Source organism: Magnolia sinica, chromosome 18 (assembly GCF_029962835.1).
Source record: "Magnolia sinica isolate HGM2019 chromosome 18, MsV1, whole genome shotgun sequence".
Lineage (NCBI taxonomy): Eukaryota > Viridiplantae > Streptophyta > Magnoliopsida > Magnoliales > Magnoliaceae > Magnolia > Magnolia sinica.
This window is the reverse complement of record NC_080590.1, coordinates 71004877-71076965: the sequence shown is the minus strand read 5'-3', so window position 1 is coordinate 71076965 and position 72089 is coordinate 71004877. Positions and strand designations below refer to the sequence as shown.

General features: G+C 38.5%; 1 protein-coding gene across 2 annotated transcripts; it reads right to left on the bottom strand.

The window, feature by feature from the left end:
• Positions 1–12828: 12828 nt before the first annotated feature.
• On the bottom strand, positions 12829–60511 carry LOC131233988 (probable serine/threonine-protein kinase PBL16). Of its 2 annotated transcripts, none has more exons than XM_058230918.1 (6): positions 59982–60511; positions 57256–57566; positions 49368–49503; positions 47272–47408; positions 15225–15348; positions 12829–13788 (listed from the first exon to the last, which is right to left on the bottom strand). In XM_058230918.1, exons 1-6 carry the CDS (start codon positions 60043–60045, stop codon positions 13364–13366), a joined length of 1197 nt encoding a protein of 398 aa, XP_058086901.1. In that variant the 5' UTR covers positions 60046–60511; the 3' UTR covers positions 12829–13363. The 2 variants fall into 2 exon arrangements, with proteins under 2 accessions (XP_058086901.1, XP_058086900.1); XM_058230917.1 differs by lacking the exons at positions 12829–13788; positions 15225–15348 and adding exons at positions 16965–17900; positions 19326–19449.
• Positions 60512–72089: the final 11578 nt, after the last annotated feature.

Below are 72089 nucleotides of genomic sequence, written 5' to 3'. Positions count from 1 at the left end.
TAGGACTATGCCAAATTAAATTTAAATACTGTGGAATATGAAACAAAGAATAGATAGCACTATACACCAATCACAGTATAGGAATGGAAAGCAACCTAAAATAGAGAAATAAAAACAAAATTGTTCTAAGGACAACCTTACACCAAAAACCAAAGTTTATGGTAAGACAACCTTATTTCTACAACAAATAGAGAAACTGAAGCTCAACGTAATAAAGAGATAGCAAAAATATAATGTTGAAATGTAAATCTAAATTATTACAACATTCCCCACTGTGCTTGAAATGTAAAATTTACAACATTCACATCCACACATACATTCCACAATTCTGAATGATAAAAGATATGAAATATAAATGCAAAGGTTTCATCATAGTCAATATACCTTCAATTTGAGTGTAACCTTGTACCGCTAGTCTAGCCTTGTTTCTAATTATATTGCCAAGTTCGTCAGACTTATTTTTGAAAATCCATTTGGTTCCAATCATGTGTTTATCTTTAGGTCTAAGTACGAGATACCAAACATCCTTTCTCACAAATTGGTTAAGTTCTTCTTGCATCGCAACAATCCAGTTTTCATCAGCAAGAGCTTCTTTTACGTTAGATGGTTCTATCTGGGATGTAAAACATACGTAATTGCATATATCCTCAAGTTTTATGCGGGTACGAACACCAGTGAGAGGGTTTCCAAGAATCTGTGTGGTTGGATGATCTTTAACAGTCCTTAGTTCAGAATCAGTCTGATTAGATGAAGTATCGAATTTATCAATTACTAGTATTTCATCATTATCTGAACTTGAGACTGGTGTATTTAAGTGATCATCAATGACTACATTGATAGACTCTTGAATCACACCAGTCCTTTTGTTCAAAACCCTATAAGCTTGACTGTTTAAAGAGTATCCTAGAAAGATTCCTTCATCACTCTTCGTATCAAATGTTCCCAAATATTCACGATCTCGTAAAATATAGCACTTGCTGCCAAAAACTCGAAAGTATTTGACAGTATGCTTTTTATCGAACCACATTTCATAAGCCGTTTTATTATTACCTTTACTAGTGTAAACCCGGTTAATAATATAGCAAGTTGTATTGACTGCTTCAGCCCAAAGATTCTTAGAGAGCTTCATACTATTCAACATGACATTAGCCATTTCCTGAAGCACTCTATTTTTCCTTTCAACTATACCATTTTGTTGTGGAGTTTTGGGCGCTGAGAATTCATGTAATATTCCCTGGTCGCTACAGAACTTCTCAAAACCGCTATTCTCAAATTCAGATCCATGGTCACTACGAATCTTACTGACTTGAGAACCTTTTTCATTTTGAATCCTTTTGAAAACCTTTTTTACTTCTTCAAGGGTTTCTGATTTGTCCCTTAAGAAGACAACTCATGTATATCTGGTAAAGTCATCTACTATTACCAAAATATATCTTTTGCCACCTTGACTTTCCGTCGTTGTAGGTCCTACTAGATCCATATGGAGAAGCTCGAGTGGTTTTGATGTGGCATTGGAATTCACCTTTTTATGTGAGTTCCTTGTTTGTTTGTCAATCTGGCATTCACCACATATTTTATCTAATTTTTGTAGTTTGGGTAGACCTCTTATAAGTTCCCATTTGCTCAATCTATGTAAATTTGGGTAACATACATGTCCTAAACGTTTGTGCCACAAATCAGTCTCGTCTATTTGGACCATGTAACATGATTGATTAGATGAGCTGGATTCGCTAACAATATAGCAGTTTTCAGACGTTCTACCTCTAGTTAGTATTACTAAACCCTTGTTGTTTAGAATCTCACAGCTTTGATTAGAAAACCATACACTATGGTTATTATCACAAATCTGAGATATGCTTAAAAGATTATGTTTCAGTCCATCAACATACAACACATTTTTAATCAAAGGAAGGTTATAGAGTTGAACCGTACCTTGGCCCATAATCTCGCAGTTGCTGCCATCTCCAAATGTGACTGAACCGTCAGTCATGTCTTTGAGATGAGTGAATAAAGCCTTGTCGCCTGTCATATGCCTGGAGCATCCACTATCTAGATACCACTTAGAATGGCTTGTTGCTTTGAAAGCGGTGTGGGCAACCAAGCAAGTGACCTTTGGAACCCATTTCATAACCATTTTGGGTTTAGGAGGATGGTAGGTCTTCTTTCGATTGTAAGAGTTATAAGTATGACCTAGTAAGTTAGACTTTAGAAGCTCCTTAAGTAGATCAACTATCTTTTCCCAAAGGACTTGGTTTTGCTTTTTATAGTTGATATGTCTTTTAGGTTTTTGAAAAGATTTAAAGTTTTTTAAAAACATTTGATCTTTCCCTTTTAAGTTTAAGATCTCTCCCTTTTACAAACGTGGGAGAAGTATTCTTCGGTTTAGGAGGAACACTCTTGTCATAGCCCAGACCGAATCGATCGCCGCATTTTCTTAATCCAGATAAGAGTTTTTCTAATTTAGGATCACCTTAGGCATATTTCCATGTTTCCTTTAAACTCAAGAGAGAAGAGACTTCATGTTTTAGTTGTTCGTTTTGATTTAAGATTTTCAAACTGGGAGGTTTTAAAATCTAAATCTCATTTTGTCTTTTCAAAACAGTCTGAAATATGGGACTTTTCTAAAACAAGAGATTCATAAATTTCTTTGAGTTTAGAAAATTTCTCTTTTTGAAGTTTCACTTTCACAGTAATTTTACAACTTTCCTTGTATAGGACATTATAAGCATCTTGAAGATCATCTTCATTTTCATATTCACTATTCAGATTTTCTTCATTAGTCGAGTCATCATTATCTGAAAAAGTGAATTTGGCTAGAGTCATAAGGGCCTTAACATCACACCCTAACTCAGTTTCAGAATCTTCTGATTCAGAAGAGACTTCAGAATCAGAGGACTCATCCCAAGTAGCCATCATACTTTTCTTTTTTGACTTGCCCTTATTAGGACATTTGTTAGCCAAATGCCCATACTCATGGCAGTTGTAACATTGATTGTCTTTTAAATGATTTTTTAGTTTTAGATTTAGATTTCTTTTTATCAAATGCTTTTGAAAATCAACCCTCTTTTTACTTTTAAAAATTTTATAAAATCTCTTTTCCAAAAGAGCCATATCATCCTCAGAGTTTAAATCATTTTCATGAAAACCATTTTTAGAAGTTTTTAAAGCAATAGATTTACCTTTTGGAGCTTTCAAGGTTAACACATAAGTCTGTAATGAGCCAACTAATTCCTCAACCCTCATATTGTCCATATCACGAAGTTCCTGGATTGCGGTTACTTTAGAATTGAACCGTTCAGGAAGTGAGCGTAGTATTTTAGCACATATCTTGCTTTCAGGAATTTTATCGCCTAGACCCCACATAGAGTTTACAATGTCATTTAATTTGGTATAGAAGTCCATGAACATTTCATTTTCTTCCATATGTATTTCCTCAAATTTAGTTGTGAGGATTTGTATCTTAGATTTCTTGACAATCGAAGTACCCTCGTGTGTGATTTCCAATATATCCCAAGCATGTTTTGCAGAATCACAGGATATAATTCTTTTCAATTCATCCGGTGATAGTGCACAAGTAATTGCATTTAGTGCTTTAGCATTTACACTACTCTCAGTTTTATGAAGTGTGGTCCAAGGGAAATACGGTGTAATTTTCATAGATTTTGAACCATCAATCCCGGTTACTTCAATCGTAGGAGGGGTCCATTCATTCACTGTGGATAGCCACACACTTTCATCCATGGATTTGAGGAAGATCCTCATCCTGGCTTTCCAATAGGCATAGTTGGAGCCATCAAAGGGTGGAGGCCTAGTGACTGATAGGCTATCAAAATTTGACATCTTATATATAGCTTAGATCGTTAGCTCAGGAATTAAATCCAAATAAAAAGCAATAAGAGCGAGCTATTAGGCTCTGATACCACTTGAAATGACCAAGCTATATGTCCTAGAGGGGGGTGAATAGGACTATGCCAAATTAAATTTAAATACTGCGGAATATGAAACAAAGAATAGATAGCACTATACACCAATCACAGTATAGGAATGGAAAGCAACCTAAAATAGAGAAATAGAAACAAAAATTGTTCTAAGGACAACCTTACACCAAAAACCAAAGTTTATGGTAAGACAACCTTATTTCTACAACAAATAGAGAAACTGAAGCTCAACGTAATAAAGAGATAGCAAAAATATAATGCTGAAATGTAAATCTGAATTATTACAATATTCCCCACTGTGCTTGAAATGTAAAATTTACAACATTCACATCCACACATACATTCCACAATTATGAATAATAAAAGATAGGAAATATAAATCACACATCCACAACACAAAGAATTATAGTGGTTCGCCTGTGTGTTCACCAACTGTTAAACAACAGCCACACAGAATGCTACTCCACTCCTAATATCCTCACACAGGGGATATTAGCGTTCACTATCAAATAGGTTTTCACAGGTTCACCCAAAACCTTCACAATTGTGTCTTTTTCAAAGGGCTTACAAAATTCAAAAACCCTCACTTCTGAGTTTTCTGGCTCTCCTCAGATAACCAACAACTTTGAGATTTTTCTGGCTTAACCTTAAATAAAACCAAACAATGTAAATTACACAAATTATAAAATACCTGATTTTCTCCTTCGTTGTAGCAGCCCAGAAGAACCAAGTCGGAGTAGAGATTTGAATGTCAAAGTTCAATGTCCAATACTCATTTATAATGGTTCTAAGTTCTAATAGATTTTAAATTAAAACAAAAGGGCTAGCTCTAATTGATTTTGATTCCAGAAAAAGAAAAACAACAATTCCTCTTTTCAGATTAGATTGGAATGCAAGAAACAAAATCAATTAACAAAGCTAAAGAAAGAGAATATTAAATATGCACACTTAGCTTAAATGGAGCACCGACTTATCTCTCAGAAGACCGAATTAAATTAACTTAAATTGCTTCATTTATTCTGAGATTCTTGCTCTATTTATAGGTGAATAAATCATGCCTTCGACTAGTCTAGGGACCTCTACGACTAGTCGTAGAACCAACAGATATTGAAAATTCGAGTGCGATAAGATTTGGCAGTTTCACGGTTGGTCGTAGGTTTTCTTCGACTGGTCGTAGGATCCCTTCAACTGGTCATAGGTGGCCGAATTACAACGCTGTTCTTTGAGTCGTAGGTCTACGACTGGTCGAAGATGCAGTCGACACTGTTCCTACGACTGGTCGAAAAGTCCCTAGGACTAGTCAAAGCCTAACAGAAAATTTTTAATTTTTATAACAAACTTACGACTGATCCAGGAAATGTTTAGACAGGTCGAAGCAATGTTAGGACTAGTCGAACAAAGTCCAGGACTAGTCTTAAAACAGACCAAACTCACTTATATAAAACATATGAATTATGTATCCAAAATGACCTACTCTAAAGGTCAACTTAAGGTCAGTCATACCTCAATAGTGAAGTAAGGACATTGAAACTTTAGAGATGAGTGACCTTTGAAAGTAATAGAGCTTGAAGTCTTGATGTCGTTTAAACTTAAGAACTTTTTGAGATCTTGATATTGAACTTGAAAGCTTCTTGAGATCTTGAGGTTGAACTTGAAAGCTTCTTGAGATTCTTGACTTGTGAACAGTGCTTGTCAACCTAAGTTGATCTTAAGTAGAGCATTATTCTTCGCAGATGCAAGCTTCATAATAGTGTCTTTGGCACCACAAATTTGACAACAAACAGGGCTATAAACTATAGCACTTACAGCAAATGGGATTGGGAGGCATTCAAAGGAATTCTAAAGCTTTCTAAAAGGGTTCTAGGATTTCTAAAAGGGTGGAGCAATGGAGAGATTTGAGGATTGCTCAAGTCTGATAAGTCCTTTCTCTTTGTAATTTCTACTTTCATAATGAAGATTTGTCGCTTTGTGCCGTTGTTTTTTCCCGAAAGGGTTTTCCACGTTAAATCTTTGTGTTTTCTTGTATTTGCTTGGTGCTCTTGGATTGCTATCCTAGATCCATCTCGGTATGATTCCGCAGCACAATCCCCAACACAAACATGCCTCACCGGCAAAGAGAGTTCACTGGTGGAGAGCCGGTGGAGAGAGATCACTGGTAGAGAGCCAGTGACGGAAAGATCACCAATGGTATGAACCTCACTAGAAAGGAGGCTAGTAATGAGATCAAACACCGTCGGAAAGAGAGAGAGAGAGCCATTGGATTTCAACGACGTTCGAGAAAGGGAGGTGAATCTCTCCTGAATAGCAAATCCTTCACAAAAAACTAGCCGTCAGAAGTTGGCAGCTTATAAATCAGGAACCTGTAGATGAAATCTGAACTTCTTCTTCTTCTTCTTCTTCTTCTTCTTCTTCTTCTTTTTTACACACTCATGCCGTAGTGGGCTTTCACCACCTATGGATACTCAAACCCTTGACCGGGTGTTGAAACTCCCGAGAGTCTACCACCCGAGCAAGAGCAAGGATCTAATGAAATCCGAACTTTTAACTTGTAGATTGGGGTAAATGTTGCAAATCATTTACACCCTTTAAATCAATCACTACTTTACCCATTTACAGGCATTTAAACGACCCCTTAGGTTTTGTCATCCCACTGCTTTGATACTTTGTTAGAGAATAGATTACAGAAAAAACGTATTGTTAAGGTTTGATCCCACTCCCTCTCCTTCGTTTGTAAAGACAAAATGATTCTTTAATTCAAAGAACTAAGTGAAAAACAATCACTCTTAACACTAGGGTACACGATAATAGCAAAAAGACTTTTTAAAATTTTTTTAAATAAATAAATTTAATGAAAATAAGGTGAAGGTCATACTAGAGTGGCCAATGCCCAGGAACATCTATGAAGTTGGTAGCTTTCACGGACTTTCTGCCTTACATCAACACTTGATACAAAACTCTACCACCTTTAGTTGCATCAATAATTGATTACATTAAGAAACGATCTTCCAACTGGACATAGTCAGTGGAGAATGAATAGTATCCAATTCATCAAGCAAAATTTATCTGAAATACGAGTGCTATCTAGAGCTATGCATGAGTCGAGCTGATCCGAGTATCGCCCTACTCGTACTTGACTCTTAATGCTCGAGTCCTAATCGTACTCAGCTCTGCTCAGCCATTGAGCATGGAATCCTTGCTCGTACTCTACTCGCCCGAGTACGAGCCGAGTACGAGCAGAAATCGAGTCGAGTTGAGTCCGAGTATTCGAGGCGAGTTCGAGTCCGAGTATGAATTTGAGCCCAATTCAAGCAGGGTTTTCGAGCAATGAGTTCGAGCTTTGAGCCGAGTTCGAGTTATAAATTGAGATTCATTTGATTTTCAATTCGATTGTTAAGTAGAATTCGAAGTTGACCGAAGCAATAAAATATATAAAATGCACATAATTTATGATTAAAAAACTTCGATAATTACATTAACATATTTACATTACATTGTTCAAAATGACAATTTATAACTAATAACCTCCATAAGATGAGTGCCTTCCTGTATTGTCATCTGATCCATCGGAACTGCTATCTATTTTTTCATATACATATTGGTTCACTTCCTCTGAGTCAGAAGGTGAAGAGATATTTCTTTCATGCTCTTTTACACTTTGAACTAGATTTTTCAAACTTTCTTTATGTGAAGAATTGTATGTAGTGCCCAATGCCTTATAAAATTCACCGAGACAGGTCAGGAATTTGAATTTGTTACTCTTTTTCTTCTTCTTGTTTGTCGTACTCGACCCTGCTTCAACATCGTGTTGTCTTTGACTCGAATATTGCTGAAGTCTAGAAACATCTTCCATACTGTGTTTTAAGGCGAGTTGGAATTGTTCTTCCTCCAAAGCTTTTAATCTGGCTTCCTCCTCTGCATCTTTTGTGGATGTCATTCGTGTACTAGATCCAGAAGCAGAACATTTGGATGGAGTAGAAGGTTTTCTATTCGAATCTAACAGGGCTTGAAAAAGAATTTGGACATACTTAGGGGCATTGGGGCATGGTTTTGCATCACCACCTCGACATGACAAGTGTAAGCGAAAGCGATTAGTCTTGTTCACAAACTTTAAGCCACACAAACCACACTTAATCTTTATTTTTCCAGACCTTAGTGGTGATTCAACCACGAAAGCGTAATCCCAAATGTTTGTTGATGGGTCAGATGACGACATATCTACACTCAATTTTTAATATATAAAAAAAAATCAGAATATTGATAAATAATTTGAACTTGATATAGGAACAAAAGAAAGCAATATAAATGTAGCAAAATTCAATAATAAAAGTAAATGAAAAGACATGTAAATAAATATCAAAGATTCAAAGTCTTCCAAACCACATTCTAAAAGGACCAACACTTTCATGTTTGCAGTTGCAATAAAATAATATTACAGATCATTCAACTTTCAACTAAAAAGAATTGAAAAATCGAAAATAATTACTGATCTGCAGGTAGAGACTCGTCACGAATCTCAATCTCCTCTTCTTCATCATCATCATTCATATCTCCTCCCCATATCGGGCGTAACCAATGTTGCGTACAAATCAACGCTTCAACTGTATTTGGCGAAAGTGAGCTTCGATACTTACTCACAACCCTGCTCTCTATGCTGAATGTGGATTCTGATGCCACTGTTGAAACTGGTATTGATAATATGTCCCGTGCCATCACAGATAATGTAGGGTATTTTGATTCACTAACCCTCATCTTCCACCATTCCAATACATCAAATTCGGATTGCACTACGATTGGCTCCTTGAGGTACATTTCTAGCTCTGATTCCTTAGTATCAACTCTCATTCGTGCTTGTGCCAAGTATAATATGTATTCATTTAGCACATCTGGATTACCAGGTACAGAAATATCTGCATCTCTACTTTCTTCAACACCCGCTGCAGGTAAAGTATTAACATACTATTTGTACAAATCTTCAAGGGCTTGACAAACCTTAGACGTCTCTGCTGCCGCTCTTTCAGTAGATAAAGTTTCATGAAAATAAAGCTAACCAACCTCATATTACAACAAGGATCAAGAACAACTGCCAAGGACATCAACAGATGACATTCATCCTAGTATTTATTGAACTTCGTCTTCATACCAACTGTCATCTGGCATATGAAATCTGGACCCGCACTGACATTTTTCTATAGAGCATCCTTAATCTTCCAAAGAGACGAAAGAAACAGATTCGTGGTTGGATACTGATTCTCAGAAAAAATCTTCGTGCAATCGTAGAAAACTTTGAGAAATGTGTGAACTTGTTATGTTTTGGCCCAATCATCTATGCTCGGCAACCAAGAATACGTTTTGTCACGCACCACGTATTCAGAAAATGCAAGCTATAATTCCATTATCATATCTAACATTTCATAGGTCGAGTTCCGACGTGTACAGACATCCAACTTCAACGTTTTTTTAGATGGCACATTCAAACGTTGAATGATATCATTCCATACACTCAGTCTCGATGGCGACCCCCTTATATATTTCACACTTTCTTTTATGTTCTCTATAGTGTTGTCAATTTCTTTCAGCCCTTCTTGTACAATCAAATTTACAATATGGGTACAACATCTGACCTGGAATATTTTTCCTTCAAAAAATAAATTTCCTGTAGCCCTGAACTGGTTACGTAAGCATGAAATGACACTGTCATTTGCTGAAGCATTGTCTAAAGTTATTGCTGAAATTTTCTTCTCAATGTCTCAGCCTTCTAGATCACTGTAGATACAATCTGAAATAAGTAAACCAGTATGTAGAGGAGGAAGGTTGAGGAAGTTCAAAATTCTCTTACATAGTTTCCAATCCTTATCGACATAGTGAGCGGTTAATGAAATATATCCTTTTCTTTAATTGAACATCGTCCATAAATCAGACGTCAAAGCTATTCGGGATACTGAAGCTAAAACTTCTTTCAGTTTCATCTTCTCTTTAATTGAACGTCTTCCAGAATCACTAATCTAGCATACCAGTCATTCAGCTTCTCTTTGTCAAACTTATGAGTAGACACTACGCCTTGGGAGTCGTCCCCTTCTGACCTCGTAAATGACAGCAACTGTTGGCCGAGAGGAGGGAGTCTTGGTCTCTTAGGACACGTCTTCAAATGTCTAATTAGATGTGTCGTAGATCCTCCTGGAATCTTGCTGAATAACCCTTTGCAGTGATTTCATTTTATCTTCTGTATACTGTTAACTATCACATCTACGAAATCATCCTATACTGCTGATCTCTTCTTCTTCCCTTTGCATGCAGTTGACATGTCTGTGTCTCCCTCTACGATTAGAGGAGATGTGGCTAATGCACCTATTTCAGGGGTATTTTGGCTTTCGTCTTGACTGGTCATCTATAAAATAAAGTTCTTGATATGTTATACAACTACGGTTGGACCGCTAGACGGGCATACTTACTTAATTGTCTAAATCGGTCACCCATTCAAGGTTGGATAGATTGTAATGCCTTCATTTTTCAATTTAAATGCTACACTAAAATTCCAGCAGCATCTCCCCTTATCTCTCCAAAATATATTAATCTTGTATTTGATTCTCATATCAATCATCAACACAAAGTGTGGACATTTGATGATAAAAATAAATATATGAAATATATCCAGAGAGAAAAATGAGAGACAAAACCAGAACAGGCATATGTATTTAAATTGGAATAAATGAAGACATTACAATCTATCTAACCCTAAACTGTCCAAAAATGGACAATTTGAGAATTTCTATACATCCAAGAACACACTGAATCTATGTCTGACAACATAGAAATCCTCAAATGGACAACTGATTATCCTATACTACAACTAGAACAATACAAAAAGTTCATATCTATGCAAAAAAAGGAGCATGCTGAAATTGACATTCATCATCTAGCTAACTAATAACAAAATGTAAAATGAAAAACCAAAGGCATCTTGAAGTGGTGGCATTCAACACTAACAAAGTAACAAGTAAACTGTCATTTATAAAGTAAATTAAAAAACATGAAAAATATAACTATTAAGGCATGGGACTTGAATAGTAGAGGACAACAATTAACATATTAACAATTTCTATATTAACATATTTCTATAGTAATATATTTCTATATTAATAGTTTCTATATTAACATATATTAGCTATATTAACATATATAGCTAATATGTGTTTAGGGTCCTGATTTGGGGAGATTCTTATATAGCTAATATGTGTTTGGGGTCCTGATTTGGGCAGATTCTTATGTCCTATTTACAGTCTAATTAGGACAGATTTAAAAGTCATCATGTGGCCCAATGTTAGACAATTTTTATGGCTCATCAATGGACACATTTATGGCTGTTCAAGGGTCCAGATTTGGACAGATTTATGGACCGTCCAAAGGTCCAAATTCGGCCAGTTTTCTGGACCATCCAGAGGTTCATATTTGGACAGATTTCTGAACTGTCCAATGGTCCAGAATTGACCAGATTTGAGGCCATCCAAGGTCCATATTTTGGACAAATTTGTGGGCCGTCTAACAGTCCAAAAATGGACTGGTTAGTAGGTCATTTAGTGGTCCAGAATTGGACAAATACCTGAGCCATTTAAAGTTCTAGAAAAGGACAGATTCATGGACCATCCAACGGGTGTTGGGAGGGAAGAAGGAAAGGAGGTTTTCGAACGGGCGCTATTTGAAAACGACCGGACTAGGGTTTTTTTTTTTTCTGAGGCGGGTTATACATACAGGTACACAAGTCGAGTACACAAGTTGAGTACCGAGTCGAGTACCGCCCTACTCGTACTCTACTCGAAATCAAAACGAGTCTTAAAAAACCGACCGTACTCAGCTCTAACTCATGACGAGTCGAGTTGAGCGAGTAACCGAGCATACTCTGCTCGTGAATAGCTCTAGTGCTATCCATGCCTAATTTCAGTACTGGGGCCATTGGTCAAGAAGGTGGACTAACCAGTTGATTTCTTTAGCGAGAAACTCAATGAGTCCAATGTTAAACAATTACTTAAAAAAGAAATTTGATAATAGTTAACACTACTCGAAGGCTACTGTGCTTACAACGATGCATGATGCCATTACCTGAATTTGTGTGTTAAACGGCACCCACTTTGGGGCCACTGATGGATGATACTCTCTCCCATTTCAATTGCAACAAAAGGGACCATTAGAAAAGTGAGCACAGTTAAAGTTTATAATGTTGATTGATAATTTGTTCACACGAATATGAAATGTCAAAAAGTAAACAACCACAATGCCAGGTTGTACAAGCCATTGCAAATGATTGTATTGGGTTTACCAAGGACTCAGGCTTAGATTCTATTCAGTATTCAGTAAGCCTTTGCAAATGATTGTATTGGGAAGGCTTAGATTCTATTCACTAACAATGGAATGGATGCCTCTAACATAGCAATTCTCCATTTCAAAAATTAAAAATAAAAATGTGACTAAATTGGGTTAAAAGAAATTATTAAATCAGATTGGATTCCAACTTGTCAAGTAGCCGACTTTAAACCATTGTGCACCACCAGTAAATGGATGATCAGATTGAAGCCGTTAATTGGGGTAAATAGATCTCCACTTTCCTGTCTTTCAATCTTTTTATTTGCCCCCATTACTAATAAAAAAGAAGCAGCAAATGAAAGGCGTTCTTAAGCAACTAAAATTTACAATCATAGAAGCAAATTATCAGCCAAGATTGAAAATGCTCTCTTCAAAACAATGTGGTAATGGGGTTTGCTGATCTGACCTGCTAACATAGCCCAGCCCTCTCTACATCCTGGCTGGCACATGTGTGAAATATCAAAGCCCCACCATGCAGAATCCATGGAACTAACATCAGGGAGATCCCCTGATCAGTTTTGGAATAAATGAACAGCTAGCCACTAGTTTGCTTCCTACAATGTGGCCTACCTGACGGTTGGACTAGCCAGATCATGAAGACCACAACTCTACAATGGAGCCCACTAGATGGATGGCTCGGACCATCATATGTGCACCAGAAAGTAAAGGGGCTGGGGCATCATTCATATTAGGTTATTAACAAACCTCCAAAACAATACAAGCAGCAGTAACATCTGCTTTCCACCAAAAAAAAAAAAAAAAAAAGAAAAAAAAGGAAAAAAAAGAACACCCCTATGGTATGTAGAAGCAGACCTTTCAGCCTTCAGCGTGCAAGTTCGCCATTCCAGAGAACATTGTTTGGACAGCCAAAGAACGAGAATAAGATTTCCATCTGATCCTATTTCTAGTGACCCTGGACCTGCTATGTCAATTTCTCTTCCTTTTTCCAGCACGATTCTTGAATTTGCAATCAGTCATTGCAAATTCAGGGCCCACTAGAATCCTAGAATGTTGATTCTTCATCCAAACATAGTCTAGAATATGAAACTCCATGAAGCAGAACCAAAGCGTTAATTGCAGCTAGCCTCCCCTTGTCTTTGAGCCTCTACAACCAGAACTTCAGTGCAAACAGTAGGAGCACTGTTAGCAGGAGTGGCAGTGGTAGGATCTGCAGCACTCGGAATGTCCACAGGAATCTGAAGAGGCTCCAACGTGTCAACAATATCTCTCATAAGTGGCCTTGCCTTTGGATTGCGATTCAAACAATGAAAAGCTAACATGGCTGCCTTATGTACACCTTTGATTGGATAGTCACCTTCCAGTCTTGGGTCTATAATGTTAGGCAGTTTCTTCTTCTCACAGAGCAAAGGTGGGGCCCACTCAGCAAGGTTTTGCTCTCGAGGTGGGCGAGACTTGTCTAGTGATTTCCGGCCAGTGAGCAGTTCAAGGAGGACGACACCAAAGCTGTATACATCGCTCCGAGCAGTCAGATGGCCTGTTAGAAAGAGTTGTGTATTAGATAAGTAAAATATCTTCACAGCTTATAATTCAGAGAAGTGAATTAAAAAAACAGAAAAAGATGGCTAAACCTACCATTTGGACAAAAATGACAAAGAAGCTGTGAAGAAAGCAGTGTCAATCAGAAAAAATCTCAGGCATTTGGTAAGGATTCTGAAAGGATGGTTTAAGCAATTTCTAGTTACCAATTCTCAAAGAGTCCATTCAATCTTCTCATCTCCCTTCATTCGTCTATGATTTCTAGTTGCAACACACTGATTTAAGCATGTGTTTGCATCTAAGCACCTGGTTTCGGATCTAAACAGAGGTCCAACATACGAAGAAATGGATGGTTTAAAGAAACTGTCGAAGTTACACATTCAAGGCACCCTTGTGGCACACATGATCAATGGACCAACCTGATTTTTAGCCACATGAAAACAAAGGGGGCCACCTATGCTTTGGCTTCAAAGTCCCAGACACATGCCAGGCAGTGCACGTAGAGGTGCACATGGTTTATCCCAACTCATATCTTCAAAACATAGAAATGATCAGAGTAGAATGTTAAATCAGGGATTTGTAAGAGGATCTAACCATTAGCATATGGGTAGGAGTTCATGAAATCAGATCATCTTCCACAAAGTGTTTGTTCAAGCATTCTTGATTCCAAAAGAACATTTAAACAAAAAGAACAAAGAGAAGCATCTAATATCCATGCATGTTGTACGCATATACAAGACTGGGCCCTACAATTTATGGGCTACTCTGAAAATCATGCCTTTCAAGTGATCCTGACCATTGAGTAGATTACTTTTGAGAATTAAAAAATGGGTAGTCCAGAAAAACTACAGCCAATGTGTTTGAGAGTATTTACGCTAAAGAATTAGAGGTTCTATGAGTATTTGTGTACGCTAAAAATCATGCCATTCTAGTGATCCATCCATTGATTGGATAACTTGTAAAAGTTCAAAATGGGTATTCAGGAAAAACTACAAACAATGTGTTTTAGAATATTTGCACGTGCAAATGAGGTGTCTCTGGGTACTTTTTATTTATTTATTTATTTATTTTTATTTCCTTCCATTGGCAGGTTTATATTTTTGATAATTAAAATTAGGTAGTCAGGAAAACTAGAACAGAATGTGTTCATGAGCATTTATGAACATGCAAATAAGGGGTCTATGGGCATTTCCATGCTTTTCTTGTATGAACAGGTCAACATTGAGCTAAAAACAAAAATCCTCAATTTGGTGGCTAGGATCATCTAACTAATATGATTTTTGGAGTATAACACATCCACGAGAGGGCACACCAAGATGAACATACAACTGTGCCATGAGAAGGACATTTGACTGCTTGGTGACAAAAAAATTTACAGCTGAGCACTGGGAACTTTAACAACAAATGAAAAGATGAAGAGATATGAAGCTCTACCTGTCATAATGTATTCTGGGGCTGCATATCCATATGTGCCCATAATGCGAGTAGAGACATGGGACTGATCTCCCACTGGTCCATCTTTCGCAAGTCCAAAGTCAGAAAGTTTGGCATTATACTCCTGAATAAAATATAAGTACAATCAACAAAAATGGTCAATAATATATGAAATGATGAGAAATACCTTCCAAGTTGATGAAAATGTTGAACTAAAATCCCTCCCTCCCTCTCTTTTTTATCGGCCAGTTTTCTGGACCATCCAGAGGTTCATATTTGGACAGATTTCTGAACTGTCCAATGGTCCAGAATTGACCAGATTTGAGGCCATCCAAGGTCCATATTTTGGACAAATTTGTGGGCCGTCTAACAGTCCAAAAATGGACTGGTTAGTAGGTCATTTAGTGGTCCAGAATTGGACAAATACCTGAGCCATTTAAAGTTCTAGAAAAGGACAGATTCATGGACCATCCAACGGGTGTTGGGAGGGAAGAAGGAAAGGGGATTTTCGAACGGGCGCTGTTTGAAAACGACTGGACTAGGGTTTTTTTTTTCTGGGGCGGGTTATATATACAGGTACACAAGTCGAGTACACAAGTCGAGTACCGAGTCGAGTACCGCCCTACTCGTGCTCTACTCGAAATCAAAACGAGTCTTAAAAAACCGACCGTACTCGGCTCTAACTCATGACGAGTCGAGTCGAGTAATTCCGAGTCAAGTTGAGCGAGTAACCGAGCATACTCTGCTCGTGTATAGCTCTAGTGCTATCCATGCCTAATTTCAGTACTGGGGCCATTGGTCAAGGTGGACTAACCAGTTGATTTCTTTAGCGAGAAACTCAATGAGTCCAATGTTAAACAATTACTTAAAAAAGAAATTTGATAATAGTTAACACTACTCGAAGGCTACTGTGCTTACAACGATGCATGATGCCATTACTAGAATTTGTGTGTTAAACGCCACCCACTTTCGGGCCACTGATGGATGATACTCTCTCCCATTTCAATCGCAACAAAAGGGACCATTAGAAAAGTGGGCACAGTTAAAGTTTATAATGTTGATTGATAATTTGTTCACACTACCGAATATGAAATGTCAAAAAGTAAACAGCCACAATGCCAGGTTGTACAAGCCATTGCAAATGATTGTATTGGGTTTACCAAGGACTCAGGCTTAGATTCTATTCAGTATTCAGTAAGCCTTTGCAAATGATTGTATTGGGAAGGCTTAGATTCTATTCACTAACAATGGAATGGATGCCTCTAACATAGCTATTCTCCATTTCAAAAATTAAAAATAAAAATGTGACTAAATTGGGTTTAAAAAAATTATTAAATCAGATTGGATTCCAACTTGTCAAGTAGCCGACTTTAAACCATTGTGCACCACCAGTAAATGGATGATCAGATTGAAGCCGTTAATTGGAGTAAATAGATCTCCACTTTCCTGTCTTTCAATCTTTTTATTTCCCCCCATTACCAATAAAAAAGAAGCAGCAAATGAAAGGCGTTCTTAAGCAACTAAAATTTACAATCGTAGAAGCAAATTATCAGCCAAGATTGAAAATGCTCTCTTCAAAACAATGTGGTAATGGGGTTTTGCTGATCTGACCTGCTAACATAGCCCAGCCCTCTCTACATCCTGGCTGGCACATGTGTGAAATATCAAAGCCCCACCATGCAGAATCCATGGAACTAACATCAGGGAGATCCCCTGATCAGTTTTGGAATAAATGAACAGCTAGCCACTAGTTTGCTTCCTACAAAGTGGCCTACCTGACGGTTGGACTGGCCTGATCATGAAGACCACAAATCTACAATGGAGCCCACTAGATGGATGGCTCGGACCATCATATGTGCACCAGAAAGTAAAGGGGCTGGGGCATCATTCGTTTTAGGTTATTAACAAACCTCCAAAACAATACAAGCAGCAGTAACATCTGCTTTCCACCAAAAAAAAAAAAAAAAAACACCCTATGGTATGTAGAAGCAGACCTTTCAGCCTTCAGCGTGCAAGTTCTCCATTCCAGAGAACATTGTTTGGACAGCCAAAGAACGAGAATAAGATTTCCATCTGATCCTATTTCTAGTGACCCTGGACCTGCTATGTCAATTTCTTTTCCTTTTTCCAGCACGATTCTCGAATTTGCAATCAGTCATTGCAAATTCAGGGCCCACTAGAATCCTAGAATGTTGATTCTTCATCCAAACGTAGTCTAGAATATGAAACTCCATGAAGCAGAACCAAAGCGTTAATTGCAGCTAGCCTCCCCTTGTCTTTGAGCCTCTACAACCAGAACTTCAGTGCAAACAGTAGGAGCACTGGTAGCAGGAGTGGCAATGGTAGGATCTGCAGCACTCGGAATGTCCACAGGAATCTGAAGAGGCTCCAACGTGTCAACAATATCTCTCATAAGTGGCCTTGCCTTTGGATTGCGATTCAAACAATGAAAAGCTAACATGGCTGCCTTATGTACACCTTTGATTGGATAGTCACCTTCCAGTCTTGGGTCTATAATGTTAGGCAGTTTCTTCTTCTCACAGAGCAAAGGTGGGGCCCACTCAGTGAGGTTTTGCTCTCGAGGTGGGCGAGACTTGTCTAGTGATTTCCGGCCAGTGAGCAGTTCAAGGAGGACAACACCAAAGCTGTATACATCGCTCTGAGCAGTCAGATGGCCTGTTAGAAAGAGTTGTGTATTAGATAAGTAAAATATCTTCACAGCTTATAGTTCAGAGAAGTGAATTAAAAAAACAGAAAAAGATGGCTAAACCTACCATTTGGACAAAAATGACAAAGAAGCTGTGAAGAAAGCAGTGTCAATCAGAAAAAATCTCAGGCATTTGGTAAGGATTCTGAAAGGATGGTTTAAGCAATTTCTAGTTACCAATTCTCAAAGAGTCCATTCAATCTTCTCATCTCCCCTCATTCGTCTATGATTTCTAGTTGCAACACACTGATTTAAGCATGTGTTTGCATCTAAGCACCTGGTTTCGGATCTAAACAGAGGTCCAACATACGAAGAAATGGATGGTTTAAAGAAACTGTCGAAGTTACACATTCAAGGCAACCTTGTGGCACACATGATCAATGGACCAAACTGATTTTTAGCCACATGAAAACAAAGGGGGCCACCTATGCTTTGGCTTCAAAGTCCCAGACACATGCCAGGCAGTGCATGTAGAGGTGCACATGGTTTATCCCAACTCATATCTTCAAACCATAGAAATGATCAAAGTAGAATGTTAAATCAGGGATTTGTAAGAGGATCTAACCATTAGCATATGGGTAGTAGTTCATGAAATCAGATCATCTTCCATAAAGTGTTTGTTCAAGCATTCTTGATTCCAAAAGAACATTTAAACGAAAAGAACAAAGAGAAGCATCTAATATCCATGCATGTTGTACGCATATACAAGACTGGGCCCTACGATTTATGGGCTACTCTGAAAATCATGCCTTTCAAGTGATCCTGACCATTGAGTAGATTACTTTTGAGAAGTAGTCCAGAAAAACTACAGCCAATGTGTTTGAGAGTATTTACGCTAAAGAATTAGAGGTTCTATGAGTATTTGTGTACGCTAAAAATCATGCCATTCCGGTGATCCATCCATTGATTGGATAACTTGTAAAAGTTCAAAATGGGTATTCAGGAAAAACTACAAACAATGTGTTTTAGAATATTTGCACGTGCAAATGAGGGTGTCTCTGGGTACTTTTTATTTATTTATTTATTTATTTTTATTTCCTTCCATTGGCAGGTTTATATTTTTGATAATTAAAATTAGGTAGTCAGGAAAACTAGAACAGAATGTGTTCATGAGCATTTATGAACATGCAAATAAGGGGTCTATGGGCATTTCCATGCTTTTCTTGTATGAACAGGTCAACATTGAGCTAAAACAAAAATCCTCAATTTGGTGGCTAGGATCATCTAACTAATATGATTTTTGGAGTATAACACATCCACAGTAGGGCACACCAAGATGAACATACAACTGTGCCATGAGAAGGATATTTGACTGCTTGGTGACAAAAAAATTTACAGCTGAGCACTGGGAACTTTAACAACAAATGAAAAGATGAAGAGATATGAAGCTCTACCTGTCATCATGTATTCTGGGGCTGCATATCCATATGTGCCCATAATGCGAGTAGAGACATGGGACTGATCTCCCACTGGTCCATCTTTCGCAAGTCCAAAGTCAGAAAGTTTGGCATTATACTCCTGAATAAAATACAAGTACAATCAACAAAAATGGTCAATAATATATGAAATGATGAGAAATACCTTCCAAGTTGATGAAAATGTTGAACTAAAATCCCTCCCTCCCTCTCTTTTTTATTTTTTCGTTGTTGTTGTTGGTGGTGTTGTTGTCAATATAGTGGTAATCCATAAATTTTGATACATCCAAAAACCAAAAATATTTTGGAAAAGTTAAATACTCATTTGCAAGGAAAAACTTTAGGCAGTTCTATCTTATAAAAGCTACAATGGCCTTGAAGAAAGCTATTGTCTTTGGCTTTTGTTTTTGTGTTTTTTTTTTTTTTTTTGGTTGTCTTGCGTATTCTTCTGAAGCATATGCAAAATTGGGATGAGTTAATTTGTAATAAGGTACATTTGAAAATCTACATATTGTAATAATCATCATCATAGCCTTTTCCTAACTATCTGCGGTCGGCTTTAGAAATCCTATTTCACTAATCATTCATATCTAAAGCCCAAAATGATCACTTTCGAATTAGTTAAGATTGCTGACCAAGAAGATCCCCAAATGGTCACTTTCAATATATTAGGTAGATAATTCCTGAGAGTGGACAGAACTGAGAAGATATTGCCCATAAAATTCAAGTGGGGTGAAAAGAAATAAAGATGTGCCTTTGGAGTTTTATATGATTGTCATGTACCACTCAAACTGAAAAAAAAAAACTTTATAGGATAGTTATAAGACCGGCCATGCCTTATGGACAGAATGTTGGGCAGTTAAGGAACAACATGTTCAAAAGATTAGTGCAACTGAAATGAGGATGCTGAGATGGATGAGTTGCAGAAGAAGGATAGAATTATAAAATGAATGCACTTGTGGGAGCTTAGGAGTAGCACCAATAGGTAATAACATGAGGAGAAGTAGACTTTGATGGTTTCGTCATGTGCAACGGATACTAAGAATTGCACCAATTAGAAGGTGCGAGTTGGAACGAGTTGAAGGCTCTAAAAGGGCAAGGGAAGGCCCAAAGGGACATAGGTGGAACTAGTAAGAAAGGACTTGATGACTGATGGTCTAACTGAAGTTATGGCCCTTGATCGAGTGGCATGGCAGAACAAGATTCATATAGCCAACCCCAATTAATTGGGATAAGACTTAGATGATGATGATTCTTCATATCTAATGCCCGAATAAGCATTCATATCCCTTCTCAGCACTTTGACCCCAAGTCCATTTCGGCTTTCCTCTCATCCCATTTTCAAGCCTTCAACCCTAAATCAATGTTTCCCTCATCAAAGCACTCTCTGGTCACCATTGCAAATGATTGAACCACCTAAATCTCATCTACATATTTTAGTCAATATTTGCAACACATGACCATCCAATTGTACAATGATTGATTTTAAGTAGTCAACACTTTCAGCATATGAACAGCATCCTGAAATTCTGTAACGGTAACGGTGGTCATAACAGCCACCATCGTTATCTTTACAATACGGGTTGTAATGGCTGTTACGAGGGTTGTAACAGTCATTATGGTCTCTCTTTTCTTTTATTTAAAAAAGAACCCGAAAAACCTTTACAGGTCTTCTTCTTCTTCTTCTTCTTCTTCTTTTTGTAATGGCCATTACGGCCTTTACGACCCCATAATGTTTGCCACAATTACCTTTATGCAACTGCCTTTACGACACAGCATGATCCTGATGAATCAGCGTGTACAATGGATTCGTGTATTGGTGATCTGGAGTGCTGATGAGTCAAACCATGGATGGGAATGTTGCCACAAAATTGTTCAGAATGGAAGGTCCTGACCATTTCATTACTTGCCTTAAAGTTCATGGTAAGGGAAAGATACATCAAAGAACAAAAAAAAAAAAAAAGACAGATTGGATGGTTAGGATCTTCCAACCTCAAAGACCAGTGGGGGCATTCTCCATCCATTGTGGGACCTAACTGGGCAACACCCAATATGGAACCGAGGGTTCCATTCATACAAACTGGAGCATCAAGAGACTAGTAAAGTCCTAATGCATCCGCCCTATAATTCCTCATTTATTAAAATTAAAAATTAAAAATTAACAATGAGACACTTGAAAATATCTTCATAAAGAGAACATCTAGCAACAAGACATGTTTAGCAATCATCAATCATCATGACCATGGCTTCTAACGGGTGTTCTGTAACGGTAACGGTGGCAGTAACGGCCACCACCGTTACCTTTACGATATGGGTTGTAACGGCTGTTACGGCCCCCATAATGGCCGTTACAGTCTCTTTTTTAATTGAAAAAAAAAAAAATACTGAGAAACCTATATTTGCCCTGTAATGTTGATTTAAAAGTATGGAAAACATGTATCTGCCCCATAATAGACAATTACGGGGCTGTTATGGACTTTATAGGGGGGACGTAACGTGCCGTTAACGGCAATTACGAGTCATTTTTTTCCATAACGGCCGTTACGACCCTGTAACATGTAATGGTTGCCACCATTACCTTTACGGCACACCATGGGCTTGCCTGAGATACTTAGGGACAACTTTATGAATCATATTTTGCATAAAAGTTCCCGAAGCCCCTTCTTTGGCAAGTGAAAATGCCTTCATATTCCTTCCTGCCACCTCTATCCAAGTTCTTCTAGGTCTACCTTTCACCCTCCTTTCAAGGACTACAACCCTAATCAAGGTTCCTGTCCTTACAAGGCTCTCTATGGCTTTACTAGAGCATATTCTGAACCATCTCAATTGACTCTCCATCATTTCATCTCCAATTGGGGCTTACTCACAAAGTTGCTTTAGATGAGCTCATTCTTAATTATGTTTGTCTTACATCGATCTAAAGGACCTTACTGTAAGATTTCTATAAGGTGGGCCTATTGATCAATGGTTTGGATCTACCTAAAGATTAGATAGTATGATTGAGCATACCAGTGGGCCCCACTAGAGTTGTGATCATCTCAAATTCCTATAATGGGTGGTGTGCTTGGACTGTGACACACACAGAGTATTTGGATGGACTTGGAAACCTACTAATGTGTGGAGTCTGGGAGGAGTTTCGATGGGTTTTAAACCCCTCCATCCCACATCTATAAAATAGAGGCTAGGTCCCCAAACCTACACACATCTAACGCTATTCTCCCCCATCCCTGCTTCTAAAGGTGTAAGGTGTGGAAGGTCCGATTTAACAATTCCCCAACGGTGATGCAGGACACATGATCTAATGCTAGCATGCAACGTGGAGATTATGAAAGAGTCCATGAAGTAATTCAATTAACAAAACATGTTAATCCACCAAGTAATTGAGACTAAACAATAGGAAATAAAATCTGATTTAACCTAAATCACATGCCCGCATGCTAAGAAATCATATAAATTAATTAAAACTAGGCCCAATAGAAGGATAGAACTTCCAATTTAGCATAGTCATGTTCCACACTCAAGGGATAGATTTGTAGGTTTTATGATTAGGGTTAAGAAGGGAAAATTTTGAAATTTGGAAAATTTGGGTTCATGGGAATTGGAGAATTTGGAATTAGGGTTTGTTTAGGAAATTGAAGATCTAGGGTTTAGAATGTTGTAATGGAAGGGAAAAGAGGAAGACAAGAGAAGAAGAAGAATACATTTACAAGAATAAGATAAGGAAAGATGTACCTTGGGGAATCCACCACCAAACAAGCTTCTACCCTTCCACAATTTGATTGGAATGGAGAGTCTTTTAAATTAAATTATAAATAAATAAAGAAATAAATAACCTAGAAAATAAGGAGGAAATTTCCTTCACAGAATAGAGCTTCTCTCTTCTTTTTCTTCTCAAATCTTTACTAGGGTTGGAACTCCACCCACCCTGTGCTTTTATAATTAAAAATTCGTAATTAAAAATCTAGCATTATTACAATTATACCACTCAAGTAAAAAAACTAAAACAACATTTATTATCAATCACAACCATCAAATAAATCCTAAAAATAACCAAAAAAAAAAAGAAGCAAGATCAGAGTCCAAGGGGCACCGATGGTCTGATCGATAAGATCCAACAATTAGATCGACATGAAATAGAAATCCTAATACTAAAATAATCTCCTAAGCAGCCCACATTCATCGTCCCAAAGTGGGGTCTTCCTGATGCACGTCCAATGCATGTGGAGTCTTCAAAATGGCCCAACATGCCCTATCTAGAACTCATCTCCCATCCACAGAGAAAGTTGCGCTGATGAGTGGTCGTCTTCGTCTTTGGTACACCAGAGTAGGTCCTCTGATGTCCCCATCAATTTCCCTCGACTGAGAAGATTTCGCCTCTAGCGAAATAAAGCTGCAGTGATGCTCGAGGAGATCCGAGTCTCGTTGCTGAAGCTCTGCCTCTGTGATCCATGTACTATCTGACTTCGGTCTGCCCTTCCACTTGACAAGGTACTCCTAGTAACCGCCATGTCATGTGGAAACCGCTTCTTCATTTAAGATATCCACTATCTCTTCTCTTCTCATAGGTATGGATGGTAGGGATGTTAAAGGTTAAGAAGAGGGGTCAGGTAATGGCTATGGGTTTTGGGACGGGTCAAGGGCATCATCATCAAAGTTCATGTGAGGGTTAGGGGAAGGTCCATGAAACGGTACAAGATCTTCCACATTAAATGTGGAACTGATACCCATGTTAGGTGGAAGATCTACGAAGTAAGCATTCGAACCCAGTCTTTTCAAGATTTTATATGGTCCAGCGTTACAGGCTTGTAATTTTTTTATGGTTCTCTGTGGAAACCTTTTTCGACATTTTAATCACAACTTCATCACCCATAACAAACTCTTTAAACCCATGGTGTGAGTCAGCAATCATTTTGTATGTTTCATTATTTATATTGATTCTTTTTCCAATCTCCACATGCAAGTCATGCATATGTTGTGTAGATGCATGTGCATACTCTGAAGGCCTATGGAACTGTTTCGACCAAAAACGAAAAGCATTTGGTTTAGGGAATATCTTACTCAATATTAACAAAGATAAGACGAAGAGAATAATCATCAATTTCATTTATTCTAAGTTCATTTACATCCTTTTGGTCTTTTGATTCCATAATAGAATCTCTTAGAAAAGTCAAAAATACAACAGTTATATAATTCAAAATATGAATTTCGACAGCATTCCGGCTCATATTGATCATATCTCCAGGGGAGATGAGTTGTGTGGGCATCCTATGCTTGGATCACTTTGAAAACTTTGAAACATCTGGAATAGCCTGAGAATCTGACAAAATTTTAGCATGGTGGCTGCCTCAAAGAGTACCCACACAACTCATTGGAGTTGTGCGGGCCGAGGAGTTGCGCAGGCCCGCACAACTCGCCAAGAGTGGCGCGGCCCAGGCCTTTTACATTCTGCGCTCCGTCTCCTTCTCTCTGTCTCCAATACCTTTTAGAGGCACTGGTCTTCTGAGCATCTGACCCTCCAAATGAGGAGGTAGGGGGTATTTATAAGCTTTCGCACATGTGAGCCTTCGAATACTGTGCCGTGGACCCCACTTTGAATTCCCAATCAATCTCTCTTTGAAGAGAGTTGTGCGGCTTATCATGACCAAGGTCGAGTTGCGCAAACCCACACAACGCAGCCCTCGCGCAACATAGTCCCCGCGTAACTCAGGTGCCGTGCAACTCGCCTGTCTTTCATCTCTATCCTTCGCTTTCGTCACCAATTCTTCTTCTTGAAGTTTCTCCCCTTAACCAAATTTTGTACCCCAACAAATGCCCCCTTGATCCAAAATTTGACTTCTCTAAGCCAATTTGAAGGATCAACTTCTTCATGTAGAACCTGAGTTGCGCGGGTCCGCACAACTCTTCGACGGCGCTCCTGGCTTATAAATACCAAGCCATTTAATCATTCTTCATTTCAAATTTTCTATCTCCTGGCGAACTCCTCTTGCGCACAACTATTCCGCGCAACTTGCGCACGTAACTTGGCCGCGCAACTCATCGGCACTTAGTGCCAGAAATTCCTATTCTGAAACTTTGCCGAAATTTCCAACTTTTTCCAGACTTAGCCAATTCCTCCAATCTTTCCTACCATGGCCCATACTAAGAGAACCTTTCGTTTGATAGAAACACCTGCAGATCAACCCTCCCACACAAGTCTTCCAGGCTCTCCTCAAGCTCCCGAACCCTTGCCAGCTCCTACAGCCCCCGTACCTTCATCTATGGCCCCAGTAGCCATATCTTCCCCTCCAACACATGAAGATCCTCCACGAAAACGAGTCAAAGTAACCAAAAAATGCCCTGCATACATAAAGGAGCCAGTCTTGCCTGTTCTTGACTTCTTTGATAGAATCAAGACATTGTCTTGGCCAATATGTCAAGCGATCATTTCTGGAACAATAGTAAATCCTCTAAAGCGAGGTCAGGAAGTCGACTGGGAAGCCCGGTTGAAGTTGACAGCCAATCTGCGGACTGACATCGTCCGATCTCCGGCAAGAGAAGATATACCGCCACCGACACTTTTTTTTTTTTTTTTTAAAAAGGCGAAAGAAATCGAAGCGTCAAGAACTTCAAGAGAAGATCCAGGAGCATAAGAAGAGGAAGCTCCCGAATACTTGGGACACCGTGAAGGCTCAAGACGGCTACATAAAATTCAACAGCCCTTTTAGGAATGAATTAATAATGATCCCATTAAACATTCGGCGACATCAATCTATTCTTCGATGTGAGCCGACAGATCGAACAACACAAAGTCGTATGATGTAAACTTCCAACTGGTCAATTCGAGAACCCAAAATGTTGGAGGGTATCCTTTCAGAGAGAGTCGAAGCAACAAATTGGTGCAGTGCATCCAATGCGATTTCTGATTCCATGCCACAGTCCTCATGCACTGTTTTCTACAGTTTTCCACAAGACAATACGCCAATGCTTCAGAGAGAGAAGGTCATTGTGGGGGATTGAAGAATTCCGCACGCGCGGCTTCCTAACATCTTGCAAATATTATACTGACTGGGCCAAGGCCATTCTCGCCAAACATTCTGCGACGTTGATGGAGGTTGGCCTTTATGGTGCAATTGAGGCTACTTCTGAATTCTTCTACAAAGATCATATGGTTTATAAGGGGTTCCTTAGTTACTGGTGCCCTACCACGAACTCTTTTCATCTACCTCTTGGCGAAGTCAGCATCACTCTATGGGACCTTCATAGGATGGCAGGTCTTCCCTTAACAGGTCACTTCTATGAAGAGTACGTTCCTACAAATGAGGAATTCTCTCATTTTTCTTCCTCAAAAAGACAGGCGCTGGTGTCGAACGCTTCTATTGAACTATTCAGGGAGATGTCCAAATTTCCCGATACCGGAAAGATTCCACATTTCCTTTGGCTGGCTTATTTCTCTCAAGAGTTGTGGTACGTTCTTCTTCCTCACATCATAATTTTACACATTTACTAACATTGCTCTCATTTGTACTCTTCTTTATTTGACAGGTTTAAGAATAGGAATTCAGATGAACTGGAAAATGCTCACCGCAGAATAAGGAACCCATCAGAATTCTCATCCAAAGGCGAGCTAGCGGCCTTTCTGGCATACTGGCTCAATATAGTAGTGATTCCAAGTTCTAAGTGGGCGGACGCTATCAAGGCATCCGTATTTGTCATCGTGGGCGGATTGGCAGAAGGGCGGAAATATTCATTAGCGCCTCCCGTACTTTGTTCATTATATCGTGCCTTTGGAGATACCGCCACGCACTGTCAAAACCCATCCGTCGGGGCCAGTTTGGCATTCACACCATGGCACTACTTTTCAGGATGGCTAGGCATATACTTCCCGTGGACATATGACGATCCGGAAAAAGCTTACATATATCCCTTACGACTCCCCTTATGTCACTACCAGCGAAGGATAATGCCGAAGCGAATGTATGAGTGGGTGATTGATACTATTGAGTCAACAAATGCTATTGACTTTTACCAGTTCTCATTTACCCAATACATCGTAGATCATGAAGCTGTGGATGATGACAACCTTCCTCCACCTGAGCGAGCCTTCTTCATATCAATACGGTCCATTAGCCTGCCTCTGCAAGAGGGCAGTGAGTTTTGGAGGGAGCCATACTACCCCAATCGGTTTACGCGACAATTCGGATATGACCAGACCATTCCCGAGCATTCCAAAGAAGTGACTCGCAGCATGCGAAGCTACGGTGTGGGGCCCTACCACTGGGGCTGGATCTGGAGGCAATTACTCGTGGCCCGAATCAATTCAAAATTCATTATTCCAGGCTTCGGTTGTTTTATCCGCACGACCTACCCATGGATGCGATGGTGGGCACACCAAGCATTTCTCATCCGTCGATGTCTGCCAGTAGATTCGCCAATATGGATTCCCGCACCTCGGATCAGAAAACACGATGGGACAGACGGGATAGGTTACTCCGTCGAACAAGATCATGCTCCTACTCCTGGTGAAGCTTGCATAAGAACTTCTGTGGAAGAACACATCTGCGAAGCTAAATCGGCCAACACTCTTGAAGGTTGGATCGCTCATGGGTTTCCATTAACAAACTTCAAGTCCCAAAGAAAGTCTACAAACAGAGAAAATGCTCCTGCGGATGCTACCAAAACACCCCATATTCTTGCCTCCACAAACCCTATCCCTGCTCCAGAGGCCGTCGGGCCTTCAGAGCCTCAAGAAGTGCCTTCACCTGTTCCACCGCCTCCTCCTCGCAGACTTCATCGCCCGTAACCAAATCACAGACACGGGCAAGATCTTCTATATCCCCAGTGACCACTACCGCAGAAGACCCTGCTTCTACTAGAAAGAGGCAGTCAATACAAAAAGGAAAACAAGTGCTTATCAAGGAATCTTCTCTGGAATCATCATCGTCTTCATCATCTGCTGAGGAGGAAGACGGAGAGTCTACTTCTGGCAACTCCGCTTCCACTAATCAGGAATCATCCTCTGATGACTCAGAAGAAGAGAGTGAACTGAATGCAGACACAGGGGAAGCCAAAGAAGCAGAAGCAACGGAGGAAGTGGACATAGGCGAAGATGATGGGATTGGTGTAACAACTGAAATCAATGAAGAAATTCCACAAGAAAACATTCCCCTAACCACTGCAGGTGTTGACTAGCAAGAAGAACCCTTGGACTATGGGGAGTATGATAATACAGCTAGAGTTGACTTAACTATATCATTTAGCATCAACTATTCTCCTCTTCCGCATGCAGCACCTTCAAATTCTCCGACCAACGTTGTAGCATCTCCAGAGACTCTTCTGGCTCCCATGAATGTAGCTCAGGCTACCCTTCCAGCCTCTGCTTCTGGCAAGCGTTTTGCTAAGAAAATGAGGGAGCCCCTCAGATTTCCTATAAAGACTAGCAGAGCAGCTCGTGGAATAATTTTCCAAACAGAGTCCGCTGATGTCGCGACTCCAACTACCGTAGCATCAAGCACTGAGACTAGAGTGGCGTGTTTCGTCAATATGGTTCCAATTTACCCGAACCATCTGCTCCCCCAAAAAAGAGACAAGCTACAGAAGCAGCAATTCTTGCTTCGGCACCTTCGGTAGCAACAAGTATACTTTACTTTATTTCCTTGCTTTATACTAATTTACCTGAAATCCATACCTTAACTTGTGTATTTTATTTGCTTTCGCAGTTTGCACCGTCTCTAGTGGCTCTGCAAGTTCAAATTCTGTCGCCACTGTGTCGAATATCATATCCCTGGAAAAGATCTCTCCTCCTGCACTATCCCTGTTGCAGAGCTCAATATCAGCAGCCATCTACATCTTTAAAGACCCATCCCAATGGTCCGATTTGGAGATAGTGTTGTCTTCTCTAGAGAATGCAGCACAAATTGCCAGGATTAATATTTCCCCTCTGCACGAGTCTTTATCCCATTTCTATGAGACTTTCCGCAAACTGGGAGATATCTGAAATATGGTCGTCGCACCTGAAATTCTTGCTTGACAACAAGAATTACTGCAGCTTAAAGAAAAAGTTTCGAAAGCCATGACAACAATTTCTAGTTGTGATAAGGAATTTCATTCCCTGGAGGAGCAAGTAAAGGCTACTAAGCATTTCTCGGCGATTATAACAGAGAAGATTGCAAACCTGAAGCAGCAAATTTTGGACTTAGAGACTCAGCAATGCGAAACTGATTCAAGAACTAGCCAACTCGAGGCTAATATTAAAGTCAATAGGCGGATAGCCAATCTGGAGCGGCTGGAGGTCTCGAAGGGGGAGGAAGCAATAACTTCCTTAGAGCAGGAGCTAACCGACACTCCGAACCAGGCCCGGCTTATTATTGATGCTGAAGTTGAAAATGCGACCGCTGAGGTCCAACTAAGAGACGACCTGCGCCGATATATGCTTGCTCTAGGAATTTCAGAAAACATATGAATTTTCTTTTGACATTTATCATGGCTTGTTTTCACATTTGTTACCCTTTTCAACATCATAAACGAATTTTGATAAATCATGAATGCTATGAATGAATGAATATCATGCTTGATCAGTTAATTCTTCTAACTATATATTTGTTAACATCGCTTTTTGTATTGGCATTTGTGTTTTTTTTAATCATATAGTGTTGCCTATGTGGTGTTATCTCGTATAGGCGGTGTAAGTTCTGGTTTCAGTTAGTAGCACACACAGTTTAAGCTCGTAAGTAGTTGGAGCAATCACAGTTTACACTCATAAGTAGTTGAAATTGGTCTTACACGAATGGCCACTGTAACTCTTTAGAGTTCGCGGGGCTTATCGTCACCAGGGAGTTCACAAACCGCGATCCATCAAAGGGGCCCAGTGAAGCTATCGGGGCTGTGAACTCAATAGGATTTACGCACAGGGTTGGCCACAGTAACTCTCTAGAGTTCGCGGGGCACGCAAGGCTACTGTCGGGTACCAAATCCAAGTTCGCCAATCCATCAATGAGGGGTCATGCTTCAGAGACCTGTCCTCACGCTTTACTACTGAAATCAAACCAAGGATCTGGGGAGTCATCTTGCTTTAGGACTAACTTTTCCTTCACCTGCAAGGTCAGACCCATTCACGAGGGGGCGCTCTCTGGCCTCCCACGTGACGCTGCCTGAGGCTGTACGGATGGCATAGGTCACTGCCCACATGGGTGCACGTGATGCTCTTTTCGGGCTTTTTAAGGCCACGGGCGACATTGCTAACCGTATAATTTTGCCATATTGCCATCATCAATAATGATAAGCCTTATGCGTATTCGGCTTCATAGCAGTATCTTTCTCGTTGTCATACATGATGAATCGTCATCACTGTTGCAATCAGTTGCGATCCTTGTAACTGCTGCGGCGAGTAATAGATTGGCCTGGCAGAGATAATTAATCGAAATTAATATATCGCGCTTGCTAATGGTATACCACAAAATCTCATGGTTAAAATAGTATATCAGCCTGGCGATGCTACTGATTTCGATAAATTTAAATAATAAAATGGCCTTGCATCAATATCATGATAATATAACAATAGCTTTGGCAGCAACTCTTGAGATAGTCATTGGTGCTTCGATAATAGTCATTTGGCGATAATCATTGGCGAACCTAAAAACCTACATTTCATTCATACAGAAAGTGAAATACATTCTATGATGATTTTTCTTATTACCTATCTTGCCCCCTTTTGGTTTTGAAGGTATGGTGCCGATTCCTTTTGAAACCAAAATTACCGTCGCTCCACAGATCGGCTTATCATCGATAACCCAAATATAGGCGTGTTGGCAGGGGACGCTTTATGTTGCAATTCCATATCCTTCTCCCCGTTCGTTTCTTTTATCGGGGTATTTGAGCTGCGATACCCCAATTTTGTCTATTATTGAGCATCTTCGGATGCAGATGCCCCCCAGAATTTTCTTTTAGCTGATGAACTGTCCCACCGGTTTATTGTTTTGGCAGTCGACAGAAGAAAGATTTCCTTAATCAATTTCTTTATCCAATGTTACCGACAATCCCCTTATGGACGTCAGATTCGTTGTCACCTTTCATCGTTGTTCATCGTCTTTTTTCAAGACTATTTCTCCTTGCCTTATCATTCTTTGCAATATATTTTTCAGTGTGAAGCAATCTTCTGTTTGATGCCTCAAACAGCGATGATAATGACAGTAATTCCTTTCTTCAATCATTGCGGCTTCTTCCAAATATCTTGGTGAGGGCAACCTAATGGTTCATTGGCAATATGTCCTCTCTCTCGAATGCATACTCTCTGTGTGAATCATATGGCCGCGGGCGCTTGTCATTCCTATAATCTTTTCGCATGTCTGAGTCTTCTCTTCCTTTCATTTCCCTCTTATCACGGAAGGTGTTTTTCTTTCTCCTGATCAACAGCATTTACTATTGCCCTGTTCGGCCCTCTTCTTTCGGTTCTAGCCTGGAAGGCTGGTATCTTTTTAGTCATCAGCTCCAGCGAATGCGCTTTGGTCGCCAGATCTCGAAAAGTCCTTATATTGGCGCTAGTGAGTCTAAATGCAATCCCTGTGTCCATGGAGCTTAAACACATTTTCACCTGCTCTCTCTCTCTCTCTCTTCGGGTAATTGTCGGCATGATGCCCCTAAGGTTTTCCACCTGTTAATAAATTTCTCCACAGACTCATTTTCCCTCTGTCTTACGGATGCTAATTCTGCAATGCTAACATCACAGTCTGACGAAAAGAAATTTGATATAAACGCATCCTGCATCTGTTCCCGGGTCTGTATTAATTCAGGGGCCAAGCTTGAATACCACCGGAATGCTTTGCCCGTTAAGGAAGACCCAAATAGCCGTAGGCAATATTGGGGAACAGCGGAGAAATTCCCCATTGACGTGATGGAATGCATCAAATGTTCATCGGGGGATCCATCTCTGCTAAATTTTTTAAACTCGGGGTGTTTGAAATTAGCAAGGTAGGGTACATCTTCTAGTTCACTTGAATACGGCGTTCGATACCGGAACCTTCCTGTACTGTCACGTTCTCTTTCTATTCTGATGGCTTCCGTAACCACTTGGCGTACTTATTCCTGGGTTATAATTCTCGTCGCAAGAATGGATCCATGAGATCCCACTCTAGATAGCTGAGAACCTTCAGGTTGTTGTTCCCATTCATTCGTAGTAGCCATCATTGAGGGTGATATTATTTGGGCTACATTGTGTGCGAGAGTAGCCAGAGCTTCCCGAAGATTCTTACACTCGTCCATCAACGTCTTTTGCGCTTGAGCCATTTCAACTAGTCTATCTTCGGTGGTAGGTGGAGGATCTTTACTCGTTTCGGCCATACATATTGCAGCTTCTTTGTTTCCTGATGAGGCCGTCATTGGGGTGGAGCAAGAATAGGATGGAGTGAAGGGACTTATTGAAAAAAGAGTTTTGTTTGACCCTTTCGTGCTTTCGTGAGATTCAACTAATTGTGTCATAATGTGAGGCGAAATACTTCAAGGTGACACGTAGATCAGCGAACTCTCCATATGTGATTTACCTTTTTGTTTTTTAGTCCACTGAACATTTGTAGCCGGTAAGGTTGGGAGTTCTTGGCGCGAAGGCGAAGATGAAGATTTTCCTGGATATATTACTGGAGGAGTGAGTTTGGGATTTTTCTTTGCTGCGTTTCGTATAACGGGTCCGCTAATTCTTGGTATTGATGAGCTTATCCTGACTGCGACTCTCGATCTCCGACGTGCCACCACTATCCAATCGTTCTCATTTTCTTGCGCTATTGGGGAGACTGTTACAACCCCTACAGTAGCTGAAAATTTGCTCTTCCTGCTCAATATAGGCTACTTTTGCTAGGTCCGAGGCTGGTCAGAGGCATACTCGACTACAAATCTTGTCAATATGAAGTAGAAAACCGTCTTTTTTGCTAAGATCACCATATCTCCTGAAATCTAGAGCTTGAATGCATACGTCCCTTGTAATTTTCTCTGTCAGAGAACACGTGCAATATTAGTCAGTATTTATCCACGAGCGTATCTATTTTGGAGATTAAAGGAAGGATGTTCCCACTAAGAGTCGCCATTTTGGCACCTTATATGACGCCAAACAATGATGAAATTCTCTAAGTCATTCTTAAGTTAATACTAAGCAAGATAGTTCCCCAACAAAGCCGCCATTTTGTTTCGACCAAAAACGAAAAGCATTTGGTTTGGGGAATATCTTACTTAATATTAACAAAGATAAGACGAAGAGAATAATCATCAATTTCATTTATTTTAAATTTATTTACATCCTTTTGGTCCTTTGATTCCAGAATAGAATCTCTTAGAAAAGTCAAAAATACAAGAGTTATATAAATTCAAAATATGAATTTCGGCAGCATTCCGGCTCATATTGATCATATCTCCAGGGGAGATGAGTTGTGTGGGCTTCCTATGCTTGGATAACTTTGAAAACTTTGAAACATCCACAATAGCCTGAGAATCTGATAAAATTTCAGCATGGCGGCTGCCTCAAGTGGGCCGAGGAGTTGCGCGGGCTCACGCAACTCGCCAAGAGTGGCGCGGCCCAGGCCTGCTACATTCTACACTCCCTCTCCTTCTCTCTGTCTCCAATACCTGTCAGAGGCACTGGTCTTCTGAGCATCCGACCCTCCAAATGAGGGAGTAGGGGAGTATTTATAGGCTTTCGCATGTGTGAGCCCTCGAATACTGTGTCGTGGACCCCACTTCGCATTCCCAATCCGTTTCTCTTTGAAGAGAGTTGCGCGGCTTATCATGACCAAGGTCGAGTTGCGCAAACCCGTGCAACTCAACCCTCGCACAACATAGTCCCCGCGCAACTCAAGTGCCGCACAACTCACCTGCCTTTCATCTTTATCCTTCACTTCCATCACCAATTCTTCTTCTTGAAGTTTCTCCCCTTAACCAAATTTTGTACCCCAATAGGAACACAGAAATGGGTATGCAATCTATTGGAGTCCTAAGCTCATCTACTTGTCTTTCCAAATCCACTTCCTCCCCGAGATTCATTTGATTGTGATGAAGGTTTGGTGAAGTCAATGCGTGAATGTCCAGCACGGGTGTAAGCTCATCTAGTATGTCCTCTGGAATAACAACATTGGTCTTCTCCAATACCAAACTCACCTCAAATGGTGACTTTACACTACCCTCGGGTGTAACCTCAGGTGACATCTCCATAATAACCTTAGGTGTGGCCTCACTTGCCACGTGGGCATACAATGTCAAATCAGTTTGTCTCTCTTTCAAACTCTTCGGCATTAACTATAGGAAGAGACTCAAGCTGGAGTTTCATCACATCTTCAGGACCACGTTTCTTGATGTCCTCCTTTTCCGGGATGCTTTGGGCGGGAGAGGCTTCAAGACATTCCTTTTGCCTCCATACAGAAATGAACACGTATTCGAGCGACCAAATAGTGTTGTGTCCCTGTCATACAACCAAGGCCTACCCAAAATGATGTGGCCTATATCCATAGGCAAAACATCACACCACAACGTGTCCGTATAGAAACCAAACTGGATGAGAATGGGACAATGCTGAGAAACCAGAATCAAAGATGCGTCAACCCATGAGACTCGATAGGGCTGAGGGTGAGGAATGCCTAGCATACCTAAGCGGCCCACGATGCTATCAGAGACCACATTGATGCAACTGCCACTATCAATGATCACCTTGCAATTTTTGCCACCACGCTTGGCATAAGTGTGGAAAATTGAATTCCTACGTCAACCATCACTTTCTACAATCTGGCTTAAGGCGCAGCTAATAATTGCAAGTGGCACAATCTCTACTTGATCCCCGACTTGTGATTGGACATCTTCCCCAATGTCGAGGTTCGCTTGAAGGGAAGCTTCAAGCTGATTGACACGTGCATTGATCACAGTCAATTGAGTTGCGATGGTCCTATTGTGAGCTTCAATAGCCGTCAAACGGTTGTTGATAGTGTTAAGGGCCTGACAATCTACTCTAAATTCATAGTGGGATGTAGACCAAAGCCACGTCCAGAACGAGTGGGCATACACAAGGTAACTCTTAGGGGAAAACCTAGATCATATGGTAATGTTATGACAAAGACAAAACCAACCTAGAGAACAAATTAGACACATTAGAGACACTAATTTGAAAATTCAGCAAGCTGTTAACATGAAATACTATCCTGAAAATTCAGCAGAATGGCAATCTGAGAGTACCAAGCTGGAAATTCATCAAGAGTGTAATTTAAAATTTATGAACTGAAAATTCAGCAAGGCGACACCCTGAGATTACTACGAAGAAAATTCAGTAATGTTATAAGTGGAAAACGCTAGCTGAAAATTCAGCAATGGGACACTACAAACTAGAAACAAAAATCTGCAATATGACCCTAGATTCTATATGCAATGTATGCTCTAATAACCCTAGATGTAACACAAAATTCCTATGCTAAACATATAGCTCTGATACCAAATTTGATGCAAGACATATGATTTAATGCTAGCATGCAACATGGAGATTATGAAAGAGTCCATAAAGTAATTCAATTAACAAAAGATGCTAATCCACCAAGTAATTAAGAGTAAACAATAGGAAATAAAATCTAATTTAACCTAAATCACATGCCCGCAAGCTAAGAAATCACATAAATCAATTAAAACTAGGCCCGATGGAAGGATAGAACTTCCAATTTAGTATAGGCACATTCCACACTCAATGGACAGATTTGTAAGTTTCATAATTAGGGTTAGGAAGGGAAAATCTGAAATTTGGAAAATTAGGGATCATGAGAATTGGGGATTTTGGAATTATAGTTTTTTAAGAAATTGGAAAAAATAGGAAATTGAAGATCTATGGTTTAAAATGTTGTAATGGAAAGGAAAAGAGAAATACAAGAGAAGAATAATACCTTTCAAAGAAGAGAGAGGAAGGATGTACCTTGGGAAATCCACCACCAAACAAGCTTCTACCCTTCCACAATTTGATTGGAAGGGAGGATTTTTTATTTTTTTAAAAAAAAAACTAAAAAATGAGGAAATTTCCTTCACACAAGAGAGCTTCTCTCTTCCTTTTCTACTCAAATCTCCACTAGGGTTAGAACTCCACCCACCCTATGCTTTTATAATTAAAAATTCAAAATTAAAAATCCAGCATAATTACAAGTATGCTGCTCACTTAAGTGAAGTGGCCCATCGTCCAAAATAAAAAAACTAAAACATTTATTATTAATCACAACCATTAAATAAATCCTAAAAATAACAAAAAACATAAAGAAAACAAGATTAGAGTCCAAGGGGCCCCAATGGTCTAATCGACAAGATCCAATGATCGAATCAACACGAAATATAAATTCTATGACTAAAACGGTCTCCTAAGCAGCCCACATGCATCATCCCAAAGTGGGAACTTCCTGATGCACGTCCAATGCGTGTGGGGTCTTCAAAATGGCTAGGTGGGCCCCATCTGCAACTCATCTCCCAACCACAAAGAAAGTTACGCTAATGTGGGTAGTCTTCTCCATCTCCGGTACTGATGTCCCCATCAAACAGCTTCTCAAACAGGCATGCAATTTTAATTCAGTTATATTGATATCCATAATCAATGTAAGTTCAATCCTATTGTTCTACAATTCATATTACAGTTGCTATGAAAGCCAAATGCATAAGTTGTGGTAGATCTTTTGGGAATCCCTTGTAAATCCTTGGTCCAACCCACATGGAATCCATTGTCGACAAATGTGAACCGTTCAAGTTGACAATATGTGGATGGATTATGGCCGCCCTTATAGCACCTATCTCAATCCGTTTTTAGAGGATGGGACCATCGCATCGTTATTAGACAGGTGCCGGATTTTGGATCTTCCATGCATCCTATTTGATTAGTTCTACAGCCATGAGGCCTTCACATCAAATATTGGAAGCCGTGTAGGGCTCCGACATAGTGTTACTCTTTGCCTAATCAACAATTGTGGCTCATGAAAATCATCACGGTTGACTCAAGAGAACTCTATCACGCTCCAGATTGTAGAAGCAAGCATACACCAGCATTACGTTAAAAAATACAAAAAATAAAAATTCACTTGATGTTGGAGAAGAGGAAGAAGATGAGTGAGGGAGGCTCATTGCCATGTTCCATCACCAACAGTGGAGGTCTTCCGACCACTGCCATTGCCAGCGAGATCGTGGCAGCCATCGGATTACAAAAAAAAAAAAAAAGAAGCCAAAACCCTTACCTATAGCTGTCCAATCCAGAAACCATGTCATCTCCGATCTGGTAGCTGTGGGGTGCTTCGATCCGACGGTCAATGAAAATCAACAAATTATCTCATCTTCAACAAATCTCTAATACAAAGAAACATGTTGTGGGTGCATCGGTTGTGGGGTCATCACGAGTGTCACCAACCATAATCAATGGCAGCTATCTCACCTCTGGTGGGATTCTGATAGTCCCATGTTGCAATGGAACCTCCATGGAAGCAAAACCGAGCTTTTGAGGAGGGCTAGGGTTTCTCCCCTCTTTACAGCAATGAGAGAGAGAGGGAGGGAGTTATTAGGGCCCTTTGGTTTTTGAACTGGGTTCACACCCAAATACAAACCCATCCAGCTAGTTCTTAATGAGCCAATAAGCGAGACCTTTTCACACCTCTTGTGGACCCTATTTTGGGCATGTTAGCTGACTAGATATGGACCTTGTTTTGGACCCATACACTAATGCTGATGCAGGACATGAAATTCAAATATGATATGCAAGATTTTCAGGCTTTAAATCACGCTAGTTCAAAAACAATTACACAAAATTCCATATCCCGCACAAAAGTTCAAGCACTCAATCAAGAGGAATCTTATGCGGATCCAGGCCTACACATGCTAGGGCCGAATCAATCAAAATTATAGACCAAACAATAATTAAAGGAGGGTAAATTCATCCACACATGCACAGAAATAATTCCCCAATCCAAGGGATTCACATATTTCAATTCAGGGAACCCTAAAGTTGAAAAAAGGGCATAAAATTGGAGATTTGAGTAATTTAGGGTTAGGGTTAGGGATTTAGGGTGAAAGAGGAATGAAAGAGAGGAGAGACGAACCAGAGAAGCGCCACAAGCGTGGACAGCGGTGAAGGCCCAGGCACACATGCGTTGGTGGTGTCCTGCATGTGTGTGGGCCCACGAATCAGAAAACGGCCAGCTTGGGCCTGGTCGACCAGGGTTGGACCACAAAACCCCCAAGTTTCGTGACGATCCGATGATCGGTCTGTGCGCGGTGCTCCACCGAAGTTTCAGCATTCCTGCAGGGCCAGATTCCAGAAATCTGCTGTAGAAAAGAAAAACGGCAGCAATAGAGGATGGAGTTGAAGCGTAGATGATTGTAGGAGAAGAGAAATATGGATGGTAGAAGGTGGGGGCGAATCGGGATAGGTGTGGCTTCGCACCACGGTAGTCAATCCTTCGAAGAAGAGAGGGTTTCGCACCCAATTAGGTTTTCACAACTCAAAAAAGGAGCAGGAAAAATGCATAAATTTTATTAATCTTCCATGAGAAAAAAGACTGCAAGGGGTGCCTATCTATAATAAAACCCTATACCCAGAAACTCACGCCATGTGCGCAACCTATTACTTGGAGACGAAGTAATCAAAAATAACAACTAATCAAAGCAATCTAAACCGTCCATGATATTCCTAATAACAATAATAAGTAAAACCCAAAGTACTATATTATTTAAAATAGTAGGCCACGATCATGAGAATCCATGGTGGGATTCATATGACTATCGAGTCCACTCCAACGAACCAAAACGCAGTCCTCTAACTAAGAGGCCCTCCCTAGACGTCGTCATCGATCAAGATTGATGGTGGGGCTCTCCTCCTTGCGTACGTGTGTTGGGGGGGAGGGGGGTGCATGTGCGTGTGATGTCCCCATCAAATGCACCTTAACCCAATTTTGGGCTTGTTCATTAACCATCTTGGTCTCATCTTCAGAATTATTATTGCCATGTTTGTTTTGAACATTTTAGGCCCTTTTGCAAATTAGTTCTAGGCCCTTCCTTTTATGAGCATTAATCTTGAGATTTGGACCATCTATTACGTATATAATGAGCATGCAATCTGGATTGTTCATTAGGTGGATGATTATGCCCCTGGATTTCCATCTTTTGGACAGTAGTATCAGATCTGAACCGTTCATTTTATAGATCCTAATGTAAGATCAGTCCATTTGAATTAAATTAAGCATTCTATCTAAACCGTCCATCCTGTGAATGTTGAACCCAGATTTGGAATACCCATTACTAATGTACAAATCATGTAGAGTCACGATTAGGCTCGATTTTGGGCCCTTTACCCATACTTCAGAAGCTGACATGAACCTTTTTTTAAGAAAAGGAAAAAGTGAAACCTAACTGTATGTTTCTTTTAAGATCCCTTGTCTTTCATCGGTCAATGCCAGGTACTCTCACGGCCAAATTAGAAAATTTTTTTTTTCTTTAAATAATCCGTTGAGGGCAAGATTATATTGACAATCCAGAGTCTAAAACTCGTGGGATTGGAATCGATTGTCTTAGCCACCACAGTGACCTCAATTGGTGAAGATTTTATGAATTTTGACTTCTGATTATGAGATATAGTAGTAGGATTGCATAGAGATGTATTTGAGTTTAATGCAGACAATGATTAAAACAAAAATGACCACCGTTTGGCAAGGACACAAGTTGTGTGAAAGTAAATAGTGCTAGTGGTGTAAGGCTGAGAGATCCATCTCACCCGCAAGTGTTGAGCGTCTCAAATTAATATCATTAGCATTGGTTCGCTTCATGTTCAGGAGAGCCACTTACATGTCATGGCTTCATCCCACAAGAAAAGTGATGATATGTTGGATTCTCGCAAGGATTGTTTGGTTGGGCACATCATCATCCAGGCCAATTCAATTGAAGGCCTGAATCAATTGAACGCTAATCATGAATTTTACCTGATATCTAGTTTGTATTCATGAACAGTTTCAATTAAGTTTAACATCTTTACTGATGCGAGTGTATCTGTAATCAGTTAACATTCCAACTAAATACAATTTTGTTCCTCTTTTGACAGGGTCCAATTATCCTAAATGAAAAGAGTCTATAGAGATAGTCTTGGGAGTCCTGGGGTGCATGGAAATGGACCTTGTCTTGGAAAAGGAGGAACCTCCCAAACCAGTTGACAAGAGTACTAAGTAAGAAATTGCACATTACAAGACATGGCCCAAATCTAATATGATGTGTCTCACAATCACGAAGCACTCGATTTTTGAGACGATGAATGGTGTCATGCCTAAAACCAATATTTTAAATATCGTTATCACGTAATTTATCGCACCCTGAGATACAACTACATATCGGTTATCGCATGGGATATATCGGTTGTATCACGTAATGTATCGTCGTTGATGGCAAACGTGGGAATATTGGTAAATTGATTGAATTTTTCAATGAAACTTCAGGGATTGTTGACAAAGACATCAATATACACTAAGAAATCAAAACATTACAAAGGAAAAGTGCACATAATAGGTGTTTCCTTTGTATAGGGTCCTAATATATGCGATGTCTAACTAAACTGATGCAAGCATATTTAAAGTCTATTCATATAATTTATAAACGTAAGAAGACATGTATGAAAACACAAGCAATACATTCAATAGTAAAAGAAGAATCACTAGATCGGGTTACGTACATGTTTGATTATGTGTTTGGATACTAAGATTGCAAACTGATATGCGAGAAATTAAGAAATTTTGATTTTTCCCAATTTTCCGCAACTTGGCCCATCTCCCCCAAATCTCAAAATCGAAGCTTCAAATCCATGATTTTTCATGGAAAACATGAAGAATCATAGATTTGTAACCATTTGACACTGATTTAACGTAATTTATAGCAAAATAATGGATCGAAAATCGAAAATGCTCACCAGATCGAATAGGTGAAATATACTGGTACCACCTGTGCGTTTCGTATCGCACAAGTAGGATATAAGATATATCGTGGGATATATCGGTCGATATCCTCAATACTTAAAACACTGCCTAAAACTAACAAGGCCAAGGTTTTCTTGACCGAAATAGGAAATTGATTCAAGAAACCAGATAAGGTTGAAGTGAGTTCACTACTAAGTAAATCGACTCGTGCATCCTATAATGGCCATGAAAACATACAAGAGTAAATTGTAGAGCTAACTAAAATAGTCCATGAGATTTGCTCATTAGGCCTACAAAAAGAGGATGATCAATTAGTATACTTGATCATGAACTCCTTACCTCCTCAATTCAGTACGTTTCAAGTCAATTATAACAACCTAAAGTAGAAATTGACGTTGGACAAATTGATCTCTCAGTGCGTCAAATGGGAGGAAAGGCTCACTAAGGCAAGGCATATAGTGTAAATCTTCTAACCACAAGACAGGGACGTAATGGGGGAAAAAAAAGGAAATAAGGTTATGAGAAATGACCTTCACATTTTATAACCAGCAATTAACATCGACTTGAAGATCAATCAAGGAAAAAGCGAGCAAAGACGAATAATTACTTCTTTTGCAAGAAGTTGGGCCATCGAAAGAAAGAACACATTAAGTTCAAGAAGTGGCTCATAAATAAAGGTAAGGATCATGTCTTGGTACGTATCAAAACTAATTTGGCCAACATGTTGATAGATTCCACATGGATAGATTCTACTACAACTACTTACATTTGTAATTCTATGTACGATATGTTGCAAAGCTGGCCACCAACTGATGTGGAGCCAATCAGTCTACATGGGCAACGACGGCGTTAAAGTGGACATAGAGGCAATTAGAGCCTATAGACTTAGGTTAGAGTCAATTCCTATATTAGATCTAGTAGATATTCTTTATGTGCCTTCTGTAATGTGTAATTTAGTTTCCATTTCTTGTTTAGACAAATATGGTTACTCATTTAAATTTAAAAATAAAAGTTTTAGTATTTGTTATGATTCGAATGTTATTGGCACTGGCGCTATGGTTAATTACCTATACCAATTGGACTTGAATGTCTCGCACTTCTATAAAGTAAATTCTCTACATGGACATAAGGCAGGCATTAAATAGAAGAATAGATTATGAAAATTCTTTCGTGTTGTGTTACGGATGATTAGGCTATATTTCTTGTGAGAGATTGGAAGGGCTAATACAGAAACGAATTCTTCATTCTCTAGACTTCTTCAACTATAAAGTCTGCACGGATTGTATAAAAGGTAAAAAGACTAGAACCAAGCAGAGATGTGCAATTAGAAGCATAGGACTCTTGGAAGTAATACATACAAACATTTGTGGACCATTCTCTATTGTATCTTGGAGTGACAAAAATATTTTAATACTTTTATGGACAACTACTCTTGTTTTGAGTACCTATTCCCTATAGATGATAAATCAGATGCCTTAAGACAACTTTAAAATCTATAAGGTTGTAGTTGAAAATTGACTTGACAGAAAGATTCAAGTCATCATATCTAACCATGGTGGTGAGTATTGTGGCAGATATGATGAATCAGGGTGTAATCCAAGGCCCTTCACTAAATCACATGATTGTGGCACGTCCCCAATACACCGTGCTTAGGACTCCAAAGCAAAATGGTGTGGCGGAAAGGTGCAATTACACCCTAATGGACGTGGTCCGTAACATGATTAGTGATTCAACATTATCGGATCTCTACAAGAAAACCAGTCTCCATTACTTCCACATGAATGGTTGTCCTGCAAAAGCCAAACCCTATAACCTGCTTGAAATAGAACTCGACCCTAGAACCATTAGCTATTTCTTTATTAGATACCCAGAAAGGTCAAAAGGTTTTAGATTTTTTCCTTCTCACTCCATGAGGATTTTAGAGATCAAAAATATTATTGTATTTAATGAAGAGCGGATTGTGATTCCCGTCACGGTCATTCCTAGTAACATGAGTATACATCCTACAGTTGAGCCTGTAATCAGTGCAAATCATCACAATAAACCTCTTATACAACCCAATGAAAACATAAATCAAAACCCAATTAAAGATAATTAACCATTAAGAAGGTCTTAGAGAGAGAGGAGGCCTACGATTCATAACTATTACATCGTCTACTTGCAGGAGCATGAGTTTGACATAGGTATAGAAACGATCTCGAATCCTTTACACAAGCCAAACAGAGTGCAAACTCTTCTAGATAGTTTAATGCCATGAAGGATGAATAAAGTCTATGGAGGAAAACAAAGTCTAGTATCTTATAAAATAACCTAAAGGGATTAAGCCAATAGTTGTAAATGGGTGTTTAAAACCAAACAGAACTCTAAGAGTAATATCGAAAAATATAAAGTCATATTAGTTGCTAGGAGATTTAATCAACGTCAAGGCATTGACTTTAAGGAGACTTTCTCACCAGTATCCTAGAAAGACTCATTTAGAATCATAATGGCTTTTTTGGCTCATATGGATTTAGAGTTGTACCAAATGAATGTCAAAATTGTGTTCTTCAATGGATATCTGGAAGAGAACGTATACATGATGCAACCATAAAGTTTTGCATATGGTTTGCGAAATCCATTCACAGGTTGAAATAAGCGTCACGATAGTGGTACCTAAAAGTTCATGAAGTGATTTCCTTATATGGCTTTGCAAAAAAACATTAGAGGTGAGTATATCTACGTTAAAATCAGTGGAAGCAATTTCATTATATTAGTTTTGTACAACAACATTTTGTTGGCTAGTAGTGACATTAGGATATTCTACGATACTAAGAAATTCTTGTCTTAAAGTTTTGAGATGAAGGATCTTGGTGACGCCTCCTTTGTCATCAACATCGAGATATACCGTGACAAATCACGTTAACTACTTGGCTTGTCATAGAGGACCTATATTGATAGCATACTCAAAAGATATAGCATACAAAATTGTGCTTTTGGCCAAACGCCTATTCTAAAGGGCGATAAATTCAGCCAATTCCAGTGTCCTAAAAATGATCTAGAAAACAATCATATGAACAATTCCCCATATGTGTCAGCAGTAGGGAGCATCATGTATGCTCAGTCTATACACAACTGGATATCGCTTTTGCAGTTCGAATGTTGGGAAGGTACCTTTCCAACCCAGGATTGTAACATTGTATAGATGCAAATGTGTTCCACTACCTGTAGTGGACAAATGACTCACACTCATTCACAAATTTTGCTAACTATTTGGAGTGGGATATTCTGACATAGATTTTGCTGACTGCATCGACACTAAGAAGTCTACTTTTGGCTGTCTTTATGATAGTTGGTAGAGTTGTCTTGAAAGAGAAGGAAACAAACAACAACCTCATCCACCATGGAAGCTGAGTATGTTGCTTGTCATGAAGCTACAAATCAGGTAATATGATTACAAATCATCTTCTCTAGTTTGCGAGTAATGGAGCTAATCCCAAAATCGTTGAGAATTTTTTGTGACAACTCAATTGTGGTAAATTTCTCGAACAACAAGCATTCGTCAATGTCGAAACACGTCGACATTAAGCATCTTGTTGTAAAGAAAATGGTTCAGAATCTGCAGGTGTTTGTGGAGCTCAACAGCACTAAGATGATGCTAGCAAATCCCCTCACTAAAGGACATCCCATCACACTATTTCAAGAGCATTCACTTCTATGAGAGTTATAGATTCCAAAGATGTATTTAGTTAGTGGGAGTTTAGTATGATCCATTATGCACAGACATTTATAAAGATCAAATTTATATAGCTTTGATGATTTTGTTATTAAGTTTATTTATACTTTTGCTTAAGTATGTGCAATTTTGTTCGAGTAAGTAGAATTTGAGCCTCATCTCATTATAGATATATAAAGCTCTAGGACCTCTTAAAGATAGACATATAATCTACATGTGCAATCTTCATACCATACTTCCATGTCCTTGATCTATGTCATTAAGGCTGGTGGTATTCATGACCGTAATTCGTCACTTTGCGAAGATTAAATGCTATGATGACTACCACGATCCAATGCTAGTAGTCTTGGTGGACCAGATTGAAAAAGCGTTGCTCGTATTTTCCAACAAAGATACATTGGTTAACTATTAGGATGTTTTTTTTTAATAATAAAACATGATTTACAAAATGTTTTTTTTTCTTTTCAAAATATTTTTTTTTGACATTGATCAATGTGGCTAAGTAGGATGAATGTAAGACTTTTATAAGGTGGGCCTACTTGATCAATGGTTTTGATATACCTAAAAGTTGGATATGATCGAGCATAACAATGGGCCCCACTAGAGTTGTGATCATCTCAAATTTGTGTAAGGGGTGGTGCGCTTGGACTATGATACACACGTATGTGCATAGACTTGGAAACCTATTAATGTGTGCAGTCTGAGAGGAGTTTCGATGGGTTTTAAACTCCTCAATCCCACATCTATAAAATCGAGGCTAGGGCCTCGAACCTACACACATCTGAAGCTATTCTCTCTCATCCCTGCTTCTTCTAAAGGTGTAAGGTGCAGAAGGTCCAGCTCAACAATTCCCTAATGGCTTCCCAATCAGGTACACAATTTTAATTCAGTTATATTGATCTAAATAATCAATGTATAGTTCGGTCCTATTATTCTGCAATTCAGATTACACTTACCTCGGTAACATTTGCACTTTCTGCATGTTGCCTATTAATTGCCCAACACTCCACCCCACATAGCATAACCATCTAATAAATAGTATTCATATAATTTTTTCCCTTGAGTTTCATTAGCATACAAAAATTGCACAAGACTCCTAAGGTACACCACTTCATCAGCTCTAATTCTATTCGAAGCATCTATTCAATCTCTCCGTGCTTTTGAATGATGAAACACATGAATTTGAGGAAGCTCCTGGCCATTAATTTGAACTAAAGCCTTGGATCCACAACTATTCCTACTAAAGTTGTAATCTAAAAACTATGTCTTCGTTCTACTAGTTTTTAAATCTCTAGATTCTAGAACCTTCCTCTGAACCTGCAATTTAGCATTGGCCCACTCTCTAGTCCCATGGACCAGCGACATGTTGTCGGCAAACAATATATACTACTAGACTTCATCCTGGATTCTAGTAGCCAATTCATCCATAAGACTATAATAAGAGTAAAAGTGCAAGGGCTTAGTGCAAACCCATAATAAAAACCCAGAACTACAGGAAACTCATATATTTCACCACAGTTGTTCTCACTCTTATAGCAACGCCCTGACATGTCTTTAATGACGTCAACATTTCTCACCGAGAACCCTTTCCTACTCATCATCCTAACATCCCTAGGCTTTCAATTATATCTTTCTTCAGGTAAATAAAACCATTTCTAGATTCTTTAGAGAGTTAAATCTATTTTGTTAGAAAAAGGTACAAATGGTTGGAAAAGCAAAATTAAGCACTATGTATTCTTCTCAGGTGTAAGTAAAATATATTAATGACTTAGCTGCCGCTGGGAAAGGCATTCAAATTGCAATTTCACCCTATTTAAAAGGCAGCCATCTTAAAATTTGAGAACCATGCATTCTTAGAAAGTGTAGGAATCCTATTAATGGAAGAAGTCCATCAAACTGGCTCCAATGACTGGTGAAATTGTTACTGAAAATAGAAGAAACGAGCATAGTGGTCATTTGGGTCAGTAGCCATTCCACAGCGACTTCAAAACTCACATTTAGATTTCCAAAGTAAAAACTATATATTCTTTCAATCAAGTATACCTTGCAAAATTTTAGCATGACTTTGACAATGCAATAGTACCAAGCAATGACTTCCAATTTGGTTTTGTTTCAAAATTTTAGAATGCATGTTAGATTTTTCTTTTCTTTCTTTTACTTTTTTAAAGGGTCAGTGCATGTTAGATATCTGGCTTGCTTTACAGAATATGGCAAGAGATCATCCTCAAATTTCGTGACTCAAGACAACAGAAATCATGAATGCCACTATGCATTACAGTACTTAGACAATCGACAGGTTTAGAATTCTAACCGGATCCAACAAGATATTAGATGTCTTGAAGTCGCGATAGATGACTGGCTTTTCAGCTTCATGGAGAAAAGCAAGCCCTTTTGCAGCTCCAAACGCAATCTTCATTCTAATAGACCAAGGAAGGGGGAGCAATATTCCTGAGAAACCACAAAATAATCAATCCATAGGAATAGGATGCACCTTCATGAAAATATCCAAAGCGTAAAACATGAAGCTAATGGTCCACTTCTATTTCTCGACATCAAGGAACGCATTTAACATAGCTTGAATTTACGATAGAAACAAAAGCGGAAGATATAGAATTTTTTTGAAAGATTGAAGAAGAAGAAATACTATTGCAGGGAAGCTATGATGAAAGAGATGTTTGTGTTGGAAATTAAAAAACTTGGGATCCAGTTGAGCTGCCCAAATGAAAACATATTGTTGGGTACAAATGGATGTTTTCCTTAAACATAAAGCTCGTGGGTCTACATGGTGGAACAAGACATCTTGTGGCAAAATACTTAATCAACAGTGTAGGGTTGATTTCCAATAAACAATTTCCCCATTTCCAAGGCTAAATTCTGTGTGAATCCTTTCATTCATTGCAGCTAATAGAAACTGTCATCTTCATCAGCTCAATGTTAAAAATGTTTTTCTCCAAGGTGATCTTTGAGAGGAAGTGAATGAGGAGCTCTTCTAGAGTTATTCCTAAATAGGTAAAGTTTGTCAATAGAAAAAGGCTCAGAGCATAGCTAGAAAATTCAGTATAACCATATCTCAGTTAGGTTTCAGAGAAGTTCATTAGATCATCTTGTATTTGTTAAAATGGATCATGGGACTACCACTGTGGTGATTATATATGGTGATGACATTGTCCTTACAGTAGACAATGATGAGGAGATATATAATGCTAATACGCATGAAAAATGTTTGACATCAAAGATCTTAAAGCTTTACTGATTCAAGGTGAGGAATATTCATTTCTGAAGGAAAGTACATCCCTGATCTGCTTACTGATTCAAGCCTGCATAAATGCTCAATGATGACAGGTGTGTGATCTTAGCATTTAACAGCAACTTGTATGCAGATCAATTTACTTAACAATCACTTGTCCAGATATTGCTTATGCAATCAATTTGGTCGATCAGTTCATGCAAGCCCATCATGCGTGCCCCTCATGCTCATCACCTGCAGGCAGCACATCACATTCTTTGATATCAAAAGGTGGCACTACGAAAAGGCCCGTATTCTCAAATCATGGTCATCCGAATTTTAGTGGTTTTGATGCAGATTGCGCACGATCTTCTATCATTAGAAGATCTACTACAGGGTTTTGTACTTTTGTAGGGGAGATTTAGTTGTCTTAGAGAAGTAAGAAACAAAATGTCGTTGCTCAGTCATCTAGAAGTAAGAACCAAAATGTCGTTGCTCAATCATCTACGTAAGCTCAATATATGGTGGCTAATGCTACTTGTAAGCTCATGTGGGTGTAAAGTCCCTTCTTGAGATGGGTTTTATAGTTGATGCTCCCATTCCTCTTCACTATGAAAATCAAGCTACATTGCTAATAATATTGTCCTTCATGAGAGGCTAAACATATTAAGTGCTGTCACTTTGTTAGAGAGAGTGATGGCAAGAGTGTTAACAATTCCATTTGTTCATTCTAACAATTAATTTGATGACATCATCATGAAAGCTTCATGTCGTCATCGAATAACAGATAATGTAGGAAGTACTTTTGTGGGATGTAGGACAAACTGACTCAATTAATTTGATGACATCATCATGAAAGCTTCATGTCGTCCTCGAATAACAGATAATGTGGGAAGTACTTTTGTGGGCTGTAGGACAAGCTGACCCAATCAGTTCAAAGCAACACACACACACACACAAACACACACACACACACACACACACAATTATATATGTGAGAGAAGGATGACAAGGCTAGTCAGGGCTAACTTGTTTTAGTCCAAAAAAAGAATGCCAAATCAGCTGAATCAACCTATTTTCATTCATTTGATGTCTTTAGAGTTCGCATTTTCATATACAAAATTTTAGCATAAATTAAAATAAGTAGGCACCATAGCAAAGAAACAGATGATGAGGATTACTTGAAAAGAGATTGTTTTCCACGCTACCCCGAGCCATATACTCATAAACCAGCACTCGGTGTTCATCTTCGCAGCAGTATCCAACCAGTTTCACCAAATTTGGATGTGAAAGTTGCCCTAGAAATAAAACCTCGGCCTATAAAACAAAAAAAAATGGAAAAAAAAAAAAATCTTAATAAAATTGATGGAGAAGTGGCATCTCCAAACAATAAACCGGGAATAATAGGGTCCTAATGCCTTAGTATGTGTAGTATCCTAATGTCCCGAGTCCATATAGGAGGACCCACGGTTCAGTTACTCAGATCACTAATGTGATGGACCCAACATGGATGGAGGATGCCTAGAAATCATCTTGACTCCAGGATCCTAACCCTTCAATCAGTGGTCCACAAACATATTGTCAAATTCCTACAATTTAGAATTTATGATTTAAGTCAAATCTTAGGCAAAATTTATTATTAAAGTTGAATCTTAGGCAAAACTTATAATGTAAACCGAGTCTTGGGCATAAAGATTTGAATCCCACTTTTTTTTTTAGAGAAGATGATATTATTAGAAGGGACAAAAAGCCCAAAAAACAATAGAAAGAAAAGATGAAAAACAGAAAAGCTAGATACAATCAGCCCAGCTGTTAGGAAACTAGGGTGGAGCTGAGAATTCATTTGCCCAACTCGACCTAATTGACGGCCAACTTACAAACCTCCGATGGGACACAATGCATGTTTCTGAAGCACCTGCAATTCCTTTCTGTCCAACTTGCCCAAATCCCAGCTAGCAAACATAAGTACCAAACCTTTTTCTGTGTCTTTCCTTCGCCACCGCCGTGCCATGAAAGTAGCATAGAATCAATAGAGGCTGGCATGACCCACTGAATGCCTCACTTCAGTGAAAGAACAGCGGATGAAGAGATTATTCACTGTTTCCTCGTTCTGAAAATATAGAAGGCATACATTTGGGTGAATCATTTGTCTCTTGCACAGATTATCAATTGTAAGTACTCTATAATTAACTACTAGCCAGGCTAAAGCTGCCACCTTAAGAGGGATACCGTATTTCCACACAAAAACAGTATGGCCCATCTCGTTGTTATTTGCTCCTCCACTGATCTTGATGTGGAAGGATTTAACTGAGAACTTACCAGACTTGTATGCTAGACATCTCAGGGAGTTCCTCTCTGATAGAGTTAGACGAGCTTTGCTTAGCGAGCGCAATGGTCTCAAGCAATCATCTATCTCACAGTCCTACAAATTCCTCCTACATGGAGGAGCCCAAACCACTTCTCCAATTATGAAGAAACATCTCGCCACCTTTAAATTAGCTTCCGCCGAAATCCTGGCTAGGCTAGGATATACCTTGCACAATCTCTGATTCCATAACCAAATGTCATCCCAAAATCTGATGTCCACACCATTACCCAAAGAGAAACCCACTGCTTTCGAAAAATTGTTCTTAAGAGCAGCCACCACTTTCCAAATAGTGGACGCCCTATATAGTGAAGATTCTTTTGTCCACCACAAGCCTTCTTGAATGTCTTATTTCCTTTCCACTACAACCCTCCACAGACAACCCTTGTCCACTCCGAACCTCAAAACCCACTTGCCCAAAAGTGCTAGGTTCATGTAACCCAATAGACAAAGACTAGCTTCCCCTGATCTATAGCTTGCAAACTTCCTCCCGCTTCATGAGGTGAAACTTGTGTTTATCATTCACCCCTTCCCACAATAAGTTCTGCCTTAATTTTTCTAGCCTAATACTGATTTTGAGCACGGCAATAGAGACATAAAATAGACTGGAAGACTTGACATTGCCACTTTGATTATTGTTAACCTGCCTCCCAGCGATAAGTGTCTTGTCCTCCAACATGATAATTTCCTTTGACATCTTTCTATGATTTTTTCCCAAATGACCTTAGGCGGTTTTCCTAGACATAGAGGAAGGCCTAGGTAAGTGGTTGGGAAAGAGCTCATTCCGCATCCAAAGGCACTAGCAAATAATCCAACCTCCTCACTTGACATGCCCAATCCCAATATTTCACTTTTGCCAATATTGACCTTAAGACCAGAGACTGCCTCAAAGCAAACTATAATCTTTTGAAAATTTAACACTTTGGCTTCCTCTTCCACACAAAAGAGCTGCAACACGTCCAAATATTGAAGATGGTATATTTGAAATAGAGAGTTATCCACTCTAAAACCGTTCACTGGGCCCAACCACTGTGAATCCCTTTTTAGATGAATCCTATAATTCCATAATTTGAATCCTACGATTTACAATCAAACTATACTTGTTCTCTTCTTTTTAAAATTTTATTTGGCTTTCGTTTTATGTTTTTAAATTGGTGGGGGCTGTAAGTAACCTTTAAAATAGATCAATTAATTTTTATTCTTTATAAGAGATCAAATGATAAATTTTCTCTTCAACCTTAAATGGTTGGGCCCTGACTTCAACTTTAAAGACCTAAACCTTTTTTTTTTGTCACGTGTTTTGAATCCAAAGTTTGCTTTCAATTCTAATGATTTTTCATTTATGATTCCTCTTATGGCGTTACAAACCAACCTGACTTTCAAAACATTGCCTACAAATAGTTGATTATGAAAATACTTGACAACCATCTTCAAAAGGAGTCAAAGATTGGATGACCAAGATTTTCTAATCTAGAAGAGAATTTGGGCAACCCCCACCCATGGTGGGTCCCATCCAATCAACTATCTGGATCTCCAAAATTTAGGCCCTATCTCTATGGCCTATGGACTGAGTAGATGCATTTAGGACAATATAAATGTCCTGAATCCGTATACGATCATGGATTTAACTAGGGATTTCTAAGTGCTACACACCGGGGGACCAAAACTGGTTTGACTTTCTCCAACTCGGTCGGTTTCAGCCCCATTCAGTCGGGTGGCCCATTTCTTTGCAGACTTAAACCAATATTACTTGGATGAAATAGAGTCATATCAGATGATATTTTAAACCAATGTTAGGAACCTATAATTCCTCTATAGATATTTTGGATATTTTTTGGGTAGCTAATGCCCAATAGAAACCACCCCCAAATGAATAACTAAAGAGTAACAACAATATTGGAAAATATTGCATGCACATTGAATACACAAAGAGTCAACATGTCTCCCACCATTGAAAATGATAGGTGGGAATCCAACAAATGTACTTTGAAACACAATTTTGGAGAATCCAAACAATGCATTTCAAAATAAGATCCAAAATCCCATTTTGAAATATACTTTGAATTCCAATATATATATATATATATATATATAGATAGAGAGAGAGAGAGAGAGGAATGCTCACCTGCACACCTTCTTAAGTGAGCACCCGTGCGCACTTATGCACACGTGTCATGGGCATAGAATCTGAACGGTCCACATGATGTGTCACCCCTTGAAACCTCACAAGCCCAACTTTCTGCCCGACACAAAACTATGGAAGGCTATGTCAAAAGGAAACAGTTTCCTCCCTTGATTTGCATTTCTATTTGCTATGGCCCAAGAAAGTTTTGGATCAGGCTAAAAATTGGGCCCATAGAGTTTCAAGGGGTGCCGCATCACGTGGACCGTTCGGATTTTGTGCCCATGACATGTGTGCAAAGGTGCGCATAGGTTCTCACGTAAGAAGGTGCACAGGTGAGCATTTTATATATATATATATGGTACTATGGGGTCGACCTCTAGGGGCCCCACCATGATGTGTTATAGACATCCATCCCATCAATCAGATGCACCCTTCCATGGTGAGCCATGCGCCTAAAAATCAGGCGAATCCATGACTTAGGTGGGCCTCACTACAAACAACCGGTTGAGAGTAGATGCCAGCCCATTGAAACTTTCCTGGTTGTATATAGGGTCTAGTGAATGTGGTTTAGACATCCAACCCATCCATTATGTGTGTTCCACTTGGATGAGGGGTCACACCAAATTTCAAGCCATTCCAAAACTCAGGTGGACCCAACCAAGTGCTTTTAGATGTTTTAGTCATGATTTCCCATGGTTTTAGATGGTGTAGCCCACTTGAGTTTTGGATATGGCTGCTTTTTGGCACATTCCATAACCTAGAGGGGACCTACCAAATGCATAGCGTGGATGTCCATTACACATCACAATGGGGCCCAAAGAGCTAAACCTTTTGGGAGGCAGCCATTCCCATGGTTTCAGATGGTGTAGCCCACTTGAGTTTTAGATATGGCTGCTTTTTGGCACATTCCATAACCTAGAGGGGACCTACCAAATGCACAGTGTGGATGTCCATTACACATCACAATGGGGCCCAAAGAGCTAAACCTCTTGGGAAGCTCCCCCCCCGAATATACACACATATCAAACAAAACCATTAATTCATTGCCATGGTGCAAATATCATGCCAATTTATGATCCTAAGCTTCCAATCAATAACATGAAAGTGGACAATCAAGATTTGACTAGAGAAACAAAATAGGTTCAGCCAACATCTTGAAGCATCTACTAGATAGATCCCACTGTATTTCTTATGATTCTAAAGAAACATTTTGATTTGATGATTTTAACCATGTGACTTATGGTTCATAAACAACAGACAACTATAACAAATTGGCCCTACTCAAAGGGTTAGGATCATCCAATCGGGGTGATTCTTGCACAATGGCTTGCTCTCAATTGTGCGAATAAATGAATGGCCAGATCAATGATAGGCCACCTCATGTGCCATTTAAAAGGTTTTGGAACGTTGCTAACATCTCCGTGAAGGTGGGGATGTTAGCAAAACCATGTATGTGAGAGTTTCGGTCTCCTGCGGATTGTGGCTCAAGAGACTGTTTTGTGCAAGCAAATGGGGGCTAGGGTTAGTGGCCACACCACGGACATGTATGTGAAGTCCACTCCGTCCATTAGATGCATCAGCCTATGTTAGGCTCAAGGCAAAAAAAAAACAGGTTGGTCCATAATTCAAGTTGGAAGAGGGACATCTAACCTTGATTTTTACTAGGCCCACCATGATGTGTATGTGAAATCCACTCCAACCATTAGATAAATCATCATAATTTAGGTTATAGGCTAAAAAATAAGGCCAGTCCGTGATTCAGGTGGTCCATGCCAAGGGAAACAGTTGGGAGATGGACGCCCACCCTTGATTTTTTATAGGGCCCATAGTGATGTTTATGTAAAATCTACTCCGACCATCAGGTGCATTATTGCACATTGGGCCTTGGGCCATTCAAGTAGGCCACACCAAGGGAAATAGTTTCGTGGGTGGGCATCCTCATATACACTATTTACAATCACGTGGCCCACATATAACAAGGAACACCTTGATTTTTGGGCCTTGGGCCTAAAATAGGGTGACACATCTAATTGTCAAAATGGATTGCACGTACACATCACAATGGCCAAAGCCCCCCTTGATTTTGCTCACATGTAAGTCCCGTATTGCATAGCACGCAGGGGAGGGCCCTGTGTGTGTAAGGTGGCAATCTCCTGCAACCAGACCGTAGGAGACCTTACATGTGAGCAAAGTTGGGCCAGGCTCAAGTGGTCCCCATTGTGATGTGTTTTTGAAATCCACTCCAACCATTAGATGCATTAGCTCAAATTAGGCCTAAGGCCCAAAAATTAGCCACATTCATGATTCAACTAGAGCACACGAGTAAAAAATGTGTAAGGAAATACCCACCCTCGAAACTATTTCTCTTGGTGTGACCCATAAAAATAACATTTAGGCTAATTGTTGGAGTGGATTCACATAATCATCATAGTAGGCCCTGTAAATGATCAAGGGTGGGCATCCCTCTACCAACTTTTTTCCTTTGGTGTGGCCCACCTGAATCAATGGTCGACTTGATTTTTGGGCCCTGGGCCTAACAATGGATGACACCACCAATGGTTAGAGTGGACTGTATTTGTACATACATATCACAGTGGACCCGTAAAAAATTAAGGTTGGGCTTCCCCCTCCCAACTATTCCCCTTAGTGTGAGCCTACTGAATCACAAATCTACCTGGTTTTTATGCACTACGAAAAATTTTCCATCATGCACCTGATGGTCGGAGTGGATTGCGGAAGCACATCGTAGTGGGGCCCACCCAAGCCGATCTTGTGATCAGGTTCACAAGAGACCGCCACATAGATATAAATAGAGAGAGAGAGAGAGTGTGTGTGTGTGTTTCGATCTCCTGTGCACCAGTCCGCAAGAGACCTTATCTATGGTCTTAATGTGTGGCCAAATAAAATGGGTCCCACCATGATGTTTAAGTGAAATCCACCCTGATCACCAAGTGAGTCACCCCATTTAACCACAAGGCCCAAAAATCAACCCGGTCCACGATTTAGGCAGGCCATTCAAATAGAAACAATTTGGGAGAGGGACGCCCACACTTAAAAAAACAATTGACGATTATTATTTTTTAGGGACCACCACAATGATTATATGAAGTCCACTCCAACCATTACATGACACAATAATATTTAGGCCCAAGGCCCAAAAATCAAACTTATTCGTGATGGGACACACCGAGGGAAACAATTTGGAGGGTAAGTGTCATCCTGTATATTGTCTCCAATCTTGCGGTACGCCTAAATCATAGTTGGGCTGGGTTTTCTGCCCTAGGCCTAAAATTAAGTCACCCACCTAATGGTTGAAGTGGATTTTGGAAATGCATGACAATAGGGTCCACGGTCCACCCTAGCTGGACCACCCCCTTATGTTAAATTTACGTAAATTGCTTTTACGTCATGTATGTGATAGGACGCTCATTGCAGTGAGAAGCTCACCACCCTTAACGGTGGTGTTAAAACTCTATGGGGCCCACCTTAATGTATATGTTTTATCCACATCACCCATCCATTTTTTCCCAGCTCATTTAAGGGCATGAACCCAAAATTGAAAGCATATCCGAAGCTCAACTAGACCATACCAAAGAAAACAATGAGAATAATGACGTCCGCCATTGAAACCTTCCTAGGGCCCACAGTGTTGTTTATTTGTCATCCAACTTGTTAATAATGTCACACAGACCTGGAAGAATGGAAAACAAAAATATCAGCTTGAACTAATACTTGTGGCCCTCAAGAAGCTTCCAACAACAGGCGTTCAATTCATACTATTTCCTGTGGTGTGGTCCACTTAAGCTATGGATATACTTTAATTTTGGGCTCATGCCCTAAAATGAGCTAGAAAAAATGGATGGACGGTGTGGATAAAACATATACATCAAGGTGGGTCCCTCTAAGTCTTAACACTACCGTAAGGGGTGGTGAGTGCCTCACTACAAATCCACGTATGTAAATTTTAAGAAAACGGCTGTCTAGTTGGGGTGGGCCCCACCATCATATATTTTTGAAATCCACTCCAACCATTACAAGTCACACTAAAATTTAGGTTCAGAGCCAAAAAAATCAGCCCAATCCATGATTCGGGTGAGCCACACGAAGAAAAACAGTTTGGAGTTTGGGCGTCCCCTTGACATTGTTTTCACTCATGTAGCCCACCTGAATCATGAATAGGGCCCGATTTTTGGGCCTTAGGCCTAATATGGGATAACGCATCTGACGTATGGAGTGGAATTTACATACACATCATGGTGGGGCCCACTTAAACTGGCCAAATGTCCAAACCATAGATAGCCATTTACGGTCTGGTGCATGTGGTCCACTCAATCAGTGGATGTGGTTGATTTTTGTTCTAGGTGATCCTCATGATGGGGATAAACCTATTGATGGGTTGGATGTTGCACCCCCATGATAGGTTGAAAATTATCTGTTGGGTGGGCGGTAAGTTACCGTCCAACCGGTTGGACTTGAGACCCTACCTACACAGATACATATATCCATACATATGTACATATATAGACAGACACGTAGACACACCTACAGATGGAAAAAAAAAAAAGCTATCCAACCATACCAGCCATTCTCTATGGCCCTGAAAACTGTTATCGCCATCATGAACTTTAACTGCTACTTGAAAAGGCTGGAGCCCCTTTCGTAAATCTTCAGAAATGAAGCCTTTGTAAACACTTCCAAATCCCCCTCCACCCAAAATATTATCTTTCCTGAAATTCCCTGTAATTATCTTCAGTTCAGTGTAAGTGAACGCTACCAATGGATTAGCTGCTGAATCCCGGCGCAAATCCTCGACTTCTTCAGGATTTGATGGCAATTTAGTGGCACTCTTTTCTTCTTCTTTTAGCGATGGGCTCTGGATTTTCGGAGACTCTAAAATGAATATAGAAAGCAAATGAGTGTCAAAAAATAAACTCCAATTCCAAAAGTTTCTGAATTGTTTCGATAAAGACAGCTAAAAGAGACAAACTTCATATCCTGCAATACAAGTTGCATTCACAAAAGAAAATGAATTTTTAAAAAATACCAAAATTAGATACACCATATGCAGGACCTGTTTCAATCATGAGAGCACACCAACTCAAAACATGAATTCAAAGCCAGGTAATCAAAAGAAACCAAAATAGAATTCATTCAATCGTTTCAATCACACAAAAATTGTGTCTAGATGCACAAGTGAATTGAATAGCAAACATGTTAGTTAAATCAAGACAAAATAACCAAAGTGCAATGACATTCCAAGCATTCATAATGAGGAGAAGCACTTGAGAGAGATGTGATTGCAATTTGAAGCCTAGAGTTATTTGTATGAGAATACCAAGTAATGTTGTTACAGTTTGGTTATTGTCACTTTATTGAACTAGTCATTGCAACTCTTACATTTGATAGTGCATCAAAACATTGCCTAAATCATAAAATGAAAGACTCATGTATCCAAAAAAAAAAAAAATCAACTTAGCAAAACCCAATAAGCAACGAGATCACAAAATAATGAAAACTGTAGCTGCCCTGTACTATAAAGAAGCAATAAAATACAATTACATAATCAATTCTTTGGATTCATTTCAATCATAAAAATGAACATCCAAATATAATTTTCATAAACAAACAAAAACTATCTATAGAAGACCAACTGAAACCAAATTCCATTCAAAATCAATACTCATTGAAACCTAATAAGAAAACAAAAAAGACAGAAGCAAACAAACCTAACCCCTCTTCACTAAATGATACACCCTAGCAAAAATCTTTGTAATTTGTGTGTGTGTGTGTGAGAGAGAGAGGGGGGGGGGGCAAAATACAAACCATAAAAGAATTAATTTGTAACATCATGTAGACAGAAAAGCATACTAGACAAGACACCCAAACAAACCTAACTAGCAGAACTCGCAATGAAAGATCAACTTAAACAAATAAATAGGCAAAAAAATAAAAAAAAATCTGATAGACTCATTTCAATCTCATACAACATACCATCTGAGATCTATATCCAAAATTCTATTAGAAAAATTTTTAAAAAAAAAAAAACCTCATTTACTGAAACCCACTCCACGCTGTAAACACACAAAAGATTACCTTTAATTTGGAAAAAAAAAATCCAATTATATAACATATTTCTAGCCTTAGAGAGAATAATCTACATTCCCAGTTTCAAAACCATTAACAAAAGGAAAGAAGAAAAAGAAAAAAGAAAGAAAGACATTCAACAAGTATACCACTTACGAAAAGTCATTGAAACGAAAGGAAAATGCCACCTTTGTATTAGATGATACTCTATAAACAGAAGCAATAATTCTATTTACTGAGTTATTCTAAATGAAAAAAAAAAAAACTAGAACCTAAAAATCACAAACATAACCACTTTTTGGGCTTTCTTCAACAATAAAGAATGTGACCAATGATCCAATTTCCAAATCCTATAACAAACAGAACCGACTTAAACAAATGTCCAATACAAACCCCTAAAAAAGAAAAGTAAAAGAGAAATGCCTTTGCATTAGGTGATACTCTTTAAAAAGATTTTTTTAAAAAAAATCCAATTCTTCTAACTTAATTCTGATATGGGTGTGTCCGTGTGTGCGTGAGAGAGGGAGAGAGAGACCGGCTACAAATGGCAAATATTCAGCTTGTTACAATCAAGGTTATTAGTATGGTCTGAACTCCGAAACCAGTACGTATTGCCATGTACATACCAGTATCGTCCTGGAAGATATAGCTGTACTGGCCCATCGGCCCAAAGCAGCCTGATAAAGTCCGATATGGGATGATAGGATCCCATCGCGGTGGTGATGGATATGATACGCCAAAACCGATTTCGAAACCATGGTTGCATATAAACACAATCCAAATTCAAAATCCTACAACATGGCACCCACTTAAAGAACCAACCAATTACTTAGCTCTACTGAGAGAGACAGAGAGAGAGAGAGAGAGAGAGAGAGAGAGAGAGAGAGAGAGCGACCCGGCTATTAATCACAAATATTCATCTTGTTTCGATCACAAAAGCATATAAACACAAAACCCAAATTCAAAATCCTACAACAAACGGCACCCACTAAAGAAAAGACCAGTCCAATCATCAATATATATATATATATATATATATATATATATATATCTTAGTTCTACTGAGAGAGAGAGAGAGAGAGAGTATTGAATCATTCCAATCATATAAAGCCATAAAAACACAAACCCACATCCAGAATCCAACAAAAACCAAAACCCACTTACAGAAATCCAATCCAATCCAAAAAAATAAAAAAAAACCAGAGCAAAAAGCTTCCTAACCTGACTTTACATTAGATGATACTCTGTACACAGATGGTTTCCACGTAAACCAGCAATTCCCCATCAAATCAGAAACCTCAAACCAACTTCAAATCAAATCCCATGCCACTTCATGCACTTTTGGAAACTAAAACAGAGAGCTCTGTATCTGATAAAGGCTGTTTGGGGGAGAGGAGTTGTTTGGTGAGAGGATTTCTTAGGTGTAGGGTCTTCTGGTGTGGGTACAAGTGCTGGTCGTGGCTCTCCTTCCATTTCTTTTTCTTTTCTCGGCAACAATGATTTTCGCTTGTTTATGAGGCCGCCCACAGTTGGTAGCTCAGTGCCGGCGGCTTATTGGCTATGGTGATGATGGTGGGGCCCACTTTACCTGCGGTCCCAAAGGACTATTGGTGGTCGCGGTTGGTGATTCGGAATCGCATGTGATTCAATTCTATTTCAATCTCGGCTCTCCATATCTCTTGCGCAGTTGCGCTGGTGGGGAGCAGTGCGTGTGACAAATGTCGCTGAGTTGCTCTGTCGTGCCACGTGGGATTTGAAATGTAATCCAAGCTTCCATCTTGGATTTCAAACCTCCACTGTGAGAGAGGATTTGAAATCCCATGTATCCTATCCCTAGGTATTCTATCGTGCCAAATATATTAGTAGGAAATTTAAAATTCCCGCGATTCTCTTTAAATTTATGGTACTAAAATGACTTAAATTTAGTTAAAATGTAATTATAAGTTACTTTTTAATTGAAAATGTATCAAGCATTTTAATTTTTTTATCTTTTGAAAAATTAAAAGGCTACATGTAATGCCCCGGAATTTTAATTTTTTTATCTTTTGAAAAATTAAAAGGCTGCATGTAATGCCCTGAAATTTCTTCTCTTGTAGATGTCACAAAAAGCCAAGTTTCTAGATATTAATTTGAATATGGCGGAATATAAAAAAACCCATGTAATCTTCACATTTTCATGGTAACCATAATATAAATGATGGAAAATAAATTCTTATTTCATTTAAATCACTACTTTAAGTTCCATTCAGGAAATGTTCAATCAAACCAACAAATATAATACATGTTCTATCATCCCATCGAGGACTTATTACAATTTCAAATTCAAATAACTAATCCTAAGAAAAGCAAAGTAAACAATGAAATAAATCTTATCTAAGCCGTCTTAGCTTCATCATCCATCATTTGCTGCCACGAATCTTCATATTCCTTACCTTAAAGCTTTTGCACATTTATTGGATCGTCACCTACACAGTCTACAGTTGTTTTTCAATAAAAAGAATAAATTGCTTGTGATCAACTCAATAAGGGTATATCCCTCTATGATTATCTCCATAATACCAAAATCAATTATGTTTATAAACAATTTAAAACATCCAAGGAAAAATTTTCATTCATATGATGCATGATATGCGTGCTCTAATGAAGATACCCTGACTTAATGAGATGATGAGCCTACCACTCTCATTAGCCACTAGTCATCGGAGTTTACCGATCTCATTTGTGAGATGATGAGCCCATCACTCTCACATGCTCTCAAAAATCCAACTAATAAGACGAGAGTAGCATGTCGTTTTCATTAGATAATGTACAATTAGAAAAATGGAAATCACTAATACTTTCTCTATTGTAACGCCCAAAGGGGTTGATCTAACTCCTATAACCCAGTAAAGGCATGAGATTAATCCAATCCTTTAAGTTAATCTGATTTAACATCAAACCAGTTTAGTAATGCACACACTCTCCAAGTTACCACCACATTCCAAACCTTGATGATCCACCATGCCTTAAGATAGTCGTTACCCTTCACATGACACTGATCGAACCCAAGGGTTGATAACCCCAAGTGTAACGTTGCGATGTAGTAATAACTCAGTGGACAAAGATCGTTCCATAGGTATTTGTGGTTAAGAACACAATTAGAACTAACCTACCTCGAGAATTAAGAATCCAGAGAATAGTTTGGGATAAAATCAATAATAATGCAACATTAAGGATATATAGATCCACTTCTAGCAATCACAATGTATAATTTATCAATTCATCTTCTATAACTCGACAAGAACCAGATTTCAATCCGTTTTAATCGAAAGATTAAACAGTTAAATGTTCACAACCCCAGGTGCAGGGTTGCGTTGTAGTAATAACTCGGTGAGACCAAGGTCAAATCCATAGGGACGTTCCTTGTACGATTTCTGAAATTAACTAGAACTAAAATTGGTAATCAAAAATCTGAAATTATGGATAAAATTAGTTGTAAATTAAATTTATCAAAGTAATGGAAACCAGAGCGCTAAGGATCCACTTATAGCTATTATGATGCTACCTTACTTGATTCAACAAGCATAATTGGAATCGAAGTCCTATCCTATCCAGTTGGATGATAGAGCAATTAAAACACATTCTGAACTTTACATTAAATTAGTTTCCTCATAAAACATCAATGTGATGATCGTAGGGAATTCAACCATCTACCATGCCCAAGAGATAATGGTAAATCACGAATTTTACAGATCTTATGATTACAAAACAAGTAAGAATATATTAAAAGTTTTCCAAGCATCTATTGTAATTTGAGTCACAATAAACCACAAAAAAAATCAAAAATATTCCTTTATTCAAATTATAAATTAATGTAAGTTCAACATAAACATGAATCAAAGTAAGATAAATATCTAAATAAACTACAAGCTTCACCTCTTAGCTCTAGCTAAGAGATTAGCCAACCAAAGACATGACTGAAACTAAAACTCTTAAACAAAATATGAAAAACTAACTAGAACTGAAGGATTCAATGATGATGGAAGACTCCTTGAAGTTCTCCAACACCTTAGCCTCTTCTCTTCAACCTTAATTTGTACTTAAAAATAACTAATGGACTCCTATTTATAAGATTTGCTTGGACTAACTTTGAAATTGCCTCAAATTTACGCAGCAGGTTATACTTCAATCGCACCAAAGTTAACTTCGTTCAGATCGAAGTCGAGTTCGGATTGAATCTAGATTCTCTGCCTCCATTCAATTATCAGACTTCGGTCGCACCAAATTGAGGTTCGGTCAAACCGAAGATGGATTCGGTTTGACCGAATTAACTTTCAATCGAACTGAATTAACTTCGAAAATCAATATTGGTCGCTGGACTATTTTATGTAATTTCGGTTGCATCGAAGATCGAATCGAACAGTCTATTTCTTCTACAGTTTTTTTAGTCTTTTCTCCCTCATTTGTACTTGATTTTCTTAGATCTTTGGCATGTAATTTCTTCATTCTTGACCTCAAAATCTCCAAGCCTTATTTTAGTAATCCTTTTAGCATTCTTTCATCGCTTTTAGTGTCCTTTTCTCCAAAGCTCTCGAAATCACCTCATAAGAGAAAACAAGTAAAAATAGATCAATTAAACACTATCATATTTACAAAACCAAGGAATAAATAGGGAAAGATATGCAATATTTCACACTCAACATTAAATTAATCACAAACATCCAACAAATTATGATTTCAATTCAACGATTCTCTCATGAAGCACTCAAGCATCAATTGCAAGGAATTCAAAGCATCTTTGTGCCCAAGTCTACAATAGATCAATAAAATTTATAGATTGATTTATTCTCTAATCAAGCTAAGCAATTGCACTTCAAAGTATCCGATGTACCCGAATTTCACAACAGATCCAAAAACAAAATTTAAAAGCTTTAAAGTAAAATCCAAATCAAATCAATTAAATAATCATTATTCAAATCCCAAGTAAGAATCAAATGAAATAAAATATTACACTAAACTAGAAGTTTCACCCCTTAGCCTTAGCTAAGAGATTAATTATACATAGCTATCTCTAAAAACAAAACAAAAAATAGAAAAACAAAGTAAGAAAGGAAGAAGAATTCAAGAAGGATCGCTCCAACGAAGCTCCACCTTTGCCCTAACTCTGAAAGTGCACTCGTTTGTTAATTAACGTGAAGGTTGAGTCTTAGAGTCAAGTGAGCCCATAATGAAGATTACAAGTTTGAAGACTCGCCAAGTTGAAGAGTTTCAAGTACATATCAAAGGTAAATTAAGACTCACGACCCTAACCAAACCCTCTCAGGTATTAAAACCCTAAATTATATTCCATACTTAACCAAATTCATTTTAGCAAACCCCTTGGTAAGTATATTAAATACCTTAACTTGTAGCTTGTGGAGATTGAATCAAATTGAAAATTTATGGTAATGTCGATGTCATTGAAGTGCATCGAGACATCTTCGATGTCATCGAAGACTATTTGATGATATCGAAATCGAGGCCAGTTTGTCCAGCAAGAAATATTATTTATTTGGAAAATTTTCGATGGCATCGAAGGAGGTTCGATGACTTTGAAACTTACAGTTCGATGGCATCGAACTAGCCTCGATGGAATCGAAATAATGCCAAAAGTCTTCAGCAAGCCTTCAAGGAAAATCTATAGTCTCGATGAAATCGAACTAGCTTTGATGACATCGAAGACAAATTGTCGATGACATCGAAGTAGGCTTAATGACTTCGAAATAGAGACCAAATAGTCCGGTGATTTTTCAAGAAAAATACATAAATTCTTGATGACATTGAAATTCAAATTTTGATAGCATCGAATGATGTTCGATGACAGAGTACTTTGGACAAAATGGTGTAGAGAGTTTTCAAGGAAAATTATTTAATTCTCGATGATATCGAAACATCTTCGATGCGATCGAAATTCAAATTTTGATGGTATTAAAGGATGAATACCGTAGGTTGCTTCTTAGAAAAATGAGCTAGAATTTAAGAGAGTTTGAGAGAGCTACTTCAAAGAGTTTATACCCTCTTCCTCATTCCCTCTTTTTCATTAGAGCTCATCATTCAATCTTGGCATAAGCATTTACTCAACATCTTTACTGCTTAGATTGAATTATGAACTCTAGTATTCAATAAGTTTCCAACTACCCTCATCATAGGTAAATCCTTATGTTGAAACTCTTGAATGCATAGCTCATGAGAATTTTCTCTATGCATTTAAATCATATCATTTGAATCGAGAAGAACAACAAAACTCTAAACCTCACAACTTTGGAGCATTCATTGAAGCATCAGAAGCGGTTGCGGTTCAAGGGAGCTAAAAAAATTTCATCAACATCGAAAATCTTCAGATTGTGTGAGAAAGGGGCTCACTCACTTATCTGTAAGTATAAAGAATCCATTGAGTTTGAAGTCATTTCCTTGTGTAGGATTGAGATTCAGAGTTTGAGTGACAAACTTGCCAAGACCTCTTTGTAGGCCTCCGACGGGAGAATACGTGGTCCTCGTGTAGGACGTGTTGCCTTGTGTAGGCATGGGTTGCCTTGTGTAGGCTCCTAGTTGTGTCCTTGTGTAGGATTCATCGCCTTGTGTAAGCACCTAAGGCAACCTTGTGTAGGTCCTTTAGTTAACCTTGTGTAGGTTGTGAAGGTTCATGGTTAACCTGATTTAAAACCATTGGATAGTGAAATCCAGTACACTCTAGGAGAGAGTGCATCTGCCGAGAGTGGAGTAGGCAAGTAGCCGAACCACTATATATAATCGTGTTTAGGATTACTTTTTGTACATTGTCTAATTACGCTTATGTTTATCAAATGATTATTATGATGCATGAGTTAGTAAATGCATAGTTATTAATATGAATCACATCTCACACACTATCACATACACTATCTCTATAGGCTTGTTTCTTTATACGAAAATCTTATGTAAGGCTAGGTGTTTGGACCCTCTATTGGCTTGGAAGCCAAAGAGTTACTTTGTCTTATTTGTTTTAATCAAAGTTATGCATTGTTTGTTCTTATAATAAAATAATTTTTGAAAAGTCCTATTCAACCCCCTATAGGACACTTGGACATACTTCCATACTTCTACTATAGCGGTTCTACCGCAATTTCAGGAACAATCATACCTTAGTCATGATGCTACACATGAAGCCAATCCACCAATTATTTACACATGGATCCATAACCAATGATAATCCATTCACTTGCAAACTTCATAATCAATATCAATCTAATCCACATGAGATCACCATAATCAACATAATTCCATTGATTTGTGGAAGGGTGGTTCCTTGAGATTTGGCATTCTAAAAATAAGTGTGATTTATCACAACCATCATATGTGTACATCATATCCATTATCATGTGTTTCTCATCATGAAACACCTACATCCACTGTTGATGTAAACCTCAAGTGTAGGGTTGCGATGTAGTAATAACTCAGTAAGACTGATATCAAATCGTCAGGGAATGGGGAACACAGCCTAGAACTAGTTTATTAAAAAGGTTTGTCTAGGTTTTCAATCCAATGATTAAGGAAATGGTTTTAAAATAATAAAAATAAAAAAAGAGAATCTAGAAATTCACTCATAGCAATCACAATATCAATTTGTTGATTCAATGTATAACTTAATTGGAATCAAAGTCCTATCCTATCCAATTGGAAGATAATTCTTTTAAATCATTCATTAACGCCAATAAGTATATGAATTCAATTAAACGGTTTTTTCATGAAGCATGTTGAGTGTGAAATATTACATAGTTCCCCCTATTTATTCCTTGGATTTATAAACATGATGGTGCTTAATTGATCCATTTCTACATGTTTTCTCTTATAAGGAGATTTTGAGAGCTTAAGGTGAAAATGATGCTAAAAGCATGGATTTGACGCTCAAGAATTACCAAAGTGAGGATTACATATTTGGAGGTCAAGATTGAAGATTTTAAGAGTCCAAGATAAAAAAAAACCAAGTGAAGAATGAAGAAATTCGAGATTGCAATGTGCAGGAATCTGAAATAGCTAAACTTGACAGTTCGATAACATCGAACATAGCTTCGATGTCATCGAAGTAAGTGTTCAATGCCATCAAAGGAAGCTCAATCCTATTGAAATTTTTTTTTTAAAAAAATCAAGTTTAGTTGCTGGACAAAAGGATGTAATTCTTGATGCCATCGAGGACCTCGTCAATCCCATTGAAGACCAGTTTGATGCCATCGAAGCTAGTTCGATGACATCAGAAAAATCATGAAATTTGGGATTAATTCGCTGAACACTTTTGGACATTTTTTGATCCCATTGTGAGCATGTTTGATGGCATCGAAGTCAGTTCGATGCCATCGAAAGTCGAGCAATCTCATTGAAGGACTTACACAGACTATTGCTGACAGTTTCTAAATTCGAATCGAAATTGTCGATCAAACTTCGATGCCATCAAAGTCCCATCGAAGCTACGATCGCTGCATAAATTGAAGTTGATTTTGAAGTTGGTTCAATCAAAGCCTATAAAAAGGAGTTTTTTAAGTTCTTCTAAGCACGAATTAGGGTAGGAAGAGGAGTAATGAATGGTGGTGCTTCAAGGAGTCCTCTATCTTTCTTTTCTAGTTTGTTTTTATTTTTCTTTTAGAGTTTTAGTTCAATCATATCGTTGGTTGGCTAATCTCTTAGCTAAAGCTAAGAGGTGAAACTTGTAGTTTATTTTGATGTTTATCTTACTTTGATTCAAGTTTATGCTAAACTTTTATTGATTTTTAGTTTGAATGAAGTAATATTTTCTGTTCACTTTGATCCCTTGTCGACTCTAGTTACAGTGGATGCTTAGGAAAGCTGTGAAACTTTCTTACCTATTTTCTAATTGTGTGATCTATAAAAAAATTTGATCTATCATTAACTTTGGGCACGGTAGATGCTTTGAATTCCCTATGATAATTACATTGATGCTTTATGAGGGAACCAATCCGATGAAAATTCAGAATATTTTGCAATGTTTATGATGTTTTAATTGCTCCATCATCCGACTGGATAGGATAGGACTTCGATTTAAGTTGTGTTATTATTGAATAAAGTAAGGTAGCATTAAGAAGGCTACAAGTGGATCCTTAGCTCTCTAGTTTTTCCTTTATCATTGATAGTTATTAACAATCAATCTCTTTTACTCCAGATTCTAGTATAGCTTATATTCTAGTTCTAGTTTATTTAAGAAAATACACATATAGAAAGTCCCTGTGGATTTGACCTCAGTGATCTCACCGAGATTATTACTACAACGCATCCCTGCACTTGGGGTTGTGAACAAAGAACTCACATCACAAATGCAAGAAATCAAAAGCGTTTAAAGTACCCTTAGGTGATAAGAGATCAATCAATTATACATATTGAATCCTTCTATAATTTAGGCTAAATAATTATTAAATTAAAGCATTCATTATACCCAGAGTGTACAATAAATTCAGAAATAAATAACTCAAAGACTTTAAAGTAAATCCAAACATATTTTAAATTACCATCATCATTTAAAACAATGTTGTTTAATCAAATAAACTAAATATTGTAATTGAACTACAAGCTTTATCTCTTAGCCTTAGCTAAGAGATTAGCCTAACATGGATAACATCTTAGAAGAAAAATAAAATGACAAACTAGAATTGAGGTGAAAAAGAAGGACGACTCTGTAGAATATCCATCACCCCCAGGTCTTTCTCCTAAGCCCTAATTTGTCCATAGGAAAGCCTAAAATACCCCTTTAAATAAGAAAAAATTCGCACCGACTTGGAACCGGCTTCATATATACGCACTTTTGTTATGATTCGGTTGCATTGAATATCACTTTAGTTGCACTAAATTAGTCTCTAGTTGCAGCCAAATTTCTTCAATATCTATATGAAGTCATTGTCTCCCTCAAGTCACACAAAACCTCTCTTCGGTGGCATCGAACATAGATTTGGTTGCACTTAAGCGTCGAGCTGAATTAACTCTAAAAATTAAGGTTTGTTGCTTGACTGTTCTGTGTACATTCGTTTGGATTTTGTGATTTTTTTAGTATTTTCTCCATCCTTTATTCCTAGTTTTCTTGGATCTTTGGCATGTGAAATCTTCAATAATGTCATCTAAATCTCCAATTCTTTAGTAATCATTCTTTTAAGCTTTAAATCCATCTTTTAAGCACGTATTCATTTTTAGTGATCGCCATTCAATGGTGTAGGATCATAGATCAGGATCCAAATTTTGTATACTCTCGTACTCATATGAGGCCATTGTGTAGTCAAATTTTGCGTTGCGATTGACAGTGGAAAGTGGGTCAATTGGAAGGTCCACCTTATGAAATTTGGGGAGATTTGGGAAACTTAGTTATTTTAAAAAATAGGGTAATGTTGAGCTTTAAAAATACTTATCAAGGTGAGACACTCATATCAGACATTCGGTCCATGTGATGGGTGATCCAAGTCACATGAAGGAAAATATTTGACTACGACTATCCATTGGACATTAAAATCAAGGGTTAAGGGGCTGACTTGGAAATTGGGTCACTTCTAATATGATCCAAGGGCTGAAAATTGACATGTACGATTCATTTATGATAGATAGTTATAGGATAAAATCTCAGGTCAAGTGGATCATAGGAACCATGTGATCTATAAATCAAGGGTCCAAGTTAATAACATTTTCGTAATTATTTCTAATTAGAGAGTTTTGAAAAGTCTAATGCTTTTACATGGTTATAGGAATATTTCTAAGTAAACCTCACACAAAAGAAAACTTAATCCAAATATTACGGATAAAGAGTTATTCATTAAACAAGTTAAAATTTCCGTTTGTTAAGGGAAAACACACATAACTAGCAACATAGTGAACTTAAGCTAAAACAGAAACATCATGGATTTTACAATCCACCCACCTTAAAAACAAGCTTCGACCTTGAAGTTTACCTTAGGTGACATGTCAAAAAGCTAAGGATATTTCTTTCTCATCTCCTCGTCACTCTACCATGTCACTTCCTCTTCTCCATAAAATGACCATATGACTTTAACTAACGGAATGCCTTTTATACGAAGAACCTACTCTTTTCGATCTAAAACATGCATAGACTCCTCTCCATAAGACATATCATCTCTTTAATCGATCTGCTCCTACTGGATCACATGAGTATAATCTCGCTCATACTTTCGCAACATCGAAACATAGAAGACATCATGGACATTCAACAACTGTGGTAGCAAAGCAAGACGGTACGCCACTTCTTACATTACAAAATCTCAAATGGGCTAATATAGCACAGGGATAGCTTTCCTTTCTTACCAAATCTCAATATATCCTTCATCGGTGATACCTTAAGAAACACATGATCTCCTACCTCGAACTCAAGATCTCTATGCATAGTATCTACGTAACTTTTTTATTTACTCTAAGTGGCCTGGGAACACTTTTAGTTGATATTATTCTTCTTTGTAGTGACTTGCAAAATCTCCAGTCCTTTTTTATCAACATCTGCCTAATCTGCTGAATGATAAGGTGCATGATAAAAACGTCTAAAAATGCTTTACGGTTGAATTTAACGAGCAAAAGGAAATTGTTCCTACTACCTATGAAATTTAAAACACGTACTCGCGATATATTTCTCATTTTTATTTATTTTGGTGTCTATCTAAAATTTGGAATCATTACACCATCCATTGGAGGATAGGCACGAATGAAGGCCCATTGGCTTTGATTTCACTCATCACATTGAGTTGTGTGTTTGTTTGAGGCTCACTAAAGGCACAGTCTATGTTCAACATAAACATCTCATGGATGGGTCCCCACTACAAGAAAACTGGCCTTTACAGGTGGTTAAATCCTCCAGTAAAGGCCCAGAAAACCATCAGTAAAAGTTTTATCGGTGGTCAGGTAAGCGCCAGTATAGGCGGCGTCAGTAAAGGCTTTATTGGTGGTCAGGTAAGCGCCGGCATAGGCGGCGTTAGTAAAGGCTTTATCGGTGGTCAGCGTCTTTTGCCGGCGGTATACTGGGCGCCACTTAATGTAATATTTATTGGCAGTTTTACACCTTTTATCGGCACTTTTATAAGCACTAGTAAAGGTCTGTTGAAGTGTCGGTAAAGGCCCGCAGAAGTTCTGGTAAAGGTCTACGAAAGTGCCAGTATATGTGCAGGCCACTGTTTATATTTAATTGAAACCTACATTTTTTTTTACATATTTAAAACTTAAAAAATAATATTACATAAATTCCATCATCAACTTTGTTGCCACACTCGAATCAGCATTGTCACAATTGTTAACTCCTGAAACTGCACCTGTAGAAGATATGTTAACTTTGCTTGTCCATTATATTGAGTCCTTCATAAAAACTAATATTGATGGAAGGCAGTTGCCGGCTATGCAGCCTCTCGTCTATTCATTAATTGCAGAAGTCAAGCCTAGCAATGCCTGTAATTTAGGCCTGATCATGACTCGTAATGGTCATAAAATGGGCTTATAACGAGGATTTGTGGGTTCCTTAAAAGAAAGATCCATAGCTCGGCCATAGCCCATTCATTAGCCAACCCTAAAGATGAATATTAAAATAATATTTACAATAATAAGTTGAATGATTGTAAATACATAAAGAAGAAAAGAAAAGAAATCCATCGATCCAACTCCCTTTCATCCCTGCCTAAATCTTGCATAACAAAATAGCCAAAAAAAAAAGAAAAAAAAAAAGAAAAAGAAAAGCAATGGCAGTAATTACAATAGATGAGCCATATGCTTTTGTTCCAAACTTGATAGTTCAAGTGACCAAAAGACAAGCCTTTCCTCTCCAAATCACTATTGAGTCGAACTTGAACCACATGCAATTACAAATACATGTGGGTTTGGGTGCACTATTAAATTAAATTGTGAGCCTAACAAAGCACATGTAAAAAGATATGATATAGTCATGGAAATTTGTTTTAGATAGGTCATTTATTTTCAAAACCATTTAAACAGCTACATTATCTAAATTAAGAAAGAAAGAAAGAAAAACATCAAGAACAATCCATAAATCTAAAAATCTGAACTCATTAACCTGAATGAATATGAAAGACCTAGATTACAAGAATGGTTTGATAATAAAGAAAGGAAAAAAAATAGGAATCATAGTGCAAAAACCAAATTTCAATGCCAACAACCAGATTTCAGCCCTTGTTTGTAATCACAAGAAAAACAACTGCCTTAAATGGCAACAAACAGATTTCAATAAATTGTTCAGAACATGCCAACAACTAGATTGGTAGGATTTTTTTTTTTTTTACAAGGTCCAGATTGGTAGAATCTGATCAGCTGATCCACATGCAATATCAATGGTAT

Bases quoted from the DNA above. Each gene is read 5' to 3' on its own strand.
- LOC131233988 (XM_058230918.1), bottom strand. From the start codon at position 60,045: ATGGGGAATTGCTGGTTTACGTGGAAACCATCTGTGTACAGAGTATCA. The intron at 57,567-59,981 runs GTTAGGAAGCTT...TATTCATTTTAG, and splicing joins ATCATCTAATGTAAAGTCAG to AGTCTCCGAAAATCCAGAGC. The intron at 13,789-15,224 runs GTAGAGCTTCAT...TCTTTCTAACAG, and splicing joins CCCAGAATACATTATGACAG to GCCATCTGACTGCTCGGAGC.